The sequence below is a fragment of the Chlamydotis macqueenii genome, chromosome Z (assembly GCF_036417535.1).
Source record: "Chlamydotis macqueenii isolate bChlMac1 chromosome Z, bChlMac1.mat, whole genome shotgun sequence".
In the NCBI taxonomy this organism is placed as follows: domain Eukaryota; kingdom Metazoa; phylum Chordata; class Aves; order Otidiformes; family Otididae; genus Chlamydotis; species Chlamydotis macqueenii.
In genome coordinates, this window is record NC_141593.1 from 45,813,973 (window position 1) to 45,886,061 (window position 72,089).

A 72,089-nucleotide genomic window follows, 5' to 3' on the forward strand; every position below is an offset into this window, starting at 1 on the left:
TAACTGGTACACTAATAGGGGCATTAAAATTAAGGCTGATCTTCTATTTTTCTTTCTGATGACAGAAAAATACTGACCACTTTCCTTAAGCTCTTCCTTACCTGCCAGAACTGGAATTAATGGAAAAGATTCACTGACACTTTACAGATAACAGAGCAGGTTCTATCCGCAAAGTTAATAGCTGCTGGAGCAGGTCTCCCCAGAGAGCTAAACAGTCACGGCCTCCCTGTCTTGGAAAGGATCTGGCTGACACTGCTGCCCTGGAGGGCAAAGTTGGGATGCAACTGGGGAAGCTGGTCACTTAGAGCCAGTGAAGAAAACATTTGGTCTCACAGCCTCCAGTTGCTTCAGAGGAAGTAGCTACACCAAACCCAAAATGCAAGGTTTTTCTTAATGACTTCCCAAACCAGCTCCAACTCCTTTCCAAAGTCATGGCCCTCCAGAAATGGCACACTAATCACAATTCACTTGTGGCTTAAATTGCTACAAAGCCAGGGTTCTCATCCTCTGAACAAATAAGAAAATCTCCCTCTAGATTTGTATGTGTTCTCAGAAAAATACCACCAAATTCACTCAAAGCAGAATAGGAAAACAAACCAGTTTTGATGTTTCTCACAGCTACAGTAAAAGCTTATTCCTGTAGAAATCAGAAATAAAATAATCAATACAAAAGACACTATGCAGTCTGGGAAAGGCTGTGGAGATTGATGGTTTGGTGTGAGATTTATTCACAGGTGTATTCTCACTTGTTCAAGAATCAAACAGACAGTAAAGAAGTATAGCTGATACTCTTGTAAACAACTATGTATGGCGCATTGGTCACTTTGGAAGACAGTCTGTTTGGACCTGGAAAAATCTCAAAAATCCCAATGTCATTCTTATTGTCAGTCAAATTAACATTTTCTCCAGCACATGCATGAAACAGGAACAATTTTTCTCTGCTTGGTATCATTGGGCACTTGAGTTAACTTTATACAAAGAACAGCTTACAGAAAAATTCTAATCTGGAAACCGGATGGAGAAAATATTGTATATGAATTCAAGTGGCTAGTTATTATTTTATGAAAAGATACTCATCGAAAACAATAGCTATGATAAATCTAGTTTTTATTATTAGAAAGATGAGAAAATTTCCTTCTATTCTATTATCTTTACAGCCAACTTGTCTTGTGTCCTTACAAAGACCCCAGGTTGAACAGAAAAGCTCAAGGAATAATTTGGTTTCCTAATCTTTCATGATGCTCAGTTTGAACAAAGTAGACTTTAATGTAGGCAAAAAGAGCTATTTTGCAGCTTCTGTGATCCTAACGGTTGACAATAATCTCTCCAAATATCATGACGATACTACCAGAAAACCTACTCTGTAGATTATTGTTCATAATTTCTAGAAATGCAATTCTAAATTCAACAGAAAATCTTTCTTCACTGAAAGGAAGAAAAGGATAATTTTTTCCTTATCTAAAAGAGAAAAGGGACATGCTGTTCTCTGTATTTTACCTTAAAAATTTGCATCACAATGACAAAATTCATCCCTGATTTCACTGAAATCTCTTGAGGGATGAAAGTAGTGACTGTAGCAGTTTTTAAAGCTATCTTCCTATAGAAATGTCAAAAAAATTGTGCATTACAGATAAAGAATTAATTTTGCCTCTAATTGCCAAAAATACAAGATCAAAAGCAAAACAATTACTACTTTTACAATACAAAATCAGAGAATTAATATTCAAAGTTATAGTAAAAGCCAAAATGCATCGATATGTACAAAGCTATTTACTGTTTAATTTCAAGATTAATTCCACCGTGCTCTCATTTTAGTACATCTCTTGTGCTAGAAGGAACAATATGAAACTTTCATCTGAAACACTTGACAGACAGGAGTCCTAAAATATTCATACTTTCACTTTAGTTAATGACTCTGAGAGCTTAAGAGTTCAATAAAACATTGCTTGCACAAAATTTGCACTTGAGTAGCTAATTAGGCAAATAGATGTGACCTCTTGCATTTGATTTCAGTTGTGAACACATGCCTTAATTTTTCCAGGCTCCGTAAAGAACTGGCTTTCAAAAACAAGCCATGAAGAGTACAAGGTATTTTGTAAGCAGCAATTTCACACGTCCCAGGGTTTCCCAATTACAAACTTAATTGAGAGTATTAAAAGTACAGAATATCTTCTCAGTTGATCCCAAATAAATCAATGCTGTCTTCACCATTGACTTCCACAGAAAGAGTGTTAATTTAAAATGAGTGCTTCTGAAAATTCCATTTCCACAAGCAATAACCCTTAAATAATTACAGGAAATCCTTTGCAGACTAATAGCACAAGGAAAATACAAAACAAAAAAAAAGAAAATACTTATTTTACAAGTGACAACAATGGACTGTTTTCAGTCATAAATTAAATTACTTTTGATCACTTCAATAAATTCAGCAAATAAAATTTAAGCAGTGATAGAGATGCAAGCAATTAATAAATCTGAAACAAGCAAAGCCCTTCCAGACCTTCAAAAAACTTTGCCACAAACATGAACATTTCCAGAAGGAGGAAAAGGGGGTTTTGCCCTCCTTATCACTAAAATGTAGACCTGCATCTTTACTCTACCCATGTAAAAAAATTTTGAGACCTCCTCCCACCCCTTGTTCTTTCAGAATTTTACACTGGGGCTGACAGGAAGCCCAGATCTTCAAATTTTGCCTGTCACAATGGAAAAGCTGTGAATAAACTGATTTTTTATTAGCTATGGCTCTGTGTTATACAAGGATATCAACTCTCTTTATTCTGTCTGTCATGCTATGTGGAAGTGTATTTTTGAAAGTGCAATCAATATCAGCCCTTTAAAATTTAGTACTAAACAGGTAGTATTATAGCAAAAAAAAAAAAATCAGAACATAAAGGGATATTAAATCTTAACTCTGAGAAGTGGAGTGGTGCTTTTATTCATGATAAATTTTAGAACAGCAGAGCAGAAGGAACTACTGAAAAACTACTGCTATGTTCCAACCTTCTGCAGCACAGCACAGGCCATGAACCTCAGTTCTTACTTGAATTAAAGAGCATTAAAATCTCAAACTGAACATAAAATCCACTATATCACCTACTACATTGTTGCAATATTTTATTGACATTGGTGACAGTCTTCATTTCAAATCTGAATTTGTTTATCTTCAACTTTCAAACTTTAGGTCTTTGATCTCTACTTCTCACATACATATTACCAGATATCTTTCCTCTTCCAGATGTCTGTAAATCATAGTTCTTTTCCTTTCTAGTTGGTAAGCCAAATCTTTCCTGGAGTCTCTCAACTTATAGCAAACTCTCACTCTCCTAACTCTTCTCTGTACCTTCTCAGATTTATCAACTTCTATCTTGAATTTTGGACAATTAAAAATGGTCCAAGACTCTGAGAAAAGCTGCTTTAGAGCCAAATACAAAGGTAACCTGTCTTCTGCTTTTCTATTTATAAATCCATTATATACTCTATACTTCAGTTCAAATAATTAGGGGAATACAATCAAAGGCGTCAGTACTAATGTGATGCAGAATCAGGACAAACTGTACTTCACAGGTAATATTAACATGATGGTTTACACTCTAATTATCTAATAACTTTTTCATTTTCAAGTCTCACAGATAATAGTGAAAAGATAATAGGAAAAAAATGTTAAAAATAGGCCTCATACTTTGGAGACCTGTTTTTTGTGGAAATAATCTTACTAAGAAAAGAATGAATCAGCTATTCTCAAAGCACTTCTATCATTAACATAATATGACTCTTGACCTTTAAAAGGTAATCTGATGCATTGTATGGAGTAATGAAAAAACTGTCATACCACATAGAGTGCTTAGCTGCAAGTGAGAAGTATTCCTTTGAAATGCACAAGCATGAAGGAAATACGTAATCTGAGATGGCGAACAGATCAAAAATAAAACAAATAGAAACTAGGTAGTCATATCTGAAGACAAAATAAAAAATTTCCAGTAATTTATTAGCTGGTAAGTTTTCTGCCTCAAGCCAAGAAAATTACATTTTTCAATTCTCACATTCTTGCATTCTAAACAGAAAGAATTAGAAGAAAAATCCTGTCTCTTTACCAGGTACAGCAAACAGTTTAACTGCAGAGGAGATGCAAAGAGAAATTTTTAAATAAGACTTTATGTTACTAAAATCTACTCAGAAAGTGATCAGGTGCAGTCAAGCAGAGTATGGAAATGACAAGACCATCTGAACAAATTATATTTCACAGAAATGACAACCATAACATCATTTTGTACATTTGAACCAGTTTGCTTACATAACCTCTGCTTACTGTTGAGGTCTGTATCTCAATAAAGCAAATGTGCAAATGGCATGGTTCCTGTTACAAAAGATTCTTACATCAAGTTATATAGCTGCACAACACATTAAAATCCAGCAAGCTAGCATTCAACATCATTTTTGCATCTGTTTAAATTCTTGTTGCAGTAAGCAAGACAGAACGGGTAGGACATATACACAAAAATGAACTTTTTTTGTTATTATTCTACCTTTCGCTGGCCTTTCCAAGACAATCCTTATAAAGAACAGAGTAATAATAAATCTGGTTAACAAAGAAAACAGACTGAATTAAAAAAAAATATTGTGGAAATAGAACCAGGGTGGCTTCCTTAGAGAATGGCAGCTATAGAGGACATCTTGTCCTGCAATTTTGATGATTTTGGATAAACAATTCTCCACAAATTCTTGGACAAAATTGTCACAGTTTCAACCTCTTTTTTTTTAAAGAAATCCTGATGGATATCCACAGAAGAGTGGAGTAGTACAGCAGGTGTCAAAACATATTTATTATGAATAAATGTAATAGCAATAAGCATTTTACCACCATAATTCCATCTATTCAGTTGTACCTATTGGCCCAGCTCTTTGCCAAAACTGATCTCTGCTGAGTTACCTCTGGAAAACACCCATTCTTTCAGTAAACCATCAATACTATTTTTTTTTAATAATAACCTCTGTCTTGACTAGCTCCATTTCAGAGAAGGTACTGCCTTAGAGAGATGACAGAGGAGTCAAAACAGAAATGCAATATACTAATCTACAGTTACCTATTTTCCTTGCAGCTGCAGTGATCTGTAGAGAAGCCAATTAGAAGCTGTGTTAGAATATAGATATCAAACGATGAATAGATTTGCCATTTTCTGATGATGTAAAACTTGTCTAGCCTATAATATGAATTTTTGCCTAGTGCATCACTTCAAGGATGTAATTTAGCAAGGTGTTGTTTAGGCTTGATCTGTCTATGTCCTGTTCCATGAGAACAAGACTTTTTTTAACTTCAAAAAATCTGGAGGATGCATGTCAATTTTAAGTGTTGCTATGGTTTAAGATCATTAGTATAGATCTCATTAGACACACTCAGACAAATCCCAGCATCTGAGAAATGGACAGGAGTTTTCACTAGGTATCCTAGTGCCAGAATAACCTTTGAAATTACTATAAACTAATAGAATTATATTTCATTAGCAAGCAAGCTTTTCTATCACCGCACTAAAAAGCATCCTTCCTTAATGAATGCTTCTGAAGGAAAACAAGGGTAGTTTTCACATGACTTGAGCTCCAGCTTGCTCCCTTTGTTTACCAGTGAGCACCATCTCAAAATTTATTCAGCACAGAAAGACGTCTACTAACTAAACTGTTGTCTGAAGTAAACATTTCATTAACCTCTCTGAAGTGAACAGTTTCTCCCAAGAGAGAAAGTATGTTTCAGATAAAAGATAAAAGAACAGCAAAGCAGGATACATGATCAAACGAGCTTTCATATTAAAGACTAGCTGGCAGATATCAATAGTGCAAAAACCTAAGAGATATAGAAGTAGGTAATTACATACCAAAACCTCCACCTTTTCGCTAGCATCCCAATCATAGCCAAACTCCACTAGGCAAACAGCTGGCTGGAAGCCACTTCTTATTTTTAGATAAAAGCATGCTACATCTAAGCTTGAGTGGTGCTGTTCACATATCCATTTACTCCAAAGATAGCAATTTTCTCAAAGCAGTGGATTCTTCATGTATAGAGGAGCCCTTTAGCAGCTGATTTCAGCCACTGTGGCCCAGATTTCCTACCACATTTACAGGGTGTTCGGCCACCAACTCAGACCAGCAAAGAACATGATCAACTCTCTACGTTGAACCTATTCCATGTGAAGCTGACTTCAAGATATTGCCCCTCGCTACATTTGCCTCCTAAATGCCTCTGTTTAAATAATTTACAGTTGCATTTTCTTCTTTTCCTTGTAGCAGTTTTCGCTCCACCAGGGCCTTGTTCTTCTCCTGCTTATTTCTGAAGGGACCAAATGAAAGCATTGACTACAGAAAGAAAAATGAACACCGATAATTGAGTGCAGACAAGCCTATTTGCTAAGTGAACAAATGGGAATCAACCTGTTTCTAAAAATCTTACAGATAGAATAATCTCAAAACATGTCATGTAATAACTGTAGATAAAACATTTTCAGTTATGAGCACGGTTTCTTTTCCAGAATCCCTTTAGAATTAGAAGCAGGGCTTTATCCTATCTTTTTGTTCCCCACATCAGTCTTTTCCAGGAGAAAACATATGATTTTACAGTACAAAATACTGCAAGCAGTTTTTTAAACTCATTTGTCTCAGTTTCACATTCTCTTACATTTTTCCTTATATTAAGAAATAATAGACTGACCACTGAGTTTCATACAAGCATGAGTCTCCACTTACTTGTAAGAGACCCAATAGCAATAAAAGAGTACAATGAATAACAGCAGTTGGACTAGCTGGTGCATGAGGGTAGAAATGTAGTCAGCTCATGCTGCCATTGATACCAATTCTCATTGCCCTGAACTTTGTAGAAGCTGCTGTTGCTTTTTTTTCCCTTGATTAGGTCTGGAAGAATCATAGAATAGTTTGGGTTGGAAGGGACCTTTAAAGGTGCAACCTCCCTGCAAGGAGCATGGATGAAGACATGAAATGATACCATAGGAAACAAACAAGAGTTGGTAGGCTGGAAGGGATACAGTTTTAAGACATTTGAAGGTGAGGGAAACATACTTGAACTAAGTGTAATGAAGGACACCCACACTGGAGTTTCAAAGAGCTGCTAGTATAGTCCAGGATATTGATAGGTGAAATTATTATATAAGTTTCACTTTCAACACATTGGATGGTTTGAGGCAAGTAAAAGGCATTTAAAATCAAAGTTAAAACTAAACAGAGAGAACTGGAGAAACAAAAGAAATCCTATAAGCAAAGATTATTACCTCAGAAACTTTTTCTGTCCACTGTCCTTCCTATTTTCTTGCTAATCTACACTAGAGCCTTAGTGGTGAAATATTCAGAAGTGTCCAGCCCCACTGAAATCCAATTTCTTTTTCTATTTTTAAAATTAAATGTCTTGAGTCAAACCATGATATATTATGCGACGAATCTGCAACAGGAAGAGCTGTATAACATTGCCAGCTAGTGGTCACTTGACTTCAGAGCACAATAACTCAATTCTACCATAATTTTAATATTTCTGAAATGTAATAAATCCTTTTGTAGTATAGTTTAAGAAGATGACAAATAAATCACAAATATACTTTAGCAGTTTGTCTATCAGGACCTAAAAATCTTCATGAAGGTAACATTTAGGTCATGAATATGTTAGTCCTGCATTTATGTTTAGTTTTCCAATTCAAGAGCACATGGATATTTTGAGATCATAACAGCACTGATTTTGACAGTGCAGGAAACTGCAATATAGCTTAATTAATGTTGTTTAAGTTTACTGTCTGTGCATTATCTGAGCTATATATTCTGACACCTGGATAATATTTTTTTTTAATTATGATCTTTGCTGGTAAATGATATATGTCAATTAAAAGTGAATTCTCCCAAAGGCATAGACATCAGTGAAACAAACATGAAATGAATACTAAAGGGGCAAAGAAAGTACAGGAGCATGCATTTATAATAATTACACTTACAATATTAATGAAGCATCTTTCTGAATTCTCTCTGTAATCTAAGGTCTAGTTTCAGACAGGCTGTTTTGTAAAGTAGGGTAAAAAGGAACATGAACACCAAATAATGCAAAATACATGGTAAAAGAGAGTAAAGGAATGGAAAGAATGCATCCTAAGGTAAATATCATGTCCTTCAAAAATCTACACACTTCAGTCTATTTCTATAGATAGCTTCACTGGCTATGCTACCTCTGTAAAAATTAAGTCAAACAGTATCTGCAGGTCAGGATGTAAAGGTTGTAGAGCAGAATATACATTTTGGAAGCAGACATTTCCTAGAGATTAACATAAGAAAAACAGAATTTCTGGGAAATTATATAAGAAACTACAACTTATACCAAGTTTTAAAGGCAAGCCCTTCCTAAGCTGTAAATAGTTATCACTCAACAGTTCCTATTAAGGCATTGTTGGAATTAATACTGTCTGTCCTGGTTTCAGCAGGGATAGAGTTAATTTTCCTCTCAGTAGCTAATGTGTTTTGGCTTTCTGGTGTGAAGAATATTGATAAACACACTGATGATATGAGCTGTTGCTAATGAGACCAAGGACACTGTTCAGCTTTCCAGGTCTCGCTAAGGTGCAGGTGTAGAAAGCTGGGAGGGATACAGCCAGAATAGTTGACCCAAACTGGCCAAAGAGAGTATTCCATGCCATAAACGTCATGGTCAGTATATAAGGGGGGATTGACATGGGGGAAAGGCATGGCTCCCTTTCTCTCCTTTGCTTGCTGCTCGGTTTTGTTTCTATGATTGCTGCTCAGGACGGGCTGTATTGGTGACTGGGACATTGGGTGGTGAGAAATCGTGCATTGTTCATTTTGTATGTTTTACTACCCTTATATTCTGTTATTACTGTAATTTTCCTTTGCTATTCTAGTAAACCCTCTTCATCTCAACCTGTGAGTTTTCCTTTCTTGCCAATTCTCTCCTCCATCCCATTGGAGAGGGGAAGAGTGAGCGAGAAACTGTGTGGTGACTAGCACTAAACCACAACACTGTCTTAGTATGCTAAAGGGTATATCTCTAAGCCACTGTTCGCAAGCAGTTTTAAACTTGCTCTGTTCACACTTGGATCAACCAGGATTGGGATCAAACATCACCTTGCAACAAATCTGTATTAATTCATCTCGCCTTGCAGCCAGATTTATTGCATGGGCTGCATTTCTGGGCAAGCTGTGGTTATGAGGCCTGTTCCCAGACTGGGAACAGACCAAGCTCCTATTGGCAGGGAACACCACCAGGATCAATCTGGTTTTGCTTGTAAAGGACCAGGCAAACATATCTGAAAAAAATAATCTGTTTAAGGCCCTTCCAGCCTCATGACAACATTCTGCAAAGATTTACATACCCATTTAATTTTATTCTGACTTCAGCAGAACTACTCAGCATGGGCAAATACAAGCGTAGCAGGCATCTTTGCAAATTATTCTGATAGTCTGCATAAGTACAAGGTGCGAAGTGAGATACTGAGGAATCCCTGTCAATAAAGGTACAGAGTTGCTCCTGAGGACAGAATATCTGTCCTAAACTCAGAATCCTTTAAAGTTACCCACTACCTGTGATGGAAGCTCTAATTTAGATGTCTTTAAAAAGGGGAGACAAGGCAGATTTCGCCTTTTACCCTGTGACAATAATTAAAGCAGGCAAAGGAATATTTATTCCCTTTAGGCTGCATCCGCACAAGTGGCGTGGTTCAGAGCAGTTTTGAAGCACTTCCCCTAATTGTCTCTACTTAACGGTCTCTTTTCTCAGAGTGGTTTCCTGTACACTGAACAGATTCCTCGAGCCTTGTACCAGGTCCCTCTGTCACAAGAACACCCAGTCAGCACTTAAAACTTTTGCCTTTAACTATCTCCAAATCACCTGTGTGATGGAGTCTTTTGGCCCAGAGAACCAAGCAAATTGTAATTCAGAGTAAAACCCCTGAACCACCACCGTAAACAGAAACAGAAGTCCAGGAACAGCCTCCAACAAGCGGTCTTCTTCTATTGGGCCAAATGATCTCCTAATGTAGATACATGTTACGGCCCGGGGCCTTAGCAGGTTTGTGATTCCCTCAGACTGAATCAAGGTGAAATGACACCAAATGATCAATTTAGGATTTTATTTAACATTTAGTGTAACTACTTAACTTCAAAAACTTGGAAAGCATATAAGGAGTTCATAGCCGGGGCTTTTATCAGAATATTTCTAAGAAGGAAAAGGAAAATAGAAAAGAGAAAGAGGAAAAGAGGGAAAGAGATATCACCATCATTGGATCCAGCAATGACAATGACAGGCGGGCATGTGGATCCTCCAGTGGGGTGGCAGGTACACGGATTCTGATGGTGGGCGCACAGTGATGGTGGCCTTGATGGTCTTCTGGTGGGGGGCTTGCATGCGGCTCCCTAAGGCCACGTCTTTTATAGTCTCATCCCCACCTCCAGTCATGCCCCTTGAAGACTTGTATGATCTAGTTCCAGAGAGTTCTGAGTCCTCTGCGCAGGCTCAAAGCGGGCACTAAATGTGAGGGGTGGTCGGAAGCCCCTTCTTCAGACAGCCGTTGTGTGACCCCTGGCCAGATTTGGCAAGTCATTAACAGGGTGGCCTCCACCTCCTGTGTCACTGGACACCTACTGCCCCCATGCAAACTGCACCCAGCCCGACAACAGTGTTTGAGACATCAACAGACATTAAATCTTTCAGTCCCTAACAATATAACAAAAGGTTTTAAGTAAACAACACAAAGCCAAGATCCTGTAACATTGTTAGTCACCACTAACAGAACCTAGCTTCAAACATGCACAAACATTGTTCATTAGCAGATTACTTAATTAGTTTCAGCAGTGTCATAGAATCATAAAATCAAAGAATATTTAGGGTTGTAAGGGACTTTTAAAGGTTATCTAGTCCAACCCCCCTGCAAGGAGCAGGGACATCTCCAACTAGATCAGGTTGCTCAGAGCCCCATCCAACCTAGTCAGGTACTGTGAAGGGCGTTTACAAGCCTCTGAAGGCACAAGTGGACTTCCTATCAAGCAGTGCAGTTAATAATTCTAGATGGGCCATGGCCATCCCTGCAAGTGCCCAGGGATGGCTTAGATTTTGCTAATCATCAGAGTGCATCATGGAGCTCATCACATTCAAGTTCTCGAATTCTCCTTAAATATTTGCAAAAGTATCCAGCTGCTGGGAAATGTCTATTTTTAAGGTGCATTTTCAGACACTTGCAACAGTACCCCACATAAGTTCTTCTCCAGCCCAAAGGTAATCTATAGCTCAGGCTTCCCTCTTGGGTCAGGCATGGCAGCCTCAGTCTTGCTGTGATCTAGATATATGCCTCATGTTTTCCTCCCCCATTTTTAACTACAGGAAGTTTATGTTACTTTTTGCTTACTAAAAAAATGTTGGCAACACTTTTCTAACTTGGTATTTGCTAACTTGTGCAGCTGTAAGCAGCTTGCAGAGAAGTGCTTTCAGGCTGATGGTCACGCTGTTCCAGTGCTGTCCCTGACTCTACAAAGACTAGCACATTTGTCACCTCTTGGATCACACTGTATCGTACCAGCACTGGCCAATTTTTAAAATGTTTTATATAATCCCCTCCACAGCCTTCACTCTCTATGGCATAAAAACTTTCGAGTGCCAAAGACTCATTGATCTCATCTTCCAGTTTTCACCATCTGTCCCACACAATCCAATATCTAATCAGAGACTCATTTTCCTCCTTCCAACGACGAGAGCTATCAATACACATACATATACTTTCTTTCTTTTTTTATATGTAGAGTTTTTATTGATGTAGGCTTCACTTCTGCACAGAGAGCAGCACTCCTAAATTTTCTGTAACACAGTTGCACGGTTAGCTCATCAGCCTGAGATAATGGAAAGACACTAAAACCAACCATTTCAGATCTAGTATTGCCACCAAAGAAATTATCCTCCAACAGCCTTCCTGCTTGGTGGCATCACTTGCTTTTGTGGACACAGAGCAAAGCACTCTCCAGCCACCACACAGTCTATTAAAGTTCTGTCAGTTACATCATGGCTTTTAACTCACTCGTATATCTGTGAGAAATTATTGTAGCAAAATTTAATGCAAGATGTCCCAGAAGAGAAAGGTGACTTCATTTACCAAAATTATCTCAGATAATTTTGAACAAGCACCGAAGCATGCAACAAAGCAGTCTGGCCAGGATTGCTTGGGCATGACATGGAGGACAAGCAACACTGTCTACACAGCTCTCACACGTCTTCATTTATTTTTGGTTGACTATGACACACTGACTGGTGGTTGTGCTTTTCATAAACCCTCAGTGTATGTGCGGACACTGCTTAGGATCTTTTATCTCTGTAACTTGTCTCACACTTTGTAAGCCTCAAGCAAAGTGCTGAGACTCATTTTGTTTTCCAATAAGTGTATTTTATGGCCCCAAACCTCTCACTTTGACATCGTTAATACTTCAAGTTTTTTCTTCTTGCTATCAAGTCATATGAATGAAACTATGTATAGCATTCTGTAGCAATTAGCACATGCCATAACCTTGTTTGGCTGTTTTTTAAGGCTTTAACACACTCTTCCTTCACACTTCAGTCATATCACTCTTAATAGTTTTGGTATGAATGTCTATACATTCTTTTAGATCAATTCTCTTGTTTCCATTTTTTTTTCAGTAATTTACCAATAAAGGTGCACCTCACAAAGGTGCAGCTCCTCCTGTGTCTGACTCCTTTCAATCACAAGTTCATTTAACACCCTTGCCAAGGGTATCCTGTGATTTTCCACATTTAGTTATAAAACAATAATATATTCTACTTTCCATCCTCTGCTTTGGCAAACACACTTCTACTACTGATTATTTTTTAAATATTTTATTTTTTTTCCAGTTTAGTAAAATCCATATTAATCTGTAGGCAAACAGAGAGATGATAACTACTCAAGCTTACAAAAACTTCGTGAGATACGAACAGTAGAGACTATGTTGCATAGTCTATGAGTAGGTGAGTGTTTTCAGTCCATCCACAAAATGCATGAATGGAACTGATCTCAGATTTCACAACTGGCGCTTTCAAAGAGATCAACACAAGAATGACTCTTCACTCCTTCAGTCTGTCCTTCAGTGGAGGTTCTCTTACATGGCATTAGAAACAATGTTTGCATCCAGTTCATAGTTTTTTGTGATCCTTTGAGTTAAAGGGTGATGTCAGATATAATTTTTTTTAGACAGTTCAGTAAGTAGCTTTTTTGCCATAATGGAGGCATTATATTTTCTAAAAGAGCAGAGAGGAAGGTCATCCTAAAAGTATGTCTTATGTTTTACCCAGTGCCTTAAGGCACATTCTTACTCAAACAACATACTGGGTTTTGTGGAGGGATGTTCTACTTCCTCAAATAAGATTTTCTCCCGTGACTAATTCTACTTAAGAATAAAGTGGTACAATCGTTTTACAAAGACACTTACACCTTGAAGTACTCCTGAGACCATGATGTGGAGGTTAGCACTCTGACAACCAAAGTCAAGGTTTCCTGATACTCTTACTACCAACACTAGGCTTTCCAGACAGCTGCAACTAGCAGTGCCAGGTGCTTGGAGCCCTGCTGTCAATGGGATTAATCATCTGAACCTTGGCTGGTAAAGAAACAGTGAAGTCAAGGCTTAAGTGACCAGCACACACAATGCTCTAAGGAGAACTGCTGTGTGACTCTTTCTTCAGACTTTTAAGATTTTTTTTTATGCAGGACAAAAAGGACACAAGAAACCATTAAAGTAGTTTTCTCCTGATAAAAAGCACCTGAACTCTATGATTCAAGTGTGGTTATCTGCTACTAAACACCATCATGTGCCTGTGTATTGGAAATCTCCTAAGCTGCATGGACAGAAATAGGGTAAGAATTGTCAGGGGAAAAAAAAATATTGGAGCATGGACAAATAAACAAAAACATTTTTACAGCACTGGAATTAAGGAAATGTATCCTACTGGAATCAGGTGCAAAATGGACACCTGACATCGCAGCAGTTGGACGCTGCCAGCTTTAAAGAACAAGGTACCTGAACCTGTAATTTTTCCTCCAAGGAGATGAATGAATACTGGAAAAGCTTGTGGTGCTCAGGGTATCACAGGAAAATGGCTCTGTGAGATGGGGTGGAATTCTATTGTTTGAAGGCCAAGTTTTTCAGTTTTCAGAGATCAAATTTGATGTGTAGGTTTTCCTATCAGCTTTTGATTTAATTTTAAAAACATCCAGATATATTTCAGATATAACCTCTGCCAAAGTAATTGATCAATGGGATGTCAAAATATTCCATTTCAAAGCTAGGTCTTACTTCAAACAAAGCACTTTTTGACTAAATTGTTTTAACAAAACCTTCTTGCAACTAGTACTAATTTTTATAGTCTCACCTTCCAGGTAGAACTTGCTAACTTCATGAGATTTTTACCCAGTTTGAAAACTCTGTTGGTTATGAAAGTCAAGCTGCTTTCTTTCCATCTCTGTCTGCAGTAACCCCTTGTTATCTCAAATGCACTTTTATTATGCTTACCGTACACCTTAGGTGGGTCAGCATTTCTGGTAATTGTGTTAGAAACAGCATGGCACAAGTTGAAAATCTCAGGTTAAGTTTGGAGTCTTTGTAATTAAAGAAAAATAAAATTCCTATTTAAAAACAAAATTTAAAAGAATTATGTTGAAAGGCATACATGGAATCTTTCCTCTTCCATTTTTATAGTTCCTATTCCAAATATAACTACATTCAACACTGAATAAAAGCAAATAAATTCAAAGATACTTGCCCTGGGCTCCTTCCACAAACTTAGAGATAAGCTTTTACCTTTGTGTATTTCCTAATAAAATAAAAGACCAAGACCTCAACGAATTGCTTGAGGTACCTGTGCAGAAATTTTTAATATTATTGCTACATGGTGGCTTGATTTTTTTTTTTTTCCCCTAGAGATGGTAGAAATAGGGCAAATGGGTTGTTTTTACTAGCTTCAGTTATTGCCTGGAGTCACAAGTTCTTTTTCCTTTTGACACATGCTGTAATGTCAAGGTGGCACCAGTCCACTCTTAGTGAGGCTCTACCCTAGGAAAGTGTTTTGCTCATAATATGCTGCCTGATAGCCTGACCTTTATCACATTTTTCTTTTCTTTCACCTTCAGAAAGGGCAGCTGTGCTGCTGCTGGTATATTTCATCTACAGATAAATAATTTCTGAATTATTCTGAAACACTAAAAATTAAACTCTTTTCTTGATCTTACCTCGTCTTCTGTTTTCATGTGATTTATATTAAAAAAAAAAAAATTCTGTATTTATTTTGGATCGCCTGGTTCCATAATCATTCAAAGTTTTCATTACCTCACATTTCCCAAGCTATTTGCCCCAATATGCCTTCACATTTGAAAAATGAAAGCTAACTCATTGGCAAGGAAAGCTTGCTTCTTGAGGAAAAATGAAAACCCATTGTTCAAGCACATTAAATCCTTAACCACTCAGTTAAGATCACAAATTAGCAGCTCTGCAAACAGCTTTTTTCCTCAGGACTTCACAAAAGGCCTGCAACCTCCTTCAGAGGTCGAAATGTGTGCTTGACAAGAATCTGCAGAATGCAAGTGGCTTTAGGTGGTATAGTCTAGTGAATATTTGCATTCATCACTCTCTTTTCAGTTTTATTTCTCCGAGTTTTAACAAGTGTAAAACGTACACTTTTTTTCCACCTCTTTAAATATTGAAGTATTCTACAACCACTTAAATGCATTGCTGTGATCACTAGTCGCATTGAATTTAAACTCCCTGTGCATTTAAGGATGAGCACAAAGTGCATGGGGTAGAGGGCTAGCTGAGCAAGCCTACAGAAGTTTGAAGTTGCTGCTACTTATAAGCCAGTTACAGACACAGACAGTAATTACAAAATGCATTTCAGTTATCAGGCACACACAAGGATGTAGACAGCTAGTAAAAACTGCTTTGGATCTTTAAGCAACATGGAAGGATGCTTAGATCTGTATGTTTCATGTTTTCTTCAGTGCTTAACACTTCAGTCTGTTACTGGAAGATATTGTCTTGGATTTTTCCTTCACTATTTTTCACTGGCATGTTTGAATCACTGCTATGAGAAAAGGCGTCAAGTTGTCAAAAGTAGTATCTGCGTACCATACAGCAGACACCTCCATATATGATTAAGTATCTCTAACAAAAGAGAACTCATCACGTTCAGAAAAGACTGCAGTATTTTGCTGCAAAGCATAAAGATATGCTTAAAAATACTCCTTATCAAAACTGGGAGAAGGGGAAAAAAGTAGTTGCCTCTAAGACAGATTTTCTGGAGAAAACAATACAATTATATCAAAGTTTTCAAGAACATCAACACTTTCCACGTGTGCAGAAAAATCATTTGATATGGCTTGATGTTTCTTGCCTGTTGCTCACTGCCAGTTTTTGTTGCATCATGACTAAATAAGGTCCTTCTGAGCAGATTTTTGCCTTTGATGAAGCAGAGCTAGCAGCACAATTTCTTTTACAGTGTGTTTCTTACACAATTATATTGATACATCACACTAAGGGATACATAAGGTAACAATTAAGAGCCACTTCAGATACAAGCAATTTTCTGAAATCCATAAGCCTAAATTCTTATTTGGACATGAAATCAGACCTGACAAAACCAAAGGTTATAAAAAATATTCTGACTTCAAAATTGTTGGCACCTCATTCAGTCAATTGTATTTACATTACCCAGCTCTATACTTCTCAGGGACTCAGCAACTACTTTCAAATTAAGGAAGGAGTTTAACACTCTTGATTTAAGGCACTGATGATGTATTGCAATACGTAAGATAAAGGTACCTTTATACCAACACAAGATATGTGGGCTGCAAGGGGCAGGGAGTAGAAATGCGAGGCCTAGGATTGTATCTTGAACCTTCCCCAGTATCTTCCATCCTCTTATTTCAAAGTGTTCTTGTAGAGAACAAAGCAAGACTGTTCTTCTTTTGAGGCAATGAGAGAATACCTTGTTTTCTGCAACATTCACTCAAGAGAAATTGTCTGGAAATAAAAAAGTAGTTTAACATAGTTCTTTAAACACATGGGATTCAAGCCTTTACCTCTGCTCTTAGATCAATATCCTCATCACCAAGCTCCAGAAACACAATAAATGAGACAGCATGCGAATAAACAGAGGACTAGAAATCATGGCTGTTTTCCTCAATCATATTAAAAAAAAAACGTAGGCTATTTTGCTTGTCTTCTGATCCTGGTTCCTAAAGGTTTTCATATTGACTAAGAAGTGTCTGAGCTTAGCCAATTAAGCTTGGAACACCCTTCAAGTGAAGGCTTTTGTCTCACATTAACAGGAAAGTCTGAGTAGATTTTATTTTAAATCAAATTCTCTTTGTGTTAAAAGACATTCTGATGTCAGTATATGTAATAGATTGGTTAACACACTTGTTTAAACAACCTAAATCATAGATCAAGATTTTGTTATAATCTTCCAGCGTGTAGTAATCAAAGTACGGTAGCATCATATTTTTGTGACTAATGCACATACACAGGAGCAGAAAAATCTGTGCACAGAGGAAAAGAAAACAAGTATCCTAAGCATAGTTTTCCAGGTCTTCCATCTCCCTTCCCTCCTCCCCTTTGCTTTTTTTTTTTGGAGGCAAGACTATGTTTGATTTCTCCTGAATAAAGAAGAAAGATACATTGCACCAGAACAACAGGAACCTTGTTTCACTGGATCAGGGAAGCACAGCTCAACACAAATGAAGACCAGCAGCTGCCCTAAAGAAACACGTCTATTGTCTCCCTGAGGAAGTGAGGCACTGTCTTACTGTTATTGCACATGCTTACACTACAATAAAACATGCTTTGGAATCATGGTCTCTCAGCCAAGGGGTCAACACCCTGGGGGTGTTCAGGGCAATCCACTGGGATGCAGGAAGAAAATATTAGAATTTATGTTTATTTTTAATCTAATAGATAAATAAATAAATCAAGCTTTACTAATATTTAATATGTGTTGACACTGGCACCCTCATTTGGTCCATACAGCAGATGGTCACACATCACATAGAGAGCACATGAGGTTTCCCTAGCAAGAGTGGGAGTTTCACAACGCAAAAGGGGGCTGACAGTGGTACCCTTGCTCATTTGTTCACTTGCAGTGTATTGTGACATATTGCAGTTTACATGTGCCCAGTTGAGTGGATATATAGATTATATTATCTAGTTTTAACTACAGTAACCCTCACAATATCACCAAATGGCTTAAAGATTCCTGAAAAACAACCTGCAGATTCAAGCTAATACTAGTAAAATGAGCACAAACAAACAAGAAAGTTGCAGAGCTGACACTTCTACTACTAGCCCTTTGTCAACCACATTGCATGGTAATATAAACGACAATCTAATCAGATTTGGCCGAAAAAAAATCAAAATTATCGAGACGACTATTTGAAACATGAATTTATATCTACTATCACTAACAATGAACGTCAGTTTAAGCATATATTGTGCGTTTAGGTGTTAACTAGCAATAGTATGAAGCCCTCAGGATTAGCAGAGCATTTAAAAACAAACCATCCAGGACCTGGAGACAAACTTCCACAAGTTTTTTCAGCTATGTTTAAAGTCAAGTGATGCTCAGTCTAGTACTTTACAAAATTTCAGATAAAATATGGCTGAAGATTTGAAGAAATAAGTACTAGAACAATTTATGGGGTGTGGGAGATTTCCTATAACATTGGATAAAAGTACAGGTGTTCCTAACATGTCTCAGCTCATGGTATTTACCAGATTTTTTAAAACGATAAGAATACACAAAGAACAACTTTTTTTTTTTGTGAGTCACTAAAGCAAAGATGTATAGGAGAAGATATATTCTCAAGAGTAAATGATTACTTTAACAAAAGCAATGTTTTATGGAAAAACTGGCTGCTTTGACTGAAATAAAAAAAAAGGGACTCCGGGGTAAGGTGATAGGGAAACTCATTCACTGGATCACTTCATGGGCAAGCTCATGCAGTAAAGAAGTTGGAGCCAAAGCAGACAAACTGTACAAAGCATCATCAATGTGGTTAATTTTATAAAAACAAGACCTTTCAGTCCTAGAATTTTTACAATACTTTGGAAGACGGGGAATGACTGTGAAAGTCTTTTGTACAGCAGAGGTTCGCTGGTTCATGACAAAGTACTTGAAAGTGTTGTCAAACTTAAAAGATGAGTACGCATTTTTCTTTCACAGAAAGACAAGCAAGTGTTCCAAATACGCTGACCTTTTCTGTGATGAAAAGGGCCTGTCTGTACTATGCTACCTAAGCCAACAGTTTAGAAAAATAAAAACATTTAATTTTTCTCTTCAAGGTAAGGGTGACATTTTAACAATGAACGAGAAAATAACTGGGTTTTTTTTAAATAAACTTATTGTATGGAGAGAGCATTTTGAAAACAGAAGTTTGGAAATGTTTCCATCATCATGTGATTTTGTTGTGAAAAATGGTACTAAGGTGTCACCTACAAAAACTCTCATACCTGTACACTTCAACTTGGAACAATTTTCTAACCTGTTTAAAAATCTCCCAAATGAAGTGTTAGTTAATTTTCAATGCATTTGTTAAAAAATACAAAATTTCAAGACCTTCCATTTCACTTGATTGAAACAACTGATTGAAGTCAGGGGAAACTCAGGTTTACTAGCTGAATTTAACAAACACCTTTGCATAATTGGTGGATGGGATTGAAAAATGAGCATCACAATTTAGTAAGCACAGTCAGCAATGCACTTCTTCCATTTGGATCTATGTATCTTTGCAAAATATCTTTTTCAGCAATGACAGCCATTAAATCCAAGCATCAAAATAAATTGAACTTAGAACCAAACCTTTGAATCTCTGTACCACAGTGGTAAACCAAGATTTTAAAAAATAATGAAGCATATTCCGCAGCATCACTTATTAATTTTCTAGTGAGAACAAAAAAGTTTTTTTTACCACTAATAAAAATAGTTTTGTTTATTTAATCTCTCACCTTTTAAATTTATTTTTTTATAATGTACTTTATTAGTACAGCAGTACATGTATATAATTTTTTATGTATATATAACAGAAAATATTCTTTTGCATCTAGCTCTGGGCTCCCCAGCACAAGACCGACAGACCTCCACAGGAGGGCCACGAAAATGATGAGAGTGCTGTAACAGCTCTCCTGTGAAGAAAGGCTGAGAGACTTGGGGTTGTTCAGCCTGGAGAAGATAAGGCTCTGGGGAGACCCCTTCAATATATAAAGGGGGCTTATAAGAAAGACAGAGAGATGTTTTACCAGGGCCTGTAGTGACAGGACAAGGGGAAACAGCTTTAAACTGAAAAGGTAAGTTTTGATTGGACAGAAGGAAGACATTTCTTACAATGAGGGTGGTGAGATGCTGGAACAAGTTGCACAGAGAGATGCCCTGTCCTGGAAGCATCCAAGGTCAGGCTGGACAGGGCTTTGAGCAACTTGATCTAGTGAAAGATGTCCCTGCTCTATGACCTCTGAAGGTTCCTTCCAACCTCAACCACTGTGTGATTCTAAGATTCTACTTTAAAAATTCCAGTTTCATCCATTGCTGGAATACGATTAGCAGTAATAAATCTGACACCTGGTACTTTCAACACTAACATACTCTATGATCTCTTAAGTTCCGTTTTAAGACATTCTGCACTGGGATCATGCAAAACCTACTTGACTGCAGTCTGGCCTGCAGGAAAAATAAAATATCCAGCATAAAAGCCAAGGCTTGAACATCTAAGCCTCATCAGAAAAAGCCTCTTAATTCTGTAGTACTGTGCAGATCAGCAATGCCTTTTTCTTTTTTTTTTCCTCCAAAATGACTCACTTTCACTCTTTCCACTTCTCTACCCAGCTGACACAATGTCAGATACAAATGAACTTTGAAGCAAAGCACACTTTTCACCATGCTTGATGACACAGACACAACACAACAGTACCATAGGAATCCAGGTACTGTTTAAGGATTAAAACGCTTCTGTTCTGAAACAGGGAAGGCCCAATAGTGAACTTGGAAAAACACACACTTACACATGAAACCTAGAAAGCTTAAGATGTAGATTTATTATGCATTAAGAAGCTTATCAACTTAAAAACCAAACTCCATAGTACAAAAGGTTTGTTATCTCTGCTCAGTGTGGAACAAGTTTCGAAATATATATTTTTAAAATTTGTTCAGTCTATACACAATCCTTTTAAAAACTGTATATCTGTCAGTATCCTCATTACATTTATAAATACATGATTTATACAGCATCCCATCTGGAAAAAAATTAATTAAAACTCCTTAAAATATCTACATATATTGAATACATATAAAACATTCACAGGAGTAGTTCATTAAAGTTGGGTTTAATGGTTCATTTACACTGCAGCAAAATACATATAAATGTGTATTTTTCATAAAATGTCTCTAAAAATTAGCACATTTGTAGCCATTCATAACTCCTTTAAAGCATCTTTTAGACAGGAAATTTGATATAAACATATCCATGAGATTCAGCAGGTAAGACAGTGAAATGAAAGCTAAATATGATTAATAACTGAACACTAAGTAGCAGTTAAGGCCGAGGTGAAAGGAATAGGAAAGATTTCATACGGCAGATAAAGTGACAAAATGCAATAAATATACATATTTCTTGATGTAAACTACTCTGACATCCATTGTTTTTCCTGCCTCAGAAGTCAGGAGTATCCATATTTTTGACACTGCTCATTTTATAATTAAAATTCTATTTTTTAATCAGCAAAACATTAACGTGACCAGTGCTGTCAGGTGGCCTCTGGAGCAGTTGTCTCAACTGCTCAGAACTGACTTTTCTGGAATATGCGATTAAGACTTCCATGCAACCCTCATTTATGGGTAATGACTCTCATGTATGATCAATCATACACCCTCAGAAGCCATCTGAGTTTCATCAATGCTTTCTAGTAACTATTGGACTTCTTGTTACTAAATAATATTTGAGAATGTGTCTTTCAGAAATATAATTACTTTTATTGATAACCACTAATTCAGATACTAGAACTATATAGATAAGTCCCTCTCACATTGTGAGAAAAACGTGTCATACATACAGACAAAAGGCATAAGAAGTGCAAAACAATCTTTTAACAGTGGTGGCAGAAACTGTTCTGCCTCAAATCTGATTATTTTGCATACAACTTTGGGAACTGAACATTCACACTTGAAAAAAAAAATTCCATTATTCGAGTTTCTACCCAATGCCAAGATTTGACCAATATTAGGTAGAATCACACCTAGTTGTGACCTGCCATGCTAAACAAACGCTCCTGCAAGTATGGTGTCAGCCTCAAGTATTATAAAACATGTGACCTTTCCTTGTACATAGCTGCCTTCCTTTCAGAGGTGAGATACTCTGTACACCCCACCAAGCATCCAGAGCCACAATTCAGTACATGAATTTGTTCCACAGTCTCCTCAGAAGCTAGTCTTCATACACTGCTATCTTGCAGCAATGGTTCAATGTCCTCTTCACTAGGATTGTTGCTCAGAGTACTGCTGTTGCTGTGTTTTCTAGTACTGCTGGCTTTGCTGTGCTCAGGAATAAATAAGGCAACTAGAAAAGCCAGAAGAACAATGCATGCTCCAACCAGGAACGGCGGACCAGGAATGATTGCTCTCTGCAGGGAAACAAGCATATCAAACAATTAATGAAGTTTTAGACATCGACTTCTTCATTTAGAACTACAACTTTAAGGCAGGAGACAACAGGAGACAAATTTACAGGGACTATAAAGTTTATGCAAACAAGTGCATATGTGCTCTACAACTCTGCATCTACAATCACTAAGAATTTCTCATCTGGCCTACACAGTGATCTAAAAAACAGAAATATGCACAAAATGATCAACTGACAATAGGATTCCCTAGCAGATGAAACAGACATTGAGCGATACGTCTTTGTAATTTTTTTTGTTCTTTAAGCAACCTGCCTGTTAAATCAGCAAGATTCCTCTAAAGATTAATAGGATAAGATTTCAACATCCAGTAGTACAATGGTCAATAAATCTTTAACTTCACTTTTTCCACTTACTTCCATGGCTGACATACTTTAAAATCAAGTTAGCTGAATAAACAAACATCCCCCAAAATTAATACATCAGTGAGGAAAGTAAGAGCTGGCTATGTGGTACATGGCGTCCTCTCTGCACAGACAGATTGCTGGCACGTGTAACAACTTGGTATCTAGAGTTATTCTCTCTTGCTTCTAAACTGTTTATTTTCAAAATTTAAAATACAATTTATCCACATTTCATAATCACAATTAAAAATAAGCCCAGAAAGACTAATTTTAAACCAGCTAAACTTGATGACAAAACTCTCTAAAACAGTGTCAGCCACAAAAGAAAGTGTCAGCAATCTAGCAGTGTCTTTTTTTTTAATCTCCAACAGATTTTCTGTATTTATGTCAACTAAAACTAAATAAAAATCAGAAGATGAAACTTGTCAATCCAGTGTACTTTCTTCCTACCACCTGAAATGCAGGAAGTTATTCTAATATGAAGTGGGAAAGTAGCTGAAATTAAGCATACAGTCACAGGACATTTCACTTGCTTTTCAGCTGATGGTCTCTAAATTTAAAGTATATATTCATATTAACAGAATTTATATTAACAACATTACTTAAATCTTCAAGGGGTGCTAAGATTGCAAATACTTAAAGAATGTGATAAACTTCCATAAATTAATATCCTCATTTGTATTTTAACAGCTGATTTATCTGAGCAGCTTTTGAATATTCCACTACTGCTTTAAATGGTAATTAAGACAGATACACTTCTACTATTTATGATCTGCAGAGCAGATACACGTTCTCTTTAATAGGTGCATCAGATCTTTTCTTTGACGGAAAAGAATCACAAGTACAACCTGTGGTAACACTGCAGCTCTCCCATTTCCATGAGAAAAAAAAAAATTGATATTCAGCAAAATATCAACAAGATACATAACAAAATATGCCACAAGAAGAGCTTCTATAGGTATGCAGGGGACAAAAGAAAGTCCAAGGAATATGTAGGCCCCCTCCAGAAGGGAACCGGTGAGGGGGAAAGGCTGAGGTACACAATGACTTTTTTGCCTCAGTCTTCACTGATAAGAGTTCTTGTCCCACCACCCAAGCTGTAGAAGGGAGGGACTGCGAGGATGAAGAACCACCCACTGTAGCAGAAGAGCAGGTTTGGGAACATCTAAGGAACATGAAGCTGCACAAGTCCATGGGACCTGATGAGATCCATCCGCGGGTCCTGAGGGAACTGGCGGATGAAGTTGCCAAGCCACTAGCCATCATATTTGAGAAATCGTGGCGGTCTGGTGAGGTCCCCGATGACTGGAAGAGAGGGAACATAACCCCCATTTCTAAAAAGGGGAACAAGGAAGACCTGGGCAACTACAAGCCAGTCAGCCTCACCTCTGTGCCTGGCAAGGTCATGGAGCAGACTCTCCTGGAAACCATGCTAACACACATGGAGAGCAAGGAGGTGGTTGGTGACAGCCAACACGGCTTCACCAAGGGCAGATCGTGCTTGACCAATTTGGTGGCCTTCTATGACGGGGTGACAGCATCAGTGGACAAGGGAGGAGCAACGGATATCATCTACCTGGACTTGTGCAAAGCTTTTGACGCTGTCCCACACGACATCCTTCTCTCTAAACTAGAGAGACATGGGTTTGATGGACAGACCACTCGGTGGATAAGGAGTTGGCTGGATGGCCGCACTCAGAGAGTGGTGGTCAATGGCTCAATGTCCAAGTGGAGACCGGTCACCAGTGGCGTCCCTCAGGGGTCCGTGCTGGGCCCGGCCCTGTTCAACATCTTTGTCGGCGACATGGACAGTGGGATAGAGTGCACCCTCAGCAAGTTTGCCAATGACACCAAGTTGTGTGGTGCCGTCGACATGCTGGAAGGGAGGGATGCCATCCAGAGGGACCTTGACAGCCTGGAGAGGTGGGCCCGTGCCAACCTCATGAAGTTCAACCAGGACAAGTGCAAGGTCCTGCACCTGGGTCATGGCAATCCCAGGCACAAATACAGGCTGGGCAGAGAATGGATTGAGAGCAGCCCTGAGGAGAAGGACTTGGGAGTGCTGGTGGATGAGAAGCTGAACATGAGCAGGCAATGTGCCCTTGCGGCCCAGAAGGCCAACCGCATCCTGGGCTGCATCAAGAGGAGCGTGGCCAGCAGGTCGAGGGAGGTGATTCTCCCCCTCTACTCTGCCATGCTGAGACCCCACCTGGAGTACTGTGTCCAGTTCTGGAGCCCCCAACACAAGAAGGACATGGACCAGTTGGAGAAGGTCCAGAGGAGGGCCACGAAGATGATAAAAGGGCTGGAGCACCTCTCTTATGTGGACAGGCTGAGAGAGTTGGGGCTGTTCAGCCTGGAGAAGAGAAGGCTCCGGGGAGACCTGATAGCGGTCTTCCAGTACCTCAAGGGGGCCTACAAGAAAGATGGGGAGAGGCTGTTTAGTAGGGCCTGTTGCAATAGGACGAGAGGTAATGGTTTTAAAATAGAGGGGGGTAGATTTAGATTGGATATTAGGAAAAAATTTTTTACAATGCGAGTTATAGAACACTGGAACAGGTTGCCCAGAAAGGTGGTGGAAGCCCATCCCTGGAAACATTCAAGGCCAGACTGGATGAGGCTTTGAGCAACCTGATCTAGTTGGGGATGTCCCTGCTCCTTGCAGGGGGTTGACTAGATTACCTTTGAAGGTACCTTCCAACCCTAACCATTCTACAATTCTATAAAATCCTATTCTTAAGTACTCTAGAGTAACAGAAATGAATACTTAAAGGCAAGTCCAAAAAAAATTTAAAAAATTAAGTTTGAGTTGCTTAAGAAAAGACCAGAAGTGACCACTAGTATGCATTCTCCTCCATTCACTCCACATGTTAAATAACTGAAATATGCATCCAGACTTTCCCGTCATGACTGTTCAAACATGAAGGTTTACAAAACCATTATATCTAATAATTTGTTTTAGCACTCTGTCCATCACTGAACACAAGAGTACTTTATATCTGACATTATCTGAATTATTACAATAATCAGATTTCACTAGTTAGGTTAAACTTTTTCTTTATATATATATATAAATAGGACATGACAGGGTTCTATCAAAGTAAACGTGCCCAAAAGTTACACGAACAAATCTATTCTTCACATTAATAAGTTTAACAATACTTATATAAATAACCTATTTCTGACAACAACTTAAAATCTATTTCCTGTAGGTGCAGTAATACTTAGTATTGTTGCAGTAATACTTAGTATTGGAAACACTAAGTAGTGGAACAACACTTAGTAGTGGAAACAAAGAAGGAAGAACTGTTTTTAATTCATCTCAACAGCACATTGTTTTATCAAGGTTCAGCACATTAATAGTGCATTCTCAACTGAGTTCCTATAGACTCATTACTTTTGACAAGCAGGGGCAAAACACAGACTTAAGCGCCAAAAAAAAGTTAGCAATGCTTGTCGTAGACTAAAACACTTTATATCTATTAACTGCAGTTCTACAGACATCCAGTAACTTTTTAAAACAAGGTGCTTGACCATTTAAACTCGTTATTAAAACTTCTTATTGAACACTTACTAGCATTTAAAAAAAAAAAAAACAAGAAAACATTTTTCAAACTAAATATATCTGCAAAGCAACTCCTAGTTAGCAATTTAAAACAGCGAACAAAATGAAGAGACACATATCTTGCATTTGGGCTTTGCAAATCCAAGGTACTGGTACCTAGACTTGCACACATCTTCTAGTTTCCTTGTCTAATCTCTGGTTTTCACTTCTATTCATTTTACTTAGATACATTTTTAAAGTTATATAATATTTAAATTGTGGAGTTCTGTCCCACTCTTATATTAGACTTGAATATTGTTGTAGTTCAGCCCCAACGGGGACCAGACTACGCAGTCTCTCTCTCACTCCCCCCACTCTCCGAGAGAATAGGAGGAGATTTGACAAACAAAAGAAAACCAGGAAAAAAAAAAACCAAACACGCGGGTTGAGATTGAACAAAAAGTAAATTTAACAGTAATGACAGAAGAAAACAATAGAGTGATGGAACACAAATACAGTATAATAGCTCACAACAGATCTCCACATCCAGTCTCTTCCAACTAGGAGGGCCTCCCTTCAGCACTCTCCTCACTTATATACTGAGCATGATGTCAGATGGGATGGAACAGCCCTTTGGCTAATTTGGGTAAATTAACCCCAGCTGTTAGCTAATTAGTTAACTATCCCAGCCATAGGGGCTACCAGCTTCAGTTCTCCACCCAGCTCAGGTAAATATTAACTCTATCCTGGCCAGAACCAGGACAAATATAAGAATTCATAGAAAAAAATGGTATTGTTATTTTCCTCAATAACAGTTTTATGTGTTAGGTGCCTGGTAAACTATTAACAGGGGGAGATGTCATTACAGACATTTAACAAAGCTTATGAATACATAACTAAACATAAGAGCTGTCCCACCAAAATTAGAATAAAAAGCAATCTTAGTTATGCAAATACTTACTGATTTTGCTGTATTGCTAACTAAATAATGTCTACTTATTTATTAAGCAGGTTTTCAAGAAAACAAGGACATCTGAAACGATGACTTAATTTACACTTACAGCTTAGAAAAACCATTATTTTATAAGGAAGCTCATATGTTAGGCTTCAGCACAGGAACTTCTTCTACCACAAGCTTTAGAAAGTTCTACAATGTAAGTTTTGACTCTTTATAACTCCCTGGAACAGTCAGTCGCTCTGCTGTAATACATTTGGGCTACTTCCAACAAAAAAAAAAACCCACCCACATGGATATTCTTCAAGTAACAGAACATAATGACATCGCTTGTAACATAAATGTGGCTACAAAGTCAAAAAGCCAACAGACTCCCAGCCCCCAAGAAATGATGATGTGATTTGATACTTGCACAGAGTTCAAGAGTGAAATTTTAACTAGTGGAAGTATGACAAATCTCTTGAAAATCTGAAATAATTATTATAAAGGTTTTTCACACATTTTACTATGGTTTCCTTTCTGCTCAACAAAGAGTGTCTTTCTCCTCCCTTACTCTAACAGTTTACTCATGTTTGCTTGAGCAAAGTATGGAGTGAGTGAGTAATATGTTCAAGCACTGGTTACAGTCAATACCTAGAAAGGTGCATGGACTGGAGGATGAACAACAAACAGTTGTTTCTACAGTGACAGCCACTATTTATTTACATATTCAGCTAATCTGCTGCCTTTCTTAATCAGTTTCACAACAAGCTAAGAGATCATCAGCTCTCTGAAAAGTCCATTCTTAGCATTTTGGAAAAGCAATTAAATTGTAGCTGAAGAGGTTAGAGCAAACAAGCTAAAAACATAAAAAAAAGGTCCATGAGATCCTCTGAACTTTCCTAAGTACACATTTGATATCTCGGAAGACAAAGACAACAGAACAAAGCAGGCAAAAATGCAGACTTGAAACAAAGATGTAAGGGATACAAGAAATGTTATACACGATTAACTTCTCCCCTCCTCCGCAATTTTCACACAGGTAAAGAAAGGTGATGAACAGCATTGTTATTGCCATTGGAAGAAAAGCAAGAAAAAAAAAAAAAAAGTATCTCAACTGTATACTGAATTACTGCCTACGTGAACAATTAACCTATTGCTGTGAGGTTCAAAGACAAACTTGTCAGAATTTACTGAGTTACCAAAAATTACCTATTGTCAAAATTTGATGTTTCACTGTACTTCAGGATTAGAGCTGTGTTTTGAGTAAATTTACATCAAAAGAACTTAACTCATTCTATTACAATACTGAAACTAAAGCTGCTACTACCAGAAATCTAAATAGTTACTATCAAATTTAAATTATGAGCTATCTTAATAGTTCAATAAAGCTGACAAGTGAGAATTAAGTAGTTCAAGGATTAGATATCAAGATTTTAAATCAAACAAAAGTGGCAGACTTTTACTCTTATGAGTTCCACACCACAAACTTCACACCAAGTTTTAAACTTACCTCATCACTGAGATCTTGCATTGCTTTTTTTACAGTCTGATCAGGTGGCAATTCATTGAGCTCCACATGAAAGAGAAAGAAAATAAAGCCATACAGTGCTGGTCCCAGGCCATTGCACAAACCTCTTATTCCAGTTATTATTCCTTGGACAACCCCTAATGAAGAAAAAAGAATAAAAGTAGGATTTTTTTTTTAATCAAGAATTAAACACTCAGAGCCAACAGTGTTGGCTTAAGAAAAATATTGAAGATAACTTTGCTGGATTAAAGTAATCCTCTGCAAGGCCACAGTTCTGTCACTGTACTTGCATGCTACTGCAAGCGCTATGGGTTTTGAATACAAGTGACTAAATTTATGTGCAACTCTTATTTCCTATGTTAGAGTTCTTCCACCCTCACTCAAAGCCTACAATGAAGAAAGCAGAGGTAGAAAGATAGCTGGTAGAAAGCTGTTGTAGCTGCTCAATTTATTTTCAAATGAAATTTACAGTAATAAATCTTTGTGTTTAGGGTTGTTATTAGCAAAATAGGCACAAACCGTAACAGATTTCCTCCCTTCACCAGTCTAAAACCAGAATTCATTTAAGTAACTTATTCAGGGCAGTAAATTCAGCAGTACTGCAGTAAATTCACCATACTAGACTTGTTTCAGTTTTACATTAGATTATTTTAGAAGTTTGATTAATCAAAGTTCTATGGGTGTATTTCTGTTTCAATTTCATTAAACAATTGCGAAAACAGTGTAAAATTTTTTTTATGATCTTACAGATTGAGATTCTACAGAACACTATTTTTACAATATTAGTGTTAGTAATATTAGACACTAATATTTTTACAATATTAGTGTCTGTCCCCTTCCTTCTTAAGGCAGTACTTGTAAAATGGAAGGAAAGAAAACATGCCCAAAAAGTTGTCCCAAGTTTTTTCTTCATATGTTGACATGGACGCTTAAAAGCTTCGTGCCACTAGGTGGCAAAACTGCACTGCAGAAATTATTTTATGCCTGAGCTATTAATAGTCGTTTCCCCTAGGTAAGGTGAAACATCTATGATCTCTGTAAACTTAAATAAACTGTTCATTTCATGACATAAATAGAAAACAAGTCTTAAAACTCATTCAAATGCCTCTATTAGAAACAAAAATGTAAAAAATGGCAATTAAAAAAAGCCATGTAAAAGACTCTTGCACCTTTCAAACTCAAGACACCTGCCTCCCAGAACTGCACCTCCTTTGTACCTCCCATTATGTAACTTCAAGTTGTACAACGTTAAAGCAAGACTGATACTTATTATTTATATGTACAGGATTTGTTAAAGAGAACACTAAATTCAGTTACTATATGACAGTTACACTCGTTTCCTCTCTTCATGTGAAGAGTTTTTTCTGATTGCTCATTCCCCTTCACATCAAAACTAATCAATTCTTCTGTCTTCTCAGATCAACTATTTCCTTAATCTTCCTTTTCCATTCCTTGAAAATCTGAAGTATTACAGCAAATAGGGCCCACATAGACTAGAGTTTCTTGTATAGGCTTATTTCAATCCAGTAAAATATGTTTTTAGTTTCCATTAAAAGCATGGTGGTGTTACATTAATCCTCACTGTCTTGCTTAGAGAATATTACTTTTAATTTAAAAGAAAGAGGAAGGAAAAAACAAAAATTACCACATCTCTTTTTGTTGCTTTTGTAGTACTTTTACAGGAAGTTAGAAGAGAAGTAGCCAGTCAGACAGAAACATGTATTTTGCAATGCAAATCTTATAAACTTGTGTACCTTCTTCCTCTCTATGTAGATTAGAAGACTTCCACAGCTACTACCAAAGAAACTCATTACTCATCAACATATTTGGAAAGTACACCTAGATATGTATTCTGCTTTCTAGATAGAAGAGTTATCCAAGAATGCAGTCTAATGTTGAAACAGAAATTCAATCAATACTTACCTTGTTGATCTGACTCTGCATTTCGTGAAACCAGAGCACTGATTGCTGGGAATGTAATGCTTGACATTGCTGCTACAGCTCCTGCTGCCCACATCATCCTGTTAATGCATAAATGGAATTTAAAATGAGACTGCCCATAAAATTACTGCCCACCCTCACAAAAAGGGCCACCCTTAAATGAGGGTACTCTCATTTAAGGCTTAATGCCCTTTAAAAAGTACTCTTATTAAAATATCTAAATACTGGAAGTTATCTGATTAGGGTCTTTTCCTGTTCCCTTCTCACAAACTTCCCTGAGCTTGTTGAAACAGAAGCACATTTGATTATACACTAGCTATTACAGCAGAAGAAAAGAAGTGAGTGGGAGTGAAGTAATACACGCTTTCCCTCTCCAAAGGCTCTACAAAGGAAAGATTTCAGTGAGACAGTTCTCCAACTTGCATAACTCACTGTGAAGTGCTCTGATAAAGCATTCATCACTGTCAGGAGGACAAACTCTGTAAAGAGAAAGCTGTTCAAGCTTACGGTTCTAGTTTGCTTTACTTACAGTTTTTCCAACAAAGAAAGCTCTAGACAGTTTCCGAGACCAAACATAGTTATAGTGACAAAATGACATGTTAGAAAACAAAAAACAAACAAACAAAAAAAAAAGTAGAGGTCCAGAAACTAGTTAGAATGTATCTGGTGGAATTACTAGAGAGAACATACTATTTTCTAGGTTGTAAGCTTAAGAAAAACTTCTAACTACTTTGTAGACATAAAATTCTGTGGACCAAAATGGTGCAAAGATTCCTTTTTGAAAAAGGGCTGTTAGTCTGCTGCTTACACTATATAACCAGAAAATTCTGTCACTCCTACACGTGCAAAATACAGACTAACTTTGGCAGTGTAATGCAAATGAAAATTATTAATTCACAGAATATTTAAATACTCATGACAACAGAACTAAATGGTAGAATTTCTTGGAAAGACATTTTCAGTTCCTTAACAGGTATGTACCTACAAAAATGTGTGCTTACCAAGACTGAGATCCAAAACCATACCAAGCCAACTGGAGGATTTGAAAGCCAAGGCCAAGGAGAACTGTATTTTTGTTCCCTATCGACTTCATCAAGATACTGAGAAACACAGTCTGCAAGAGAAATTGGTTCATCCAAAAGTTATTTTAAAAAGCCAGATTAATAAAGTAATTTCTCCTTCCACACAAAGTAAATCAGAAGATCTTTCAACTGCTGAGGAACTTCACACTATTCATGCTATTACTTTCCCGGTATTAAGTCTAAAATGCAGACTAACCATATCTACATTTGATGTACAGACATTCTTAACTACTAAAGAGCTTCTACCTCAGGACATCAAGAAGCACGTGTTGCCTCTTTGATGGACATTATATCTGTGTCTGTTTCCACCTCTACAATTCTGTCTCATTACAGACTAGAGAGTTCCACAATAAATGCTGGTATCAAGTTAAGATAGTACCGATTTACCAGTATCTACAAATACCGGTGGCGGGGCTGGGGGGGGGAAGACTGTTAGCTAAGAAAAAAGTAATCTCTTTACATCAGGTGAATTACTATAAAAATTTACAATTAAAACCAACAAGTAAATCCTGCTACTTTTCCAGCGTCATTACATGTATTGAAATTCGGTCATGTTCAATTCCTAGGCATCTTTAATCACATTTTTTCTACTAACTCTTTACACCACTCATATAAAACTTCTTTATTTGCATGTGGAAACTAATCCTAAAGGAAGACCATTGTTTTTCATCTGTTAAAAGTGTTACACTTCAGCAGGAAAGAGGTCACAATTCAGATACAACAGCAATACATTCATGCAAAAAGCAGACCGTTCCTAGTAAGGTAAAGTCCATACATATGGACAATTTCATATACATTTTTAACATGAGAAATTCAGCAATGCATCAGTAAAAAGCCAGAGAAAAGGAACTGGAAGGACTGCAGAGCTGAACACACCTCCTCTCTCATGTACACCTTACTCATACTAGTTTTGTTTCTCATTCTTAGACAAAGCTAGTTTGAAAGCTAAATACCAAAAAAAAAAAAAAAAATAGTAATCTATCTACATGTGACCAGTTCTTTCTGGAGATATCCAACATGCCAACACAATTCAGTATTTATGAAGCAAAGTTTGTTTCAATAAGCTGCACTCTTCAAAGAGTTCAAAAATCAATGCACAGTCTCCTCATCTTAATGTTGAAAATTATGAACCAGAAGGGCAGCCATTTTAGAGGTTTTTAGCAAAAATACCATCTGAATAAAATATGATTGGCACATGTGAGTGCATATAAAAGCATCAGAACTACCACAGAGCAAGGATTAAAATAATGACTTGTATTGATAATGAAGGACACAAGAGACAGCAGTGAAACTGATAAACACCGAGGAATGTTTGTCTACATCAAAACAGTGACACCTCCACTCTGCCATGGATGGCAACAAGGTTACGGCACACTGTATGTGCCATTCCTCTTCCTGTTAGCAAAACAGGAAGACAAACTGTACCCAATAAAGACACCAAAGATCACATGATAAAAAAAATGTTTGATTTCTATAATGTATAAAGGACCCATCCAATAACCAGCTCACTGTTGCCAGTTAAGAGGCGTGAAAGCAATATACCAAGGCCTCACAGTTCCTCAGCCTCCATGCTGAGCTTAAGTAACCCTGGACACACCATGTCAACACCTGCATCATTTGGACACAAGTTTGATAGCATGAGCCAACTGAATAGGTGCAAGTAGCGTGACTTTTGCTTAAAATAAATAGCACCTTTCCCTTTCAGAAGGTCTTGCATTAAGTAACCAATTTCCTGTATCATTTTAATAATTTAAAGCCAGAGTTCCAGTAAATTTAGTGATCTAAGCTTAGGAAATTTTAGTTTCATTTTCTGATGCCCGGGTCCAGCACTTCCAAGGAAAGTAAATTTAAAGCAAGACATTTATGCTGACTGTCTATGACTATAACCTTTAGTGAATGCAAGATACACTGGCATCTTAGAGCACTTAAGTAGTTTATAGACAAGCTTAGTAATCAGAAGAGTCAGCATCAGCATTTAGTTTGTACTGTTTAATAAAACGCTAAAAAGAATAAAGCTTACCTGAGCTATTATAGACAGAATGCCCACCACAGCTATGAATGCAGCAATGCTAGTAGATCCAAAACCTATAATCTGAAGAGAAGCAGAAAACGCATAAAACAAATGCCAAACACAATCCAGGACAATCACTAGCAAAGAGATACCTTCTTCAAAGAAAACACTGATTCTCATTTATAATCTAAATCCATACAGGAAGAATCCATACACTTTTGAGAATAATCCTTAACTTGAATGCTTACCAAGAAATCCACACAATAAAAAAAAAAAGCCTTAAAAAAACAAAGGAGACAGAGGAAGTTGTATATCTGGAAATTGAAGTTCTCTATCCCCTTCCACAGACACAATAACTCTTCAACAGGCAAGATTCCCACCTCGAGACATACAAACTGCTGCACTGAATGAGAACAAAGGTCTGCTTAACTATATGAACCCATGCTTAAGCTATGGCAGGGTTATGCATCAGGAGAAAAGCATTATTCAGTTCTTGGCTTAGCAAAGCACCCTGCCTGTATTTTTTAAAGCTGTATTTTTCCAGAAAGTAGTTTTTTGAGCAAAGTCTTCAACAAGAAACATGTCTTAGGGAACAGATATTTAAACGTCCTTAGTAAGATGTGAAGACACCAACATTTACCTGTCGCAAGTACAGAAAAAAGCTAGAATACTGGCCAGCCTCAGGCAGATAGGAGAGAAACACTGTAATGCAGATCGGGAGAACAGCAGAATCTTTTCTAACCTTCTTCAGAGACTGTGGAAAAAAAAAAAAACAAAAAAAACCAAAAAAAACCCACCAAACCGAAGTAAGTATTGCAATATTTATACAAAGTCTAATGAAAGCATAAAGAAAGTAAAAAGTGGATTCACTTTTTTAAAATCCATTTTTACCCACATATATGAGCCAAAAAAGTTACAGATGGAAACACGTAATCTGAGCATTGAGTTAGAAACAACCTCCTGTTATATAAGGTTCGCGGTATCTGATTCATCTGCAAAGTTTCCATTTGATTTTTGAAACCACTGTTCAGTACCAAATTACAAGCATTCACTGACAACAGCATCATATAATATTCAGGGAATGTAAGATATCTTTAGTTTATCCCTATATTAATCTGTTCTGAAAGATGCTAGCAAATAATACAACCTCACTACAACTGTTTCTCTTCCAAAATTATAGTATTTTTCCTTGTACATTTCTTATACTTGTTCACCCATAATATGAATCAGTTTGAGTAACAAATAAATTATGGAAAACAAATTCTTTAACTGCAGTTTTTCAAGCACGTCACTCATCTCTCAACATTCACACACAGTTCCTAGCACGTTGGATCTCATGTATCATAGCATGGTTTGGCTTGGAAGGGACTATAAAAATCATCTAGTTCCAACCCCTCTGCCATGGGCAGGGACATCTTCTACTAGACCAGGTTGCCCAAAGTCCCATCCAACCCAGTCTTGAACACTTCCAGGGATAGGGCATCCACAACTTCTCTGGGCAACCTGTTCCAACGCCTCACCACCCTCATTGTCAAAAATTTCTTCCTTGTATCTAACCTGAATCTACCCTCTTTCAGTTTAAAGCCACTACCCCTTGCCCTACACTACAAGCCCTTGTAAAAAGTCCCTCTTCAGCTTTCTTATAAGCCCCCTTCAGGTACTGAAAGACCACTATAAGGTCTCCCCGGAGCCTCCTCTTCTCCAGGCTGAACAGCCCCAACTCTCTCAGCCTGTCCTCATAAGAGAGGTGCTCCAGCCCTCTGATCATCTTTATGGCCCTCCTCTGGACTCCCTCCAACAGGTCCACATCTTTCTTATGTTGGGGGCTCCACAACTGGACACAGTACTCCAGGTGGGGTCTCACCAGGGCAGAGTAGAGGGGCAGAATCACCTCCCTCGACCTGCTGGCCACCCTCCTTTTGATGCAGCCCAAGATGTGGTTGGCTTTCTGGGCTGCAAGGGTGCATTGCTGGCTCATGTTGAGCTTCTCGTCCACCAGCACTCCCAAGTCCTTCTCCTCAGGGCTGCTCTCAATCCATTCTCTGCCCAGCCTGTATTTGTGCCTGGGATTGCCATGACCCAGGTGCAGGACCTTGCACTTGGCCTTGTTGAACTTCATGAGGTTCTCACAGGCCCACCTCTGCAGCCTGTCAAGGTCCCTCTGGCTGATATCCCTTCCTTCCAGCATATTAACTGCATCATATAGCTTGGTGTCTTCGGCGACCTTGCTGAGGGTGCACTCTATCCCACTGTCCATGCTGCCAACAAAGATGTTAAACAGCGGCAGTCCCAATACTGACCCCTGAGAAATGCCACTCATCACTGGTCTCCACTTGGAACAATAAAGAACGATCACTCTTTCCTCTCTTATGATATTATGGTATAACACAAACACAAATTAGCTGAGTAAGTGTGAATAAGTGAACAAGTTACTAGAACAATGGCATGATATGTTTTAACTGTTCCTATATATGCCTGTAGGAAAAGCAGGTTGTATAGATCCATTCTATATTAAAAAGAAATCACAGATCACTAAAAGTGGAATTCAAGAGGAGGGAGAGACATTGTCAACTAGAAGGACATAAAATGGATATGGAAAAGTCTTACAATATCACATTTTGGGATCTGTAGCAATGTGAGAATTCAGCATTCCTCTTACAATAAGACAGAGTAAGTAAGCATTTTCCCTTTGGATTTCACACTAAATATTGTTTCCAATTCAAGAATCATTTCATCCACAAAGTTTGGTTGCAGCTTGGTTTTGATTTTTAAACGTAGCCAGATGTTTTTGTGCAAGAGCAGAGAACAGAGATTACAGTACATTGAACAGTCAAGCTATTGATAAGAATTAAGATTTCTCAAGCTTACAAAATGCAATTAATTATTATTATTAATTAATCATCAATTATGTATTAATTATTGAAGTGCATCTTACTACAAAAGGGTCTGCTCGTTCCCATGATATAGAAGCTCCCCATGAAGCAGGTCTCATTTTTTCCGGCAGAGATTCTGGCACAGCTAGCAGGATGAAGCAGATGTCCACAGCAGCCACCAACGTTGCCACTAGTACAACAAGGTTATCTCCGTAGCTGGCAGAGAGGTACGCTCCAATGGCAGGACTAGTTACCAAACTTGCTGCAAAGGTGGCAGATACCTATGCACAAGAACAGTTTACAAACTTGTCGAAGTGGTTATTTTACCACTGCAGAAAAATTAAGTAAGCTCGACACCACCACCCCTCTCTAGAAGTGTGGTTTTAAAAAAAAACCACGATTAAAAAAAAAAAAAAAACCCACATAAAAAAAAAATCACTTATGACAGTAAATATGGGTCCATATAAAGTTTCTCCAAACTCCACTATATGAGACAGGATTTGCAGTCAAAGAGGGAGTTGGGCTCAAAGGAAAATGGCTCTTACTTTCAAATAGACTAAAATGTTTTTATTCTCCAATTATGAATTTGATGAGATTTCACTGAAAACATTGAGAGCATATTTAAATAACTTGCACCGCCTTTAACATTTCTTGTTCTGCTTGCAAAACTTAAAACATGTTTTGTTACACATCCTCTACGCAGGTAAACTTGTCAAATTCTTACCCTGTTCCTATGAGCACAGAGCATTTTGTGCAGCAGTAAAAAGTCTAAATTAGATTTGTCAAACTTTAACACAGTGCCTTGATGCATGGTTCATTCCTTTCTCTATCAACCTCATTACATTAATCAGGAAACAATCTGTGCATCAAAACACAAGTTCAATACAAAGGTCATAATCTGACCTTTTGTTCAAATTTAGCATATCTTACCAGTCCATAGGCTGTAATTCTTTCATGTTCTTGTGTTACATCAGCTACATACGCAAATATTACAGAAAAGGTAACAGAAAATATTCCAGATACTGAAATCATAGCGAAGTACCACCTAATGATTTAAAAGCAACAATTAGAAAGTTTAAGCTAAGACTTCTTGCTTTTCTCTTACTAATCAAGCAAGTTTGTATTTTATCCATCTATGAAAAGTGTTCCTCAAGAACTAACACAGAGCTCTACTGGAAATGAATGGTTGTGTAGTCTCACTTAAATATTGGAAAACAGTATTTCATTTTTTTAATATTCTACTGTTTATTTCACATTAGCCTAAAAGAAGTGGCCCCTTCAGGACATGGTACCTGCAGATTTTCACATTCTCAAAGTTGAACCAAGTTTAAGTTATGAAAAAGGAATTATCTTACAACTCAGTTTCTCAACCTGTTAAGGAACAAACTACCATATATAATGCTTCTAAAGCTGAACTCTGAATGCATTCAGTGTACACAAAGTTCTTCTGTAATCCTCCTAAGTTTCACAATGAATCTAAATGAAACTGAAACCAAGTCAATTCCACTCCATTAAGACTTCAAGTTGCCTAATTAAAGAGCCAGAAGATCTCGTTTGCAGCAATTATACTTTTCTGTGGTCAATAAATTCTAAGGTTCGTTTAACTTTAAAAAGATGTTTATTACAGCACTGTAAGTCCTCAGGGGAAAAAAATTAACAGCTGAACTTAAAACTGAGTTAAGGCTATCAACCAGTAACTAAATCACACTCTGTAATTTCTACTTTTAAGACACACAATTTTAACACTTCTTAAACAGAAAAGCTCCAGAATAATGTAATCATGTTTTGAAATGAAAGTGGCTCTCTCTTGTCTTATTGTCCCTCTCACTTTCCCAAACTACTACTCTGACTGAATTTCTGCTGTACTGACAAGCCCACTACTGCAGTCTGCACCACTTACCATGGACTTATTCTCATTAATGGAATCGGGGCACAGGTGAAGAAAACTGTAAGAAGAAGAAAAGATTTTCTTCCGCATGCATCTGATAAAGCACCTATTAGCGGAGCACTGAGAAAGGACAAAAAACCCTGTGAGAGAAGAAAAAAAATTAATATGTCTATACTTACACTTCCAAGTTTCACTTCAACAATATTAAAAAGGACTAAAATTGCAATTTGATTTTAAATTAAACACAAAATTGTACATAACTGAAATCATACACAATTTCTTCTACAGTCTACTTTTCTGTGACTCTTAGGTTTTATGTTTCAAATCTATTAAACCCAAGTACATTAAAAAAAAAAAACAAAACACATGCACTTCTTCAACATCAACTTGATTCAATATAGAACTACCACAGACTGCAAAAGCTTCTTAAAAAAAATCTCCAAAATCTACAGTCTAGTTTCACAAAGGACATCATCTTAGCCTCTTATCATGAGATTTAGTGCTAGATCCTAAACCCAAATTCCCCTCTAATTTGAACTGTCCTAAGAGAGAGTTTTGGGTAAACTAACAGTTCTCTGAAACAAATTAAATAGAACACTTACTGCTTTATACTACATATTTATCATGTACAGACACTTGTACATTGCAAGAACTATAAGGAACAATTCAGCAAGCTTGACAACTTGAGACAGTGGAACACCATAATGATATTCCAGTAGCAAAAGTCAGGCTTACAAGTACAGTTGTCAGGGAAAAATCAAATATTAGATGGATGACTAAATGTCATGGATCAAATACTAGATTTTTCAGCATTTCATAAAGTTCTAGAATCACAGAAGAATTAAAACAAGTAAAGCCTTTCACAGGTTTGTCAACTGCAAAACATCCAGAACAGATGCACCTTCCACCTAATTAGTATATTGTTCTCTCATCCATCCAACTCTGCCATAAACCCAAACATTAGTAAATATATAGTTCTCTAAGCACCTAAATACACTGGAAATCTACTCCAGCTAACTTTAGTTAACCTCTGGTATTCAAATATAGTCATTCTTCAAGTTTAATGCATGTGTACAGACTACTGTTATCAAATCACTATTCTGTTCAGATCCCAATCCGTTACAGAATACAAAGCCAAATCATTTCTAGGTGCTATAAATCAGTTTAGTCGTAAGTTACACGAAGTGCTTTGACGCATCTCAGTAAGAGTTAGTAAAGAAGAGACTTCCAAATTTTAGTTATGCTAGGAAAATTTTGCAATTTTTTTTTTTGTGGCAACAATCCAGCACGACCACTGTGTGACTGCAGCAGTCTAAATAAGCTATAAGCTGTCCTGAATATCATGACCACCACAGAATGTTCAAAAACTGATAAAAAAAGACCAGAGGTAAAAAAAAAAAACCAACCACACCAAAAAAAAAAAAAAAAACCAACAAAACAACCAACTCATAACCCTGCTGAAAATTTGAAAATTAGTTTTTATACCACATCTTCAACAAAATCACACTGTTTAAAGTGCTTCATTTTTTATCTCAATGGCATCATCATGGCTGCATTAGTTTGCTTCTGATATAAACCATCTAACATTAGGAAGCAGACATTAAAAACTTAGCTCCATTCTCAGAAAGATCCTTGTCAAGATTACAATAGCTACAACTGGTACCTACTCAAATGAGAGGAATTTAAACTTCTGAGAAATATACCACTTGTTTCCAGATGCTACCATTTAGCAGTAAATCTTGAACCAAGCCAAAGAACACAACCATTACAATGAAAAAGCGGTTTAAGAATTAATGACATTCTCAGTGTTTTGGATGTTCTTACGCAGCATGCAGGAGAGAAGTGACAATACAGGAACACACAGAATATTTAGGTCAGAGGTTTGAAAAAAAAAAAAAAAATTCTTACCTTAACACCTTGAATGAGACCATTCATTAAAAATGTATGATGGGAAAACGTTTCATGTAAGACCTGACAGGGAAGAAAATCATTATTTTAATCAGGAGAGACAGGAGAAAGCTGATTCTGAGTTTAAATTTTACTTCAAAACCTGGATAAGTCTATTGGGACTTGTTAAAAAAGTATCTTATCCCAGAATTATACTCTTATTTCTCTTCAGGGGACAATATTGACAAGGTTTAATATCAATTTATTGTCATAAATTCTTCTGTTGGCACAGACAGCACTGTAATGCAGAGACAGTTTGGTTTGGGATACCTTCTCAGAAAGGAGATCAATGTAAGCACAACACATCTCCATCTGGTACCAGTTACAGAATTTTTGAGGTAGATAATTCCTTCAGAAGGTTGACTCAATTATCACTACTAATTAGGAGTGAAAATGTGATTCAGCTAACTTACTCTGTCAAGAAAAAAAAAAAAAGTGTTATATTCAGAACTGCCCAAAAAGGCATTGTGAAAACTGTTTCTGAACAAACTGCCAGTAGTCACACAGTTAGAAACACTTCTGATGAACAAGCAAATGATAAATACTAGCAACAGTTCTGGGTGTTTCAAGTATCCCTTAAGTACTGCTATGAATTCATTTAAGGTGCTTTACCGGCAGTCTTAATTCAAGGGCAAGCATGTTAATCTATACTAAACAGATTTACCATAAATATGAAAGAGAGTTAATAGGCCTCACAGGTGCTACTGTGTCAATTTTAAGTTACTGCAATGATCAAAGTGTGTATGCACACACACTTCAAATTCATTTGCTCATTTTATCAATAGATAAGTGTCAACAACTACAAAGATTATTTATATGCATATTTAGAAAGGCACTAGTGTCACTGAGAAATATCAGCATCATTTTTCAAGAATGAGATTCTCACATCATAGATTTAATAAAGGTTCCCATGTTAACTACTGGTCAGATAATTCTGCATATTTACATCCTTTTTTCCTTCTGTTCTCATCTTCTGTTTAGATATTTAAAACAGTTTTCCAACAGTTTTACCACTGATCTTATGGTATGAATTAAGAAAATAAGAGTCAGCATTCAAATGAGAGATCTAGAAAGCAGATCTCTTCCAAGATTAAAGAAAAAAAAAAAAAAAAAAAAAAAAAGGAGCAAACAGGAAGCTCACAGAGCCAAATATAATTATCCTTCTGTAAAGTGTTTTCCAGTATTTTTCCTGGGAGGCAACCACTGCTGATACTGGTGGTTCAAGCTTTTAAAATTAATTTCTGTTACTTACATACAAGAGAAATTCAAGTTGACAAACTGGTAGAGGGAACCGCCTTACTCAAGTCCTACTGCTAGAAGGATGTACATATTCAAAAGAAGATTATATTGAAGACAGAATATGTCATTAAGTGACTAATATTACTTAGGGTGATTTACTAATATTGGCTTACAAGCCCATAAACAAGAGTAAGAAATACAAGCTTTGGGTAGTCTGTGAACAAAATAGCCTTTGTGTGCTTTATAAAACCTTTACATTTTTTCTTCTCTAAGTATAGCATCACATAACAAACACTACAGCTTTGCTGACAGACATATAAAGAAGTAAAAAAGCAATCTAAAAAATGAAATTCAAATAATCACAGCTATCACAGTATACATGCAATTTATTTTGATAATGCACAATACAACATTTTAACCTGACAATGTTGACAGTGACCTGAAGAATAATGACCCAACTACGAAAAATTTGAGTTATTATGAGCTTTGATCAATAGGTCAGACATTTCCATTTCTGCCCTTCCTACCTGACAAACCTGCTTCAGCAAAAGTGGGTAGCTGGCAGTTCAAAGGCTGAACCTTGTTCATAAGCAAGCTCTACATGACTTCTAGTACTGCTGGCTGATCAGTAAGCCAAGGTAAGTCCCCACACGTACATTACAAGACAGAAGGGAGCAAAGTATTAAATCAGATTTAAAATTATTTAAATCAAACAGTAGCTTTTCAGTGTGTGCAAAGCTGATTACAAATAAAGATGTTCACCCCCAAGAACACAGAAATAATTTACACTTGTGTAAGGCAAGTTAATCATTAAATGTAACTCAGTAAATAAAGTTTTCAGTCCAACGCAACAGCCTCATAAGTATTAAGATTCAAAATACAAGACATTCAAGACCACAACTGTACCAAATCCATATACTCCAGTCAAAATAAGATTTTAGCTTTACATTAGAAGCATCTCATAACACTCCCATTAGACACAGTGCAATGATAAATATTAATTGCAAGAACTAACATTTCAGCTGCATGTGACTAACAGTACAAATTCATATGGAACTATTACAACTGGAGTACACTACTGAAGAACACACTTCACAGTTTTATTATAGTGAGGGTTTTTTTGAAGACTGCATAAGAATTACTATTTGCACATTACCCCTTTAAATGAGAAGTGTCAAGCTAGGGTAACTTGAACATTTTGGTTAAGAAAAAAAAAGAAACAAAATAAAAAAAAAAAAAAAACCAAGAAAGACCACCCAGTAAGCTTTTCCACATTTTGATACTGGCAAGATGGCATGACAGGATGGTAATTTAGTGAGACATCTACTCCGTTAACTGATTGTATGGACTTTTTTACTATCAGGCTATGTTAAAAAGATTAGTGATTGACTTTAGGAAAGTTAGACAAACACCTTTCAAAAGGTATGTAGATTACTTTATTTTGAGTTTGGGGAGCAAAAAAACCTAACTCCACGGTCTTTCAATCCCACAAGACCTTGCTTGTCATGTACTCAAAGTGCTCTCAGATATCATCTGATGAAAACTTGGACTAATAGACTTCTAATGACTTCTCTCAGGCAGGCTTGATTTCAACAAATAAGACCCGTCTTCATAGGAAAGGCTTCACATCCTATTACCAAACACTCAAATTATCTGTTCATCTGGAAAATAACCACATTCCAGAACAGGTTAAATACTTACAAAATCCATTTCTTACATGAAAACCTCGAGCCATTTTCGTTATATCATCTCCCCCTATTCTCTCGGAGGGTGGGGGGAGCAAGAGAGAGACTGCGTAGTCTGGTCCCGATGGGGGCTGAACTACGACAGCCTTTACATTTTACTTCGAGTTACATGCTAGCAAAACAGCCAGTCCACAACAGCATACAAATTTTACTATGGGATGCACAGTTTATTCAATCATTATGACTGGAAGATGAATTGAACTATGAAGTCTTAAAGAACAGTCAGAATTTCCAGAGCGACTTTCATCAATATACTAAGCTGATGTAACTTTTATTTGCCTTTTAGAGTAAAAGAGTAGTACAGTGTTTTGCTAATTTACTTTTCACTATCTTTTAATCTTTCAACAGCCCGGATCTCAACTATGCTATACTACCGTTGCACAGTGCTGAATGTTAAAGACTCCTGGCATTCAGTTAATGAGGTAAGCAGGAAGTGTAAAACACATTAAAACTCTGATCCCTAGGAATTAGCAAATTAACTTTTGTCATTATTGCCAAGGCAACAGTTGATCAGTGATACTTACCGTTAGCATTGGAGTTGTCAAGAGCCCCCAGGCAAAGAATTCTAGAAATATGACCACCACTGCATGGTATACGCTTGGCCGACCAATACCTTGTTGCTAAGAAAGAAAAACACATGCAGTAGTTGCACACATCCCATTCATTACATATGCAAAGATCTCTTACAAACATATTTTGAGCATAACCAGCTTTCAGGATGATCTACTACCAAGCCCTTGGAAACAATAATAAGCCAAACAAGAGTGGAGAAAAGTTATTACTTTTAAGTAACTATGCACAACACCTCCATAGCAGTGTGACAAGCAATGTAACTCTTCCTACTTCTAGCTCCACAAGCGACAACGGAAGAGATCTGCTTTGTGAAGATCACATCACCATCACAACAAAACTGCGACAATGTACATCATCAGAAGAGTACCAATTTTTGTATCTGAAACTGACAAAGTATGAGAAAGGAAGGGGCAAGTTATGACATCCGTACAATTGCCAAACAACTGATTTCATACTTGTGTGTGCCCATAGACTAAAGACCAGGGATTCTACTGGTCAACAGGTAATCACAGGAAGAACTGGAAACTATGTAAGTGCTCATAATGCTGTGAAACCACTGCCATTCAAGACCCAAGGACTGGATCTCAGACAAGGAGATCAGGAAACTTTTTATTTAGACAAAGCAGGCAGAACCCTTGGGTAAAGTACATTCAACCAGAACTGCTCTTTTCTTTCATTTCTACGTGTCCCTTGCCATAGTAACTTTTTTACAAAGTTTTGGGACTGTAAAATTACTCTTTCCCTTTCCCCTAATACTTGTCCTGTAGAAGATTGTTTTTCAGTGCTTCTAGTCAATCCAAAACCATTACACTCCCAACAGGCTGGCAACTCTTAGAAAGGAGCAGTACAGCACTCTCATCTGGTACCCCCATATCTACCTGAAGTTTACCCAAAATAAAAAAGGATATGTTTCTTGCATGTTGCCCAATCCAATAATGCAGGATTCAGTTGAAAAGATATCATCTAGTGACAACCAACTAGACTGTGTGATTTCAGCAGATGGAGAGTAGAGAGAATATGAAACTCAGTGTCAAAAAAGTGAAGATGGCCTATGACGAATGCAGAACAGAGACACATTTGGTGTTTCTCCCCTGCCTAGTATGTTTCATCTAGATTGGCAGGAATTACAGGTTTAGGAAACACCTCCATTACAAGATTCATTTCAGCTAACCATCTACAGTAAAGATTTTTAAAGAAATTCCTACTGCCTGGACACTCTAAGCACCCAGATCTTTAATAATTTTTAAATCTACCAGAGTTTATCAAAACTTGTAGCAGCAAACTAAAAGTAACCCAGATATCATTTTTTCTAGGTAGTAAGATTCTAATTATTTTCTACATTGCAGCTTGCTTCAAAGCTTGAGCAACAACTCTCTTTCTCCTGGGAAATAACATGATAATATCATAGATCAAAGATTATCTCTGGGAGGCTGACAACTTTCAAGCATTATTAACATTTCTCTGTAAGCTACCATGCAATTTTTATCTCTAAATAGCAAAGATTCCAAAGATTGGGGGGGGGGGGGGGGGGGCGGGGGTGTGTGTAATCTTCCTCATGTAAGAAGTCTGCAAGTACCTCTACATAATGTAATAACAGTTTCAAGAGTTTTGACACTTATGCAAATGTCTGCATTATGCAAACAGGAAAATTCACTGACATTGTCAAATGGAGCAATGCAGACAGTTACTTCTGGATGCCCATCTTTTCTATAGGTCCTAAAATGTCTCATTATAAAAAGCTTTTGATTTTTAATCAAGGATCAAGTTGTTGTCAAGAAAAGAAAATAACTTATGACTGATCGTGCACACAGCTTGGACCACTGATAAAAAAGCAACAAAAACTCTTTACTCATTCCAAAATAAAAAAGCTTTTAGAAACACTTTACACTTGCTTTTAAGATGAAGCTCCCCTAGAAGTAATGGGTGTGGCTCATTTCTACTTTGAACTTGTTGCAATGGCAACAGAATGCCACTGCATGCATTGTACATAAAGAATAAACTTGAGACACATGCAAAAAATTGTTATAAACTTGAAGAACAAAGAGCTTTAGGCTTATTGAACTAGACAATATAGAGACAACCTACTGAATTCTACTGCTATGGGCTTATTTTCTATCCACACAGACCTTCTTCATATGACATCCCAGTGTGTGGGCTGAGAAACTACGTATGAACATTAAGACTGCTTTCAAATGCAGCTGCTGGTCAAGCTATTATACTTGCACAATCAATAACAAGCAAAACATTACGTAATCTCAGATGTTCAACAATAAAAGTTTAATGCCACCATTAAAAAATCTGAAGTCCTAGAAGTTCCAACAAAATGTCTACTATTTCTACAATTTTACACTTCTGCTCCTTCTATGCTTCTTTTCACCTATACCCAATTCTAAAAAACATTTTTTCTTCTGCCTTTATTGGAGGCAGAATAAATCCAAAAGTTAATTTGAAGACAATAGGGAGAACTACTGGGATACAATATAGACAGCAGAACATAGCTGTTGAACATTAATAAATCCACGAAAAGATGTCAAGATCATAAAACCAGCTGGCAAGGAATTGTTCATAGAAAAGGGGAAAAAAATGCAACATAGTATCAGTAAGAATACCTTATCTTAGACATTTTGAAGAAGTGCCAGTACAATTCACCCTAAAAAAACTCCACAGGAAGACAAAATTTTATAGCCAGTCCCAGATCTTCAGAGCAAAGCTAGAACTGACAGTATTAATTTATATACAACTTCCATATACAACTATTGATCTGTTAATTCAAATCTGTAATTTCATAATCTAATGGCTGCAAAAATACCTTAACATCCAATTTAAAACATGCTTAACTGTTTGTTTCTCTTAAGCAATGTGCTTACTTCCAAACAAAACCACTTCTCACTGTTTAAATCCCGAAGTCTTCCAGAGCACCTTTCAAACTTTTCCCATTTTGATGAGAGCCATATAGTCCTGCTGGGTAGGTTAAGAAAAAGACTCAATTAGATAAATACAGCATGCTTTTTTCCCCTCCCATTAGGGTGAAGCAGCAGAGCCCACAGGGCTGGACACTCATTCTCCATCCTCAAGGGGTATCAATACCCAACTGGAAAAGTACTAGGCAACCTGCTCAGATCTCACAGCTGATCCTGTCCTGAGGAGCAAGATAGATCTCCCTGAAGCACATTTCCAACACTCCTGTTACCTCTCAGGCAGATAACAACCAAACTCAAACTGAACTTCTGAACAGACAATCACAGGAACTTGTCTTTCTCCTCCTACACTCTCCTCCGGGAAATTATTTCCCACCAGGCAGTAGGGAGAGCCTGCTAGTTGCTTGTTCTACTTCAGTACATAGGCAAGTCCGCAAACAGCACTTGCTGTCCTTCTATGCTATGTAAACTAACATTCAAGTGCATTAGTATGAAGATTTTTCTTACTTTTTAAAAAAGTGTCAACAGAGACATTCCCCTTCTACAAAAACTAACTGCTACAAGTACTTTTTTTTTTTTTCACATAACCACACCTGCACTGCAGTCCATTATGTCAACTCTCATGTTTCCAAGAAAACAAAGAACTGAACTAAAAGAATCAGTAAAACATTCTGAGAAACATGCTTTCCTGTATGAATCATTCAGACCTTCACACTCATGCCAAATTATAAAGGGCGTTCCCCTTCCACATTTATCCTCACTGTTTTCTTAGCCTCCTCCAAAACTTCAACCATTTCAAATGCAAACTTTTCCCGGTATGCTTCACTACATCACTACTTAATCATTTTAGCTTATTCTAGTACAAATATTATGCTACCAATCCATCTCAATATGTTATGGGTGCTCTTTTCTCCACATGTATTACCCAGGTAGCTCTCTGGGCATATTGCATGTTTACTTTCAAGTGCCTATTGTCTTTAATTTTCAAACAGAAGTATATTTGTTGGAACTGGTAAGAATTCATTCAAGTGCAAAAACGACCCTGAATACCTTGGCTGCCTTTGTCACATGAAGCAATCACCAAGTGATTATGTGTACAGACCTCAGTCTAAGAAATGTAACTTGTACGCAGTGCAAAAATACACCAAATACAAGTGAAAGTACTTCCCAATAGAGTACAGGCTTTCACATTTTAGATGTGCCTTGTGAGCTGGAATATAAAGCGTAACTAATTCAGCTCCTACATTGTCTGAACTTGTATTTCAGTTGCAAAAAAAATGCCTTAAATAGATCTGTATCTGGACGGTAAGATCATGATGCACTCTCTCAAGCAAAAGCTAGGCTAAATCATATTTCACAGGTCTAAAGTATCAGAACCACAACCCGTTCAGAACGGAAAAGCCTATGCAGATTTTGTAAAGAGAAACTGCACCTTAAAAAAATTCCTGGAGGTCTCAAAAGAACATGTAAGGATAAAGGAGATCCCATCAATAAGCCTTCTGAAAATTCAGGTAAACATAATTAAAGACCTTCAGCAAAGGCTCTTAAAGCAAGCAAAAAAGGGTGCAACCTCTTCATAGGAATTAAACAGTAAAAAAAAAAAGTCTAAAAAAATAAAATAAAATATACAGGATAAACTAAAAAAAAAAGCCAACAATCTGGTTTCACAGCAGAGGGAAATTACCAGGTGAGTTCCACTGCTCTGCCCTAGGGTCTACGTAGTTCAACACATTCATAACTGAGCTGTAAAAAGCATGAAAGCAAAGTGACAAAGTTCACTGATGACAAAATGCAATTCATGTTAGAAAACTTAGAGAGCTATGGTGAAGAACATCAGAAGTTGATGGAATCAGTAAAACAAATTAACTGGCAGATTAAAATTAATGCATGATAAATTTAACCAATGCAAAGATTAAAAACCAATTTTAATTCTACATATAGGATGACTGCTACTTAGGAAAGTGATCCTGGAGAAAACAGTTCCATGAAAGACACCAGTTCAGCACTCAGCAGTGATTTACAAAAGGTATTCAAAGGTACATCCTGTTAGGAAAAAGATTATAATTACATTACTGCACAAATATGCAATCTGCCTGCCTTGCTAACCTTTCTGGTGTTCTAACCATTTTTATTAGCCCTACATAAAGATCCTCCCTCATATCCCATGATTCCCTGTTTTGTTCAGAAGCTTTAAGCAATACACATTGTTGAATAGTCTATTTTACAGAAGCATAAGAGGCCCACAGAAGGACAAAGAACATTGCCAAAGGTATGGAGGAATGCTGAACTAGGTTCCTGCAAGCTGCAGTCAAAATATCTGCTGAAAGATACAACTGGGATTTACTGAACTGGGAGTGACGTGAAGGGTGTGAAAACAATTGTCACTGCCTTCTTATACTAAAAGACAAGAAAATAAGTAAAGTGGGACTTGAGACAACAAGTTTAAATTGTGTGGCGCTTCATGCAATTTACTCTCGGATCTAAAGTGTCTCAACACATCATTTTTTCTGTTGAGAACACATTCCTGTTTAAGTTTAGACTGGACAAGGAATGTATAAACATTAAAATACCATTTCTGGTTCAGTCTTTGAGGCTGAGGCCATCAAGAGTAGGAAGAGCATCCAAAAGAACAACTACCATACACCCTGCCACATTCCGAAAGCTCAGCTTTAGACAGTACTGTATTGTTTAATTAAACTACATTTTACTGAAATAATATATAACCAGCATATTATGCTATACCAAATTGCAAGTTGATTTATCCATTGCTGAAGTTTTCTTCCTACAATGTAGAAAGATGTATGTTACTGAGAAACTCCTCTAAAAAGCTCAGGCTGCTTAGTTAATTCAATTGCTTCTCCACAGGATAGATAATTACTCAAGCTTATTGCCCAGTGGTTAAGGTTGAATCTTCAGTACTAAAATATCAAATCTAATTTATATAATTAAGTTTCTATTGCTGAAGCCTAGCATACTTCTCTCCAGACACAAAATCTTCCAGATTGCTACAACCTGGAGGATCAGTAATAGAACACTCAGAACAGTACGAATATAAGTAAGAGTGATTTGTTTTTCAAGACAGCAGCTAACCACTCCTGGTAATGGTTGAGAGTTCAGACTCAGTGTTAATTTAACGTGATGGGAAGATTCAGAGTGGCACTGGCAAGTCAAGAAGGCAACACTGTTTACCTCTAATTATTCAGATTTAACAGGAAAAATAATTTTTGTGTGGGAGAAAACAGTGCTCCACAATGGACTAAATACTCAAATTGCCAACTTGAACAATGTGCTTACTACTAGCAATTCACTTTAAATCCGACAAGCAAGAAATTTAAGAAACCAGCTTAATAGACTGAAAGGTGTTTCAGTAAAGTCTCGTAATATTTAACCATGCTGCCCCAGTTTCAACATGCTGCATTATTTATTATTATTAAACAGAACAATGCTAGTAGTAAGGGTAAGAAGCTGTAATTCTTCTGGTATATACCAGTTGTACTTTGCTGGGTAAAACTGTTCAATGAATAAAGGCTGACAGACTTCCAAGATGTACAGTTTAAAACTTCAGAATGCTTTCATTATGTTTCTACTTCACAATAGATGAGGCATTTTACAATGTTCAAGAACATGTAACAACAGTATGATTAATGCTCTAAAGAGATACAGAGGTGTGTTTTCTCCTTAGATATGCCACTTGCAGACTTCTCCCATAAGAGCACTTTATTTAGACAGTACAGTACTGGATTTTGTCAAAAAGCTTCCTTAGTGTGGCATTATTTTACCGAGTTGCATAGAAATGAATTATGTGGTATGAATAGTCTGAATGTCACAATAAGTTTTACACTATCAGTGTTCATAATTCAGATGGAACAAGATTGCACAACCAGTAACAAAATGTCCACGGCATCATTTACTTCAACTTCTGAAGCTCACTGAAATCAGAGTAATATAGCCAACAAAAATTGATTCAGTTCCAGTGGAATTTACTTAAACATACTATTGTTCTTACTAGTTTTGAGCCAGTAATTCAATTCATAAAAAGTCAATTGTTCAGTGTTTATATTTTAGTTCTTCAATTCAGTGAAGCCAATGCATTCAACAGGGTGAGTCAGTTACAGATATATCAAAAACCAGAAGCTTGTTACTCCCAAACTGGAGGGGTAGGGGAAGAAAGCCTTGTGCAACCTGACAGACTTAATCATACTCTTCTGCTTTGTCCTTCTGATCTCATGTGACAAAAGAATCAGAATAAGAGTTAAAATTAAAACATCCTTCACAGACAAAAGAAGCAGCTCAACAAGATTTCACTTCTGTATTTACCTCTTTGTAAGCAGCCCAAAGGGCAAGCTTCCACTTCCAAAAGCAAGGGATGCACTCCCACTGATATCAAAGAGATTTTTGCACTTAGGTCTAAAGCCATGAACCAGCCCCTCATATTTCAGTCTGAATAAGCTCTTTCAATAGTCTAGGCAGGGGGAGTTCTAGTAGTATGACAGCCACATGAGAATCACAGGGAGGTGCAGGAACTGCAATAACAAACTAGCAAACAGACTGTTCAGGCAGAAATTGTGAAACAGACCTTAAGCTGACACACGTATAACTGTCTTACTGCGATATCAATGTAGAGAAGATAAGTCTAGAGCCCCATGTCTTTCCTTCTTGCAGGAGCTGCATTATAGGAACACAAAGTCCCTTTAACAAACATTCCATCCATTAATTGAAAAACACGTTAGCATCTTCAGTTATATATTTCTTTTCCATTTGAGTTTTACTCTTCTTCAAAGTTAGAGAAAGAAAACAAAGTTGATTTTAAAAAAAAAAAATTCTCTACCTGTAACCTCCATTTCCTACTCTCTGTTCATATTTAAATAAATTCATCTGTTTTTCTTCTATATAATGACATCATCCTTTACTTCTGTGCTGATAAAACTGAAAGCTTAATTTCTTAACTAAAAAGTTAACTGGCCTCTTCTACAGTTACCTTCCTGTTCTGGCTTCAGATTGGGTTACTGCATCATATGTACCTACAGTCCTAAATGGGAGTTGCTGTACACAAACCTAAAATGGCAAATATACCATACAGCAGACATCAGTTGCACTTCTTGAAGGGTCCAATCTGGAATTACGCCAGCTGTGTCTCCCAGACACAGGTGCCACCAGCTCCAGTTCCTCTCCCAGCTCAGTTGAAAATTAACTTTATTCTAGCCAGAACCAGGATAGCAAGACATAACCATTTCTAAAAGAGAACTGAGAGACTCAAATACAGAAGTGATCCGTTACAGGAAGTATGAAGCAGTCACTTCAGAATTAACTTACATAAAATAACTTAATTGACTAATGAATTCCATAGAAGAATATTTTTTCACATCTTCTCTGGGTTAATCACATATTAAAAGTACCTTAACACCTTCAGCAGACATGATTAAGGGACAAAGAACCTACTGATATCAAAAAGATGGTGTCAAGATTATTTTTTTCTACATTCTTGAGCTCTAGCCATGATATCACATTAACGCTACACTATTAATGCTCAGCTAAAGGTATTATAAGTTCATTCACCTCGTGTTACCATAAAACAGTAAAGTATCCTATCTCCAACAGCAGAGATGCTTACCCGTGGAAGGGTAGGTGACATATATAGCAGATACTGGCTCCTTGACACAAACTTAACATTGTTTTAAAATCTCTGGCATAAGCAGTGCTTTCAACATATATCATTTTGCGAGTAAATTAATATTAAATACATTATTCAGGAATGCCCGAACCTGAATAGAGTCTAAAAGTTTTAATAGCTAGTAAGTCTGGTTGCAAATAAAACTTACGTGATTTCAACTTGCCAAAAAAAAAAAAAAAAAAAAAATCATTGCAAGACTTTGTCTACTTTGGTATCTGTACCCCTTCAAAAATCATCAATAACAGCATAATCTGTTTTGTTACTTTGTTCCCCTGGGTTCCTTTACTCCCATCATACGCTCTGGGGTCACTGCCAACAAAACAGGACGGGTTATATCATCTCAGCCAGGAGCATCCTGCCTGAGACAAGCCACCTATCCCCACCTACCGCAGAGAGCTCAGGAGGTGTCACCTCTGATCTGTTGTTAAGGCATCTTGTGAGCGTACACAGTACAAAGTGAAAGGCTTAAGCCACTCGAAAGACGTTTCCGCTGGAAGTAATTACATACCACTGCCACACTTAGAAACACAACTGTCTTAGAGATGCTTACAAGTGAACACACAGACTGCTCCTTTCCAGCTCCTTTTATTTGCACAAAGACATCTTAATGCTTAATGTAGTGGGAAAGCATGAAACAGAAAGAGCAGTAAGTTATTAAAATTGCATGGTAACTCTATAGTTTCGATTACCAAGAGGCATACTCTAGAACTCGAAAGGAAAACTAAGCTTTACTTCCAGGCACCTCGAATTTATATACTTTAAAAGGAAACTTACTCACAACTACCTGCTTACAGGTGTCGCCTCTGCCCGGCATAAGCCTGTAACGAACGACCGGGGGCTGGCAGAAACGCGGGGTCCGCGGGAAGCGCGGGGTGGAGCCGGTCTGGCCCCAGGTGCCGCCCGCCGTAGCCGGCGGGGGCCTCGCACCCCACGGCACCCCCCTCCCAGAAAGCTCCCAGGGACGCGGGGACACCCGGAGAACACGCTGGGGGCGGCAGCTGGCCCCTCACGGGCGAGGAGGCGCGGCTGGCGCTGTCCACCGCGCTCGGCCGGTCCGGCCCGGCCCGGCCGGCCCGACCCAACCCGGCCCGGTACGGTCCGCACCGCAGCGGCGCCCCCAGGGCTGGCGGAGCCCAGCGCCCCCCAGCCCACCCCGCACTCACCGCGCCGCAGCCGCCCGCCTTCAGGCCGACTCTCTTCACTAGCATGATGCTGCTGCCCCGCCCAGCGCCGCCGCCCTCCCTCGGCGGCAGTGCCGCAGGCGCCGCCGCCGCCGCCTCCTCCTCCTCCTCCTCCTCTTCTCCCTCCCGGGCCGGGGCTGGCGGCGGCTCCGGCTCGGGGATCATCTCGCTCCCACCATCCTCCCGGAGAGGCCAGGCCGGAGCAGCAGCGGGAGCAGGGCTGGCCTCCGCCCGCGGCCGCCTCCGCCGCCGCCTGGGCGGGGCGCCACCGCCGGGCTCACGTGACCTTCCGTCTGGGTGGAAGTGCTGCCGGCCGGCGGGGCGGAAATGGCGCGGTCGGCGTCCTGGCGGTTCGGGGTGGGAGGTGCGCGGCGCGCGGCGAGGCCGTTGTGGACAGTTTAACCGCCGTTCTCTTTGGCGAAGTAGCACGTGTGGACTTGAAAGCGTTTCTCTAGATGACCTTTTTTTGAAGTTCTGTGTTGTTTAAAGTAGACATCGGCATTTTAAGAAGAAGACTGGATACCATGAAAGAAAGAGATAGGCAAAATTATCTTTCTTATTATATAGGGATCAGTAAATCAACACGTATGCTTTGAAATTACTTTTCCTAGCCAGCCCAAGCCAGTTGTGTGTAGAACTTCATGCTTTCTTTCCACTCTTTTTTTTTTGTTCTGGTAGCTTAGAAGCTTTAGTAAAACCTTTCATTTCCTCAAAAGTAGTCACTACTATGAAATATCGGAATATTTTTGCTCCTTTGAAGGCTTGGCCATTTTTCTGTTGACCTGAAAACCAAGGAACCTCATCCCTTACAGTTTTGGGTGTTTGGTTTGGTTGTTTTTTTTTTTAAATAAATAAATATTTTTTTAAATAAATACTGAGGTTTTTTTTTAATTTGGGCAGCTTCCTCAATTAAAAAGGTATGAATTTGTAAGCTCAACATATCAGCTTTTGTAGGTAGACAGGTTTCTGTCTGCCACATCATGTTCATGTAAAAGGTGTTGCTTAAAATTATCATTGTATTTTGAAAATTTCAGTGTTAAGATATTTACATTTGTCACTCAAGTCTTTAATCCAATTCATACACAAATCAATAAAAAGTCTTCTATCAACTTTTATGGCTGTTGATTCAGGCTCAATAGGCAGGTACTAGTAATTCTGTGTCATTATGCCCTTGTCTATTGGATACCTGGAGTATCAGGGGCACTTAGTGAACAATCCAGACCGAATGGAATTGTTATGTTTGTGAGCAGCAGGCCTCAAGGACATCGCTGAACCTGCCTGTGAGAAAGGACTGAAGCCACCTGTGAGAAAATAATGAAGCTGCCTGTGAGAAAGTAATGAAGCTTCCTGTGAGAAAGTAAATGAAGAAACCTTGAGAAGAAGGAAAACAGCTGGCATACGTGACTGGGGGCTGAACGTGAAGCAGGGTGCAGGTGGAGAGAACAAAGAGACTTAACGAATCATATTTTAGCTAAGAGTGTGTGCATGATATAGTTAGCCAATTAGTAGAGAGCTTGCGCATGATACGGAACTAGAAGGGCTATATTAACCGGGATGTATCAACAATAAATTGGCATTTGCTTGATCATATTGGTCGTGTGCAGTGTCCGTGACTTCCGCATCAGCACTTGTCCAGTACAGAATTTGAAGTTGAGTTTGTTCACATGCTGAGCTAGATATATAATATTTATTAAGAACTGGTCAACCAAATAACTAGAAATAAAAAAAAGGAATAAATACTCAGTTTATGAACAGATGTTACTAGTACAGTTCCTCTCAATTCTGTGCTCTATGCTTTTTAGAATATACCTAAGCAATATTTGTGAGTTATCTAGAGGGGGGATTAATAATGCAAATGTAAACTTTATTACAGAATTTTATTCAGCGTGATCAAAACAACACACTTGCAAAAGAATATAATGAACTTGAGTGAATGCCAAAATGTCAGCTGAAAGTGTTGATGAATGAAGATAGGTCATCTAGGGGAAAATAATTCTAATTAGTCGTTGGATTTATAGATCTCTGAATTAGCTATTTCTGCTTAGGAAGGATACTAGAAACTGTGTAGATAGTTTTCTGAATGCTCAGAGATGGTTAAAAAGGAAAACAAATTTTGAAAATATTAGGAAATAACTAGATAAGAAAAAATTGGAAAATACTATGTCAACTTATGATGGATCCATGTAGTCTGTATGCTGTTCTCATCCTTATCTCAAAAAGGAAGTAATTAACAAAGTAGAACATGGAGACCAGGATGAGCAGAGTCGTGGAATGGCTTTAATATGTGAGAGATAACTGGGGGAAGGGAACGATACGACAGCCATCATAAAACCCTGACTGGTGTGGAGAAAGTGTTTGTTGCCATTACTTAATATTCTCTTAAAATGCAGGAAGAGGAGGCACTAAATGGATCAGGTAACAAGTTTAAAACAAACAGAAGCAAGTGTTTTTTCCAGGGAAATGGTCATTAAATTATGGAACTCCTTTCCACAGAGTATTTTGATTCAAAAGTGCAAGTCGTTTAAAAGCCAATGACACAAATTTGTGGAATAAAACTCCATTAAGGGCTATTAAGTAATAGAAAGTCTCAAAGCTGCTGGCTGCATGAAGGTGTCTGAATTTGTTGGAAGATCCTTCTGCTCATATTTTCCACTCATTCCATAAGAATTAACTAATGCCTCAGAACCAGGACAGGTGGAAGTTTGGTGTAGCGCTGCATATCTGCTCTTTCAAGGCTCGACTCTTGTCAGTCTTACAGACTCAGAATCTTTGAAACAGAAACCACAATAACACTGTCTGACCAACTTTGCAAGTATCCAGCAGCTGGTCTGACAGAATTGCAACTGCCCCATTTGTGTCACTAGGTGTATGCTCTCTAGAAAATCAATGTTAATTTATATGTCAATGCTGATAACCTTTATTACGGATCAAAGTAACACCGAAGATTCCAGAATCATTGAATGCAGAAGGTGATGTTGTTGGTTGGGCCCAGCTAGGCAGAGCTTGAGAAAGTGATCCCTGCAGCTTGTGAAAGTGCTCTGTCTTGGCAGGGTGTGAAGATCCTCTCACTCAGTGAGACGTCAATAAAAACAACTTGAAGGCTCCTATCAATGAAACAGTAGTGTGTGCAAGAGGTGGTCTAGCTCATTCTGCAGGGTGGACACTTGCCGTGGTTTCTGCATTCGGCCTGACCTACAGTAATGTGAGCTATAGGTATTATGGACCAGAAACACCCTCCACCCTCTTCATACAGTGTCACAGTTCCTGGAGAGAAGAGTTTAGAACTGAGGAGCTGTCTTTCCTCTCCAATTTCTTTGTGTTATTAAAGGCAAGAGGAACAAAACCAGTAGAATGTGCTCATTCTGCAATTTAGCTGTGTGCATTGCCAGAATTCATTACTGGTTTGCTCAGCTTTATTATAGCCTAGTCCACAACATTCACTACAGTAAGATTACTTTCTTTTGTGCTCTTGAGCCCCCTTGTAATTTATTGATTTCCTATAACCACAGACGACTTTGAAGGAAATCCATGCAGCTTGCATACTCCAGGGGCCATTGACTGACACTACTTCTTCATTTTAGTTTTCTACCTGTGGTCACTTACATCTCATAAAACTGGATGCTTTTTTTTTTCCCCACAGTGTTACTCTAAGCTTTTTCAGAGCTCATCCAGCTAATACAGTAGATAGTTCCCTGCATGCATCAACCCTTTGTTACTGATAAAGTAATCGTAGTAGTATAATAGCAAAGACAGCATACTTTAAGGAGAAATCTGGTGTAGGCAAAACCTGGGAATCTCACACTTTTTGTTTGATAGTCTTTACTAACTCAGAGTAAGGAACAGATCAAATCCTATCAGCTATTAAAAAGGAGTCCCACTAGATGGGGTTATAGTTTCAAAGGAAGAGTATTTTCTAATCTGGTTTGAGGACAAGCATTTTTCTCCTTCTTACTTTGTTCAAGTTACATGTATAAATCTATGCATTAGAAGATATTCTCTTTATCTCTTCAGTTCACCAGTAGTTTTTTTTGACCAGTCTTGCATTCAGCACAAGCTATTGTAGCTTTATCTGAGTAAACTATTGATGTGTTTGGGGCACTGTTCCCACTGTTCAAAGATTTCAGTGACTGAAAAGGTTACATTTTTATTTGTTTTTATCTTCTCCATCCATAGCACTACTGCAGTACCATTTTATATGCTACCATAAGGCAATTACAGAAGAAAAACTCTGGCACAAATAATCTTAATTTGAAGTTAGCAATGCCATTGGGACCACAATCTATGGACTGTTTGGAAAACAGGTTTTATTTGTTTATTCATTTTTATGAAGGTAGACTGGTTAGCACAGAGGTGGCCTAAAACTGTGTTCAAATTCTCCTGAAGGCAAATACTAAATAATTACATTGAATGTCAATAATAGTTACATTCTTAGATCCTTATTAATGCTCCATTTTAAAATAAGTTTCTCAAATAAGAATTAATTGAATGTAGTAATAACGAAAAGGAAGAAAAAATACACATGAATCCAGTGAAAACAAATTGAAAAAAATAGGCAAAATTAATTTTTTACTTTGCTTGTTTTGTGATCATTTAAATACTTACATTAATATGCTGGTACTATATTTGTTGTTATTATGCTTAGCACACTTTCATTCCTACATCAATTTCTTTAATAATTATAGTAATGCCTTTGCATTTTACACTTTAAGAATTTTCATAGAAATCTTAAGGTTCATCCCCATTCTAATGATGTTAATTGAATTTGATTACTACTAAATCATTTCTATCTACAGTTTTTAATACAAAGGATAATGGATTAAATTTAGCTTTTAAAATCACTGAAGAAAAAAAAAAGAGGGGGGTCTGGACAAATATAGGAATACAGGGAAAATGAAATTAATCTAGTGATAATATCAAATGTTGTGAGTTCCAGTAAGAGGTACTGAGAAATCAAGCAACTTTAAAAAATACTTAAAACTTATCAAGACTTTATTTTCAAAAGTAATTTAACATTTCCCTTCCCTAGCCATAGTATGAGTTCTAATTTAGTTCAAATTCTGAGAATGCAATTTCTGACAATACATTGAACATACAGATAGTCAGTCATCACAATAGGAGTCAAAAAAACAGGTACAAGTGAGTAGAATATAGGATGAAGGAAAAGAGACAAACAACAAAGGGGGTTTTTACTTCACTTTCAGCTCACTGATTCTCAATATTTAAACTTTTTTATTTCAACAAAAGAGATTTCTAGCTTGGGAGCTCCCAGAAATACTGTAATTTACTGTACGAAACAATAACAAGCATAGTAAATATACAATGACAATTTATTTTCTTCCAAATTCTTTAAGTTAAATAATTTACTTCATTAACACATTTCCAAACATTCTTGCTGAACTTCTTAACAATGTGGTGTTTTTCCTCTCTTTATTCAAAGATGGCAGTAGCAAGTGGAAACTGGATTAGAGAAGAGGTCACTGGAGATCATCCAGTCATGAGGTATATTATCTTAATTTACCTGTTTGCCAGATGTCTTCCAATTGGATGTCTGCATTACACTATAATTCAGCATGATGAGACTTTTGTTTGTGTTGCTACATTTGCTTGACCCATGAATTAAAAAAAATTATTTAAAAAAAAATTTTTATATAAGCTTTTGCTAATACTTACCATTTTTATTTTTTCTTTGTACGTGAAGCTTAGCATTAATTAAAAATCACTTGGACCTCATACATTGTAATATGTTGAGATTTTGACCTTTTGCAGTTATTTTTTAGATAATGCATTTAGTACAGTTATTGCATCATTAAGGAGATTAGCATCATGGTTTGATCAAAATCTGATTTTGTTTCTAAAAATTTATCTGCTTTTGTCACTACTCAGGAACACTTACATTGTGAAATAATGTATATATACATACCTAGAATAGCCTTAACTGTTTGCATAGTGGTTTGGGACCCTTCTGAACAAATAATCCCATAGCCACGTATTATTTTACTTTATTGATGACAGCATGCTGACGCGGAAGTCACGGACACTGCTGACGACCAATGTGATCAAGCAAATGCCAATTTATTGTTGATACATCCCAGTTAATATAGCCCTTCTAATTCCGTATCATACACAAGCTCTCTACTAATTGGTTAACTATATCATGCACGCGCTCCTAGCTAAAATATGATTCGTTAAGTCTCTTTGTTCATGCGCACGGCTCTCTCCACCTGCACCCTGCTTCATGTTCAGCCCCCAGTCACGTATGCCAGCTGTTTTCTTTCTTCTCAAGGTTGCTTCGTTTACTTTCTCACAGGAAGTTTCATTACTTTCTCACAGGTGGCCTCATTATTTTCTCACAGGTGGCTTCAGTACTTTCTTACAGGCAGCTTCAGTACTTTCTCACAAGTGGCTTCAGTGATGTCCTTGAGGCCTGCTGCTCACAAACATAACAATTCCATTCGGTCTGGATTGTTCACTAAGTGCCCCTGATACTCCAGGTATCCAACAACAGCAGAATAGCTTTACTAGCCTTCAGGAAAATGAAGTTTGGGAAAAATGGATTACTGCATCAGAAAATGTGTATTTATAAACTTTTTTTGATTCTGTGATAAATTTCACACAGAAGGTGTGAGTGCTGCAGAGCTTCTTTTGTCCATGGCTCTGGAGACCTTCCAGCTGCCTGTAGGACCATGATGCTATCTATCACAGAATACTAGATAAGATGTAGAGGTACAGGATGACATGCTGCTTTATAGTTAGGTCAATATCCTTGTAGAAAGTTGCAACATTCCTTGGCTGAGTGGCGGATGAAGAAGAGGAGAGAAGTGTGCCAAGCTCTGCTTATGTCACTGTCTAGGGGTGCAGCTATCAGACAGGAGAACCACCACCTGAAAGAGCCAACCTCTGTTGCCACTGGTAGCCCCTGCCTCCTTGCCTAGGGCTCTCCTGGCCTCACATCAAAGTTGTCCATTATGTGCTTCCCTGATGGCCACAAGGCACCAATCCTGGGGCAACCATGCTGGCCACCACCATTATTTTACCCATTCTGGCATGGCCATTTTGCCCAAGGCTTTAAGGATCTTCCAGGTCGATCTAAAACCACCACAGGGTAGGGATTGGTGCTACCTTATCTGTCCTGTAGACTGTTGGCAACTCTACAGCTCAGTGGCAGAGGAGAGAGAGAACAGGAGTGTGCCATGGCCTGGTGTCTTCCCTGTCCGATCATTTAACTGCAGTAGAAGTGTGCCACCCTCCATCTCCATGGGCAAGCCCTGCCCTCCCCTCCCTTCTCCATTTCACATCACTGCTCTTCTGCCACCACAAGCAATCTGCCCACCGTGGCATGGCCACTCCTTCACTCATGCTAGTGCCAGGAGCTCAGCCCCAGTGTACTCAGTGAAAAAGGGCACAAAGCTCCCTCTCTTCATGGCTTTTGGAAGATTCCATGCTGGAAGAGGGGGAACATAACCCCAATTTTTAAAAAGGGGAACAAGGAGGACCCGGGCAACTACAGGCTGGTCAGCCTTACCTCTGTGCCTGGCAAGGTCATGGAGCAGATTCTCCTGGAAACCATGCTAAGGCACATGGAGCAAGGTGGTGGTTGGACAGCCAACATGGCTTCACCAAGGGCAGATCGTGCTTGACCAATTTGGTGGCCTTCTATGATAGGGTAACAGCATCGGTGGACAAGGGACAAGCAACAGATATCATATACCTGGACTTGTGCAAAGCTTTTGACACTGTCCTGCACGACATCCTTCTCTCTAAACTAGAGAGGCATGGCTTTGATGGATGGACCACTTGGTGGATAAGGAGTTGGCTGGATGGCCGCACTCAGAGAGTGGTGGTTAACGGCTCAATGTCCATGTGGAGACCGGTCACGAGTGGTGTCCCTCAGGGCCCGGCCCTGTTCAACATATTTGTCGGCAACATGGACAGTGGGATAGAGTGCACCCTCAGCAAGTTCACTGATGACACCAAGCTGTGTGGTGCCGTCAACATGCTGGAAGGGAGGGATGCCATCCAGAGGGACCTTGACAGCCTGGAGAGGTGGGCCCGTGCCAACCTCATGAAGTTCAACCAGGCCAAGTGCAAGGTCTTGCACCTGGGTCGTGGCAATCCCAGTCACAAATACAGGCTTGGCGGGGAATGGATTGAGAGCAGCCCTGAGGAGAAGGACTTAGTAGTGCCGGTGGACGAGAAGCTGAACATGAGCCAGCAATGTGCTCTTGTGGCCCAGAAAGCCAACCACATCCTGGGCTACATCAAGAGAAGCGTGGCCAGCAAGTCGGGGGGAGGTGATTCTGCCCCTCTACTCTGCCATGCTGAGACCCCACCTGGAGTACTGTGTCCAGTTCTGGAGCCCCCAACATAAGGACATGGACCAGTTGGAGAAGGTCCAGAGGAGGGCCACGAAGATGATAAAAGGGCTGGAGCACCTTTCCTATGAGGACAGGCTGAGAGAGTTGGGGCTGTTCAGCCTGGAGAAGAGAAGGCTCCGGGGAGACCTTATAGGGGTCTTCCAGTACCTCAAGGGGGCCTACAAGAAAGATGGGGAGAGGCTGTTCAGTAGGGCCTGTTGTTGTGTTGCTGGGGGAGGGGGAGCACAGTTCAGCCCACTGCTGTCAGCATGGTGCCAGTGCCAGCACCGAGGGTCCAGAAGCTGAGGAAGGATAGCAGGTAAGTGCAAATGAACCTAAACTGTGGTCCAACAGAACCCCTGTCGCTCCAACCAGCAAGTCGGCTTTGTCGGGGGCCCAGCTGAAGGGTCTTTATAGCAATGCACGCAGCATGGGGAGTAAACATGAAGAGCTGGAGATGTGTGCACATGAGCAGGGCTACGACCTCATTGGCATCACGGAGACACGGTGGGACAACTCATATGACTGTAGTGTCAACATGGAGGGGTATAGGCTTTTTAGAAAGGACAGGAAGGGAAGACGAGGAGGGAGTGTCGCTCTCTACGTCAGCAACTGGCTGGAGTGCGTGGAGCTCCGCCTGGGGATGGAGGAGGAGCTGACAGAGAGCTTATGGGTCAAGATTAGAGGATGGGGACGAACAGGGGACATTACGGTGGGGGTCTGTTACAGGCCACCTGGCCAGGAAGACAGAGCAGATGAAGTGCTCCATAGCCAGATAGGCGCAGCCTCACGGTCACAGGCCCTGGTCCTTATGGGGGACTTCAACCACCCTGACATCTGTTGGAGAGACAACACGGCAGGGCACAGGCAGTCCAGGAGGTTCCTGGAATGCGTGGATGACAACTTCCTTCTGCAGGCTATAGAGGAGCCGACAAGGAGGGGTGCCATGCTCGACCTTGTGCTCACCAACAGGGAGGGGCTGGTGGGGGATGTGAAACTAAAGGACAGCCTTGGCTGCAGCGACCTTGACATGGTGGAGTTCAAGATCCACGGGGCAGCAAGGAAACTACATGGCAAGCTCTCTGCCCTAGACTTCAAGAGGGCAGACTTCGGCCTCTTCAGGGACCTGATGGGCCAAGTGCCATGGGAGGCAGCCCTGGAAGGAAGAGGGGCCCAGGAAAGTTGGTCCACATTCAAGGAGCACCTCCTCCAAGCTCAGCAGAGGTGCATCCCGATGAAGAACAAGTCGGGCAAAAAGGCCAGGAGGCCGGCGTGGATGAGCAAGGAGCTCCTGGACCAACTGAAAGTAAAGAAGGAGCCCTATAGAGGGTGGAAACAGAGACAGGTAGCCTGGGAGGCTGTGCGAGTGGCCAGGGATCAGGTAAGGAAGGCCAAAGCCCTGACAGAACTGAATCTGGCCAGGGATATAAAATGCAACAAGAAGAGCTTTTATAGGTATGTAGGGGACAAAAGAAAGTCCAAGGAAAATGTAGGCTCCCTCCGGAAGGGAACTGGTGTCCTGGTTACCCAGGACATGGAGAAGGCTGAGGTTCTCAATGACTTTTTTGCCTCAGTCTTCACCGATAAGAGCTCTTGTCCCACCACCCAAGCCTTAGAAGGCGCAAGCAGGGACTGCGAGGATGAAGAACTTGAAAACACTGTACTTGAAAAGCAGGTTCGGGATCATCTGAGGAACTTAAAGGTGCACAAGTCCATGGGACCTGATGAGATCCATCCGCGGGTCCTGAGGGAACTGGCAGATGAAGTTGCCAAGCCACTGGCCATCATATTTGAGAAGTCGTGGCGGTCTGGTGAGGTCCCCGGTGACTGGAAGAGAGGGAACATAACCCCCATTTTTAAAAAGGGGAATAAGGAAGACCCGGGTAACTACAGGCCGGTCAGCCTCACCTCTGTGCCTGGCAAGGTCATGGAGCAAATTCTCCTGGAAACCATGCTAAAGCACATGGAGAGCAAGGAGGTGGTTGGTGACAGCCAACATGGCTTCACCAAGGGCAAATCGTTGTGGGGCCAACCAAGGGCCTGTTGCACTCCCTCTCCCCCAGCAACAAATATCTGGTGGCTTCCCTGTCTGGACCTCCAACTGCAGTACAAAGCAGCCATCCTCCATCACCATGGGCAGCTGCTCTCCCCGTGCCATCCCCTTCCTGACCCTGATGCTTAGTTTTTTGTATTTGAAGGCTAAATTTTGTAAGAAAAAAATGCTTTTTATTTTGACAATATTTGCCTATATTGAAGGCAATATTTCACAGCTTTAGAATTAAAGACCTGTAGGATGCCAAACTCTGCATCCATGAGTGGATGTCAGTGCTGATGGTTTTTTAGCATAAACTGCAAGACTCGTGTCTTTCTTTTCCTGAAACTAATCAAAGATTTTGCCAGGGATTCTCCTGTGTTATACATTTTGGTTGGACACTAGAACAAAATACATAAATCAGTTTCCATTTAATTGATTCTCTGTAGACTATTACATCCTCTTTAATTGACAGGGCAAGAGGCAGTGGGCTGAAACACAGGAGGTTCCTCTTGAACATCAGGAAACACTTTTTCACTGTGAAGACGACTGAGCATGGGAAAAGGTTGCCCAGAGAGATTGTGAAGTCTCCATCCTTGAACACATTCAAAAGCTTTCTGGACATGATTCTGGACAGTTGGCTCTAGGTGGCCCTGTCTGACTACAGGGCTTGGACAAGACGACCTCCAAGAGGTCCCTTCCAACCTCAACCATTCTGTGATTCTGAGTTTATTTAGCCATATTTAACAGTCATTTTTTGCTAACCTGCTGTATTTTTATATGCATGTAGAAATATTCTATGTCATTAGAACAGTTTGCTGTTGCTGCCAGGTACCTAGCATGTGGAATAAATTTTTCATAATCCCATTTACAATATATAATTGAGTTTTGGATTTTTCTGCAACAGCATTGCAAAGAGACTTGACATGTTTCAGCAAGGATGGGAAGGAAGGATGGTGAGCTGGAAGCTCTAGAAAATTTTCTTCCTGGATGATAGGTAATCTATTCCTTACTAGAAGCACCCATGTCACAAGATGTAGCATGTGCTGTTTTCCAAGTGAAAAATAAAATATTACAATAATATTAAGGTGAAATTGTTATGGAAAAATAACGGAAGTATACCATGTAAACTCATTAGATAACATTCTTATTCATCAACGGTGACTCATACTGATGACTTTGGGGAGGATACCAGAAGAAGGGCATGTTGCATGTGTCAGAGAAGGACGTACACATTGGTTAGACCATTTCCTTAATTCCATAGACAAAAGTAGCAAAAGTCAAAATTAGGTATTACATTAAGCAGTACAGACTATAGTTATGGATGATCTGTGTAATGTATAAAAACATATAGCAAAAATCAGTGACAAAAATTAAAACGTTAGTCCATGAGATCATCTACAGCTGTCTGTACTGTGTAAATCCCTATGAGTGGTAACTTGCAACAGTTCAGGGTAACACGCTGAAAGGAAATTTTGTGTAATTCTGTGGTCCACAGCTGCAGGATATGGGTAATTTCCCAGCAATTGTGGAAGTAAATTTCAATTTGATTTGTCTTTAGTTTGTGTACAGCCATAAGAGTGATATGCATGAGGATTCAAAAATTTTGTAATGGATTTGCTTCAGATTTATATATGCAAAGATGAAGATCTGGCTTCCATAATTTCTATTAATAGTTGTCAAGTAGATGATACGCAAATATACTAGTCAGTTATCATTCAGGAACAAAGTGTAGTTCACTGTGAACTGTAAAAGGTGTTATGCACATTTTATCTTTGTTTTTTGTAGGAATACATACAGGGGTAGATATCAGTTTAGGTTTTCTACTCAAAGTAGTCTCGGAGTACTTTTTAACAAGGTGCTTTCCTGTTAACTACATGCAAATATTATAGCTAATTTAAGCAAACTTAGTTAAATGTCCTTTTAAAAACTGTAAAAGTGTCATTGCTAATAAGTAGCAAGAGTTATTGTTGGGTTGTTAGTATAATCACAGAAGACCTGGAAGATTACCATGCAGATGTTTTCAAAAATCATATTCCTGATGAATTATAATAACTAGTTGGCTTGAATATTTTTCTCTGCTGCTTCATGTGAAATTACCTCATAGCAAGGGAAGGGAGTAAGGAAAAGTCAACTGAGCATTAGCATTTTACTCTGTGCTGTTGCCTATTTCAACTTCTGTTATGAATTATAAAACGGTTGTTCAGTGTATCAACTCTGTATTGCCAAATACAGGATGCACAATAACTCCACTTAATGTTGATTAGAGATACATGACTTTCTGGTCATTAACATCAAAAGTAATCTCTGTAATTCATTCAAAATTCAAGAATCATAGAATCATAGAATGGTTTGGGTTGTAAGGGACCTTTAACCTTTAAAGGTCATCTAGTCCAACCTCCCTGCAAGGAGCAGGGACATCTTCAACTAGATCAGGTTGCTCAGAGTCCTGTCCAACCTGGCCTTGAATCCTTCCAGGGATGGGGCATCCCTCAGGACTACAAACACCACCAGTGGTAGTATAATAGAGAACCCTACAGCTGGGATCCAAGAAAGGAGTGGAATTCAGGAATGCTTTGTGTATCTGAGCAAAAATGCACTTTGCTGTGGAAAAGTGACCATTCCCTGTTTTATTGTCTTACCATTTCCCTATAGATATATCTCCACAAACTGTATTATAGAGGAAATAAAAGCAGTTGTGAGTAGACTTCACAAAAACCACGGAGAGTAGAAGAATGACATGTACTTTTAGATACATATACATTATGGTACCTCATATGATAGTCAACATTTATACATCAGATCAGGGTGTTCCATTTGTTAATATGTCTTTTTTAAAATATAAAATTCTGCTTACTCTCTTGCCCAGTCTTGTTTTACCTGAAAAACAAAATATGACAATGAAAAATGCCTACTTTTTAGTGTAGTCACAAATTACACTCCAACTGGGAATACTGAGACTCTGGGAAATCAATAATAAGAGACAAATGAGATCTATTGAAACTGTGCTCAGTTATTTTATCTTTCAATTTTTTAATTTCATTTTTATTTAATTGAATTTATTTAATTTTTTTTTAAGGATGACCAAGTCTAGCACCTGACCATCTCTTGCAGTATTTTCTTCAGAAGACATATAAAATACACATAGTTATGCAGTGATTTGTCAGAAGAATAAATTAAGACAATTATTTTCCTCGATCACTGTAGGAATTTCATGCCCTTTAACCTTCTCACTCAAAACTCACAATTCCTTGGTTTTGTTCCTTTAAAATTACTTCTAACAGGTTGGAGTTGTCACCTAAGGGAGCCCTGTAGCAGGGAATTCTGCTGCTTAACTCTTTTACAAAAATCATAGCATATAAATCTACATTCCTACATGAAAATTACAGGAATTTAAGAATATCAGAAATTATGATACTGATACATTTGGCAAGACAGAGGGCTAATATAGTAAGGTTTGTTTATGCACTGCATAATAAGACATGCATTAGCAAGCATGCAAGCCAAAACCATACAATCTGATTATCTAAAAGTGATCACCTTAAAATGAATGGCCAGATTTTCAGCTGTGTTTGGCAACTGGAGCTTCCTTTGATATCATGAGAGAAAGGCAAGTCACATCAGCTCCAATGAGTACCACAGATGCTCAGGACTCATTGAGACAAGGGTATTGGTGACAGAAAAAAACCATAATTTTAGGCATATACAGTTAACAAAAAAAAATCCACAACGTGTCTTTAAATTAAAAGCTTAGAATCCTAACCATCCTTTCATTGATTTAATTAAAATAGTTGTTACTTTCTGCAGAGTCACATATAATTTCATTAAGCATAAGACACAGGGGTGAGCTGAATATTCCTATTACTAAGGAGCATATTGATTCAGATCATAATATACAGTCTGCCAAGTCAGTGGGACAATATTGAAAGTGAGCTCGTTATATGGTCTCAGAGTGATGCATTAGGAGGATTAAGGGAACAGGCACAACCAGTAATCAAAGGAGAAGAAACATTGTTGTGAAAATTACCACATGATAAAAATATAGCTTCATCAAGTGTGATACAGGTTGTGACACTTTTAATTATTATTGTTCTGTATTTTAAAATTATCTCTACTATATACACACGTTTATCTCCTGTGTTCTCTATGGGTTTTCATAGTCTAAATGAATTACTGAAAAAAAAAAAAAAGACAGGTTAAAATGCTGATGAATCCTTTTCAGCAGGAAATGGCAAGTTAGTTACTGGGGCCAGTGCTAGAAATTCAAACGCAGGAGTTCAAACTTCAACAGAAAAAAGAAAGATGGTGTTTGACTTTTATCAACACAGATCCTACTTCATTTATACTGAGCCTCAGATTAATTTACTGGCTACCCATGAGGGATTGAAATCAAAACTCAGCCTTAACTGTAGTGAGTGATACTTACTTTTTATTACATCAATCACTCAATCACAAATAGCTACAGTTCGACAGTTTGCAGCAGCTTGTATAATTTAATAGATGAAATGAAGACTATAAGAGAGTCAATCTGAAGTAAAGAAAAAGGCCAAGAAGGTAGAACATACTTAATTAAACTTGAATTTGTTCAAGAAACCAAAAATGTGAATATCAAAAATTCCAGTGAATACAACTGCAAACCAGGTATTTTCTCTATTGGAATTTCAGCTAGCATTCTCCTTATCCAATTAAATCTATCTGTTGCTGTTGCTACTGTTCCTCTGCTTCTCCAATGTGAAGCAGAAGTTTATTGAGCTTGGCCTCAAGCTTACTGCTAAGATAGTAGAAAAGCCATCTTTATTGTGTTGACTTGTCTATATCCCTGACCTTGCATAGCGCGTATTAAGGACGCCAATTAAGGAAGAAGAATAATATCACCAATTAAGGAGGAAGAATTCCATTCTCACTTTTTTATGTTTTTACTAAAATAATAGAATATGAACTATAACAGTGATTTTAGCTGTTTGAAAAGGTCTAGAGGTTGGAGTACACACAGCACTTCACTTTGAATGGTGGATTCATATATCGGGCAGCATTGTAGAGCAGTGTTTGGTAGCTTCCTGCAACAGAGATGGTCATAGGTGCTGCCACTGCTCATGCCTTGACTCAGATTTCCCATGAGGATGTCCCATGCAGAAAATAACTAGCTCCATTTTTCAGTTTCTAGTGCATGATCATATAAATGCCTTGCAATAGTGTATCTTAAAATTTTTCCTGGAATGTTGATATCATTCTATAAATTGTTCATGATTTTGAATCTTCTTCTTTCAGTTTGAAGAAAAGGGGTCTCAAAATATTACCAGAAGTATAAATATATATTTCTATTTATATGTACCAGAAATATAATACCAGGGAAAAAAACTGTCACTAGGAGGTACTGATTAAGAAAGCAGCATTTTAAAAACCCAGCCTAATTAATGAAAATAAATGCGTAAACTCACAGCATACTTAATAAGTATATCCATTTGTTACAAGTACAGAGAAATTGTGAGTTCCGCCGGTACAGCCTATTACAATTTTTTTTTTAGAAAGTTAGCAGTTAAGAACACATGCCTCCAGTACACAGCATGTTAAGCTTTAGCAGAATCTGTTCTTTTCCTTGCAGCTGTGTTTACACATGTATCATATTTCAGAATTCCCTCTTGGGTGATTATTTGGTTCTCCTTCATGGTTCTTTTACAGTTTTTTGTTTATTTTGAATATGCAGCCCTGGACTTTGACTTCAGAGCTTCAGGAAAAAAACCAAAGCAGTCGTAGAACTGCTAAAGTATACATGTATTTTTGAGTCAGTTTAGAAGCCTTTTTCCTTCTACATAGAATTAGAGTCTTCTATAATTTTGCATAGATATAAAGAGAGAGAAAGGAAAAGCAGACATTTTGCACAGTGTGTTCCCCTTTCCTACTTGTAGTTCACATATAGTCATGTAATAAATACTCAGCATCATCAGCTCTGCTCTGTGTTGCTACCTCATCAAAAAGCAACTAAATACTGGTAATGCTTTTTCCCAGGACTCGGACTACTGTTTCAGGGGTCCAGTTACAACTGTTCTTCCTCACAGCCCTCCATGGCAAGAAATGGAGAGGAGCAAACAAAACCAGACAATTGTATGTGTAACCCTTCTGAAACAAATGAAGAAGTACTCTGTTCCCAAAGTGATGGCACTTACAGTTCCTTTCCTTCTTGACCAAAAAAGGAACAATTAAAAAGGCCTATCTGTTATTTCCTTTTCCAAGTTAAGTAGCAGCTTTTATGAATACAAACAGGGAGTCTCATGCCTATTTGGAACACAAAACATGTTTGCAAAGGATTCCCTTTTTCCATAGAGATTTCAACCTTGTGTTCTCTCTGCTAGCATGGTAGATGTACATTTTATGTCACAGTAAACCAGACTTGCCTCCAAGGACCCTGAGGTTTCAAAGAACAGAACACAGTAGTTTGTACAAACCAATATGTTTTGTAGGCTGCACCCTCAGCACTTCCCCTGAAGACACTAATTCTTCTCCTTGGTGGAAGTATAAGCCAACATGTCCTAAAAGCTATGGAGGCATAACTTTTAAGTGCTGACAGCTGAACATCTCATTGACTACATAAGGAAGCCAGTATGGACCTCTCTAAGCATCCGTGTGTGGTTTGTAACTTGTCTCCCTTTCCCTCCTCCCTTCAGTAGGGTTAAATTCCTCTCACCACTCCAACCATATTTTCTTTCTCCTTTTAGGAGCTCATTAGTACATCTGCAGTGTTACTTAGCCCATTGTCCCTAAGTCACAAGTTACTCAGAAAGCAGGAGAAGATAATCCATAAAAATATTGCAATCAGTGAAATAGCAAGTGCCTTGACAGAAAGTTGGGAGTTAATTCATGATGGCTGTGGGTATCTTCTGGCATCTCAGCCCAATTGTTCCATTCTCTTTTTTTGGTATTCTGCACTTAAGTGTTTCTAATTTTGAGATAAACTACCATTTATGTAGTAATAACTTTTTATTTACATACATAAAACACAGTAGTGCTTAGCTCTCTTGCCTGCTGCTTAACAGTAGCAGCATGCAGTTGTGTGTATTTTGAAAAGGTTAGGTGACCTGTTGATTAAAAACATTGAAGAGTGCTGGTGTAAAGGAATAAAATTCAGGTGATATGATGTGAAGTTTCCAGCTGTCAGTAAGCTAGAGGCAGTTGTTCTTGTATAATTATGTTGATATATTCCTGAGCAATTTTATAGTGCAATATGCTGCACTGAGGTGAAGCAGAGCATTTGCTGGTGCAGCTGTCTCTAAGCTAGACAAAGCTCAGCTCTCAGTGTCAGGCTTCTCAGGAAATGCACATCAACAGAACTGCATATGCCTGAGTGCAGTAAACAATCTGAGTGCTAAGTGGAAACACACCATAGAAAACATCCAACAGCAAAAGATCACATTGAGTAACAATTTTGGAATCATTTGTAAGGTTCCTTAATGTTACCCTTGATTTGTGCCATTGTCTTCATTGCTTTTCCTGTATGGAGCTAATTAGTCTACTGGAGAGACACACATTCTTGAAGAAAATAATGGGAT

The 72,089-nt window shown here is 38.3% G+C and overlaps 1 protein-coding gene across 1 annotated transcript; it reads right to left on the reverse strand.

Annotated features, from left to right (window-relative positions):
• Window positions 1–21,076: 21,076 nt before the first annotated feature.
• Window positions 21,077–54,371, reverse strand: SLC71A2 (solute carrier family 71 member 2). The gene is made up of 12 exons (XM_086770899.1): window positions 54,142–54,371; window positions 44,341–44,436; window positions 40,794–40,856; window positions 38,898–39,025; window positions 37,928–38,042; window positions 37,060–37,278; window positions 34,765–34,878; window positions 34,134–34,205; window positions 32,033–32,145; window positions 31,014–31,111; window positions 29,073–29,227; window positions 21,077–22,680 (listed from the first exon to the last, which is right to left on the reverse strand). The coding sequence occupies exons 1-12, from the start codon at window positions 54,322–54,324 to the stop codon at window positions 22,492–22,494; spliced, it is 1,545 nt and encodes a 514-aa protein (XP_086627025.1). The 5' UTR covers window positions 54,325–54,371; the 3' UTR covers window positions 21,077–22,491.
• Window positions 54,372–72,089: the final 17,718 nt, after the last annotated feature.

Bases quoted from the DNA above. Each gene is read 5' to 3' on its own strand.
- SLC71A2 (XM_086770899.1), bottom strand. From the start codon at position 54,324: ATGATCCCCGAGCCGGAGCCGCCGCCAGCCCCGGCCCGGGAGGGAGAA. The intron at 44,437-54,141 runs GTGAGTGCGGGG...TTTCTTTCTTAG, and splicing joins AGGCGGGCGGCTGCGGCGCG to CAACAAGGTATTGGTCGGCC. The intron at 34,206-34,764 runs GTAAATGTTGGT...GCTTCTCTTCAG, and splicing joins TTTTTCTGTACTTGCGACAG to ATTATAGGTTTTGGATCTAC.